This window comes from Lynx canadensis, chromosome A1 (assembly GCF_007474595.2).
Source record: "Lynx canadensis isolate LIC74 chromosome A1, mLynCan4.pri.v2, whole genome shotgun sequence".
Taxonomy (NCBI): domain Eukaryota; kingdom Metazoa; phylum Chordata; class Mammalia; order Carnivora; family Felidae; genus Lynx; species Lynx canadensis.
The window spans coordinates 61,176,716-61,248,804 of record NC_044303.2 but is presented as its reverse complement, the minus strand read 5'-3'; positions in this window follow the sequence as shown (position 1 = coordinate 61,248,804).

Here is a 72,089-nt window from a genome sequence, read left to right as displayed (position 1 = left end):
TGAGGAAATATGCAGCCTTAGTACACACTTTGTAGTCATCCTATAACCACAAGAGGGACCAGCCATAAAATAAAACTTTAACTGTGACGGGCTTATCAGAACATGGTAAGATTCTGGTTTCTCTGCAGCTAAACTGCTGGAGGACTCTGTCTCTGGAAGTCTTTTTATGGGATATTATACATTTCCTATTTGTTTAAGCAACAGAGTTGATACTGTAACTTGTGGTCAAAGGCATCCTGGCTGATATATTATTTTCAGGTAACCTCAGATGACAACTGGGTGTTAAAGGAAGATAAGGTATTGAGATAACACAGTTGCACCTCCAAGGGGACTAGAACCAGAAACAAAATCTATTAAAAAATAGCACCAGAGCCTCAGTCCCCCTCTCTCTCACCCTTTCTCTATCTTACCCTCCCCATGTCTGTCTTTCTCCCTCTTTGGATGTTTTCCAACATTACATTACCTCACCTCTGATTTGAATACACAACAAAGCCTGATAGAAAGCCTGGTTTTAAACTTCAAATTCCCCCCCCCCCCCCCAAAAAACACATTTTCTGAATCACGTTTGCCTCTTACAAAAGAAAATTTTTCTTACTATTTTATATGGAGGAAAGAAAATGACTAGAGACAATGTTAAAATCTGTTTTTCTAATCTGCACATCCAACTGATAAATTGTCTTCAACTTTTGATAGTGGCAATTATACTTACATATTTATTGAAAATTTCTATACTAGATGCTTCTTTGTTGAAATTCAATTGACATTACTTTTGAGTGAAAATAACATCTAATTATCTTCTCTACAATAAAGATGGACTTGATATTATGAAAGTATTTTTTATCAAATTTAGGAAACACAATTAGGAATTTACTACCTGAAGACTTGGTTCAAATAAGGAGAGAGGTAGTTGGTGCTTGTTTTAGTTACTAATGTTGCATAAACATCTACCCACATTTTTAAGCATAAAACAGTCATTTCATTGTGCTTGAGGCTCTGAGACTTAGACATTCCAGAACACAGCAGTGATGACTTACTCACTGATAAGTTTGGGCCTCTTGGCCTGGTTGGACTTAACAGACAAGGGCTGGCATCATCTGAAAACATCTTAATTCACATGTCTGGCAATTGATGACTGCAGGAAGTAGAATCTCTACTGGACTGTCAGCTTAAATGAGTCCTCTCCATGTGATTTCTTCATGTAGGCTAGTTTGGGCTTCCTTACAAGATGGCCACAGCTGAATTCCAAAAGCAAGTGTCTCAAAGGGGCAAGAAAAATCTATGCTATTTTGATGACCTAGTCTCAGAAATTACTTCAATTATACTGGAGGCAGTTGTGATACTCCATGTGGTCCAAGGAAAAGGACAGTTGGGAGGTATGCCAAAGTTACATTGTAAGAAGAGCATGTGGGATAAAAGATGTTATTCTGGTCATTCTTGAAAAATGCACTATGCCATAGGGCTTACATGTAATCATTTTTAATGACACAGAGTTGAGCACTGTAAAAATCACAGGGCTCTATTAGTAGAAGCAAGATGGACACAGGTGTGCCTCGGTGACTCAGTTGGTTAAGCTTCTGACCACAGCTCAGGTCATGATCTCAGGGTCCATGAGTTCCAGCCCCACATCGGGCTCTGTGATGACACCTCAGAGCCCAGAGTCTGCTTCGGATTCTGTCTCCCTCCCTCTGCCCCTCCCCCACTCACGCTCTGTATCCCTTGCTCTCTCTCTCAAAAATAAAAATAAACATAAAAAAAATTAAGGTGGGCACAGCAATCTGCCTGAAGTATGAACAACATACGACTGGATTTCATAGATGTGGAGCTCTGAGTCAACACAATGTAGTCTGCTGAATATCAGCATGATTATAGGAGTAGTCAATAAGCTTCCAGTAACAAGTATATAATTTTGGAAGGTTTGTACATACTGCCTTTTAGTTTCAATTAAAAGGACATTTCACAAAACCATATATCATAAATATGCACCTATCAGGGCAGCAACATTTTTCAGATTGTACTGGTCTTGAGCTACTCTGTTTTCCCACCCTTTCTTCAATAGTCCCACAAGCAGCTAAGCATGTAACTGTGATAATGATCTGTTTACATAAAAGCTTTCTATAATTGCTATGAAATTTGCCATTTGTTCTACCACCTCAGGGGAAGAAAAACTTTTTCTAATATTTGTACTTTGTCTTCTATTTAATTTTATAATAAACTTCTTTCCTTAGAACCAGATGAAAAGTTTCTATTGTTTTGCATGTTCGTGTCTCTGTGGAGATACACCATGGACTTACAGGAAACTTAGAGGTTTTTAGCAGTTGGAAGGCCAACACTCAATATTTGTCCTGAAGTTGCCATGGCTACTAATGCAGATAAAATTTGCTGAACAAGTTCAAGTTAGAGATAGCCTGTAAAGCACAAGGGGTCTCATTAATGGTTTCAACGATTAACCACAGTGAAAATTAGTGAGTGAATGTGCTGTCTTGATTTCCTATTCTGTTGATCTTGCTCATGATAAAGTGAGACTATGTAGGGAAAAAAAATGTACATATATATAATTTGATAAGTGTCATTCTTATTGTTGACGAGATGACAAAGAGAAAATTAATCTTACTCCATTATCACTTAAAATCATTAATGTAAACAACATCTGGTAATGTTCTTTACCTAAAGCCAGAAGCCCATAAGCCTCTGCTATTTGCTAAATATTTGTACTATATTTTTAACTGGATTAAAATATTAGTAGAAAAACATACTTAAAAGAGATATTATATATAAGTATATGTGTGTGTGTTTATCAAATATTGGCTTATTTAGGATGAAAGATTTCTCTTTTCAGGATTGGCCTATCTTAGCTTTGTTTTTGTCATAAAAAAAGTTATACTTGTCCATATTTCAAATGCTAAATTGTGATAGTCTGAATTTTTTAAAGAGGAAATACAGTCATATAAGCAAACTCATTTTCAATCTTATTCAAAGGTTTTTGCTACATAAGTAACTAATAATTTTACTGTAGAATTATTTTATTCGGTTAGGACGGATGCACTCAGTTGTTAAAACAGAATATCCAAATGCTTGCAGCTTAAAAACATAAAGAAAACAATCTAGAAGAGACTAAAGAAATTTAGATCTAGATTCTGAGCACTAATTCATTTGATATGGAAGAATTCATGGGTAGAAGACTTCCCATTTTCCATTCTTTCTCATTCAGTATAACTGTAGGATGGAACATGTGGTATAGTCCTTGAAGTCCAGAGGTTTGCCCTTCTTTATCATATCCTCCTTCCTCCTGGCTGAAATGCTGGCATGATGGCTGGACTATGAGACACATGTTACAAAGTAAGGAAGTCAGAGCAACAAGGAATGTAGAAGAAGCCAGGTCCCAAATAAAGGTCTGATCAGCCAAATCAGTCCTGGACTGATTATTTCTGGACTTGATGTATATAAAGGAGAAATAAACTTCTATCATGTTAACACATCTATTAATTTTATATTCTGTCACTCAGAGTTACTTAATCTTAACATGTACAAATGAAAACATCTTCTCCTAGACCATTATATGTCTTTTAGCTAAGTTAATTGTATTTTGTTTTACAATGCTTTAAACATTTTGATAGAGAAAATTAAACATTCAAATGTAACTTACTTTCCTTAGACTTTCCTAATCCACATTAATATACATAATATATATATTGTATAATATTTTCTAATATTGCTGTTTTTGAGGCTTTAGTCAAACTACAAAATTATATATAATTAGTTATAATTATAAAATATAGGATAAAATATATGTTTATTGAATAAAATAGATTATTGAAAGGCTTAGATACTATTTGGTAGTTTTTTCAATGACTTATTTAATTACTAAAAATAGTGGTTCATAGCAAATTGTAAGATATATAAGTAATTCAAAGTGACAATAAAAAAAAGTGACAATAATGCCATCCATCAAGTTCCAGATTTTGAGAAGCTTGTGAGAATATAGTTGAATACTGATGGAAAAAAAAATGGTTAGGGGCGCCTGGGTGGCGCAGTCGGTTAAGCGTCCGACTTCAGCCAGGTCACGATCTCGCGGTCCATGAGTTCGAGCCCCGCGTCAGGCTCTGGGCTGATGGCTCGGAGCCTGGAGCCTGTTTCCGATTCTGTGTCTCCCTCTCTCTCTGCCCCTCCCCCGTTCATGCTCTGTCTCTCTCTGTCGCAAAAATAAATAAACGTTGAAAAAAAAAAATTAAAAAAAAAAATGGTTAGTGTACCCATGTTTGGAAGGGCATATAACTTTGGTGGATATGTAAATGATTCAACCATTTAGAAATATCACAAACCTTGTGACTATCATCATTATAATTTTTTAATGTTTTTAGACAAAGACTTTATTAGCATACCCAGTGTTTCTGTAGGCAAATGGAAACCTCCTCAATTAAGCTAGTAGTGATGTGAAATCATTTTTGGAAGTTATTCAATATATACACAGATAATTTATGTTATGTCCTAACTTAGGCTTTAAATACATTCATATTTAAATTCATTGTATTGGCTATATTTTCTCTGTTAAAACTCTGGGTTGAAAATATTTAACTGTTCAGGGTATTTGAACATGATTTACAGTATTCAAGATATTGAACTAATAAATCTCAAGGTTGATAATGTTTTTTGGCTTTTGAGTAGCACTTTAAGAATTAGACAATAACTGTTAACAATAGTCTAGGCACTGATTATTAACTAATAGTATAGAGGATGTAAGTTTGACAAATTTTAAACAATATAACCCCCTTGCTAATGAGTTATGGTATTGGGATTCTATCCCATTTTTGGTAATTGTTCCACATTTTCATTTTGGGGGATTTATATGAAAAAATATTGGGTGCTTGAACAACTAATTCCTAACCAAATATAAGAGTATAGTCAAAATCCTCACCCAGTTACATCCTCATAAAAATGCCAAAGATACAATAAAAAAAAAACAGCCTATATAATTAGCACTAGTACCTTTTTTGAAGGCTTTACATGAATTCCTTTGTTTTATAAGTCTAAAACCAACTAGTGATGTAACAGATATGCTCAAATGGGAAGGCATATTTAGAAGACATTTAACAATAAATGATTTCAATGGTATTCTGTGATTCAGATAACAAATAGGGTAAAATGGAAATATATATTTAATGCAAAATAAATGAGATATTATTTAGGTTTTATTTCTTTACTTTCATACATTCATATGCTATTGTATTTTAATGTATTGTAGATTACACAACAAAATATAGTTAGTAATACCTGGGCCTATATATGCCAATTAAAATGAGCATTTTATGAAATTATTATTATACATAAACAAATATACAAATAAAAATAAGGCACTCTTATCAAGGTTCAGATTTCATTGCTTACTCTTGTTTCAAATTTTGATTATTGTCAAAAAAAAAAATCCATGTTCTCATGGAGATCAGGTTTGTGTAAGATCATTTGCCCAGATTGAAAAAGGTATTTTGGGGGGTACCTGGATGGCTCAGTTGGTTAAGCATCCTACTTCAGTTCAGGTCATGATCTCACAGTCTGTGAGTTCACCTGAGTTAGAGCTCCTTGTCAGAGTCTGTGCTGAAAGGTCAGAGCCTGGAGCCTTCTTTGGATTCCATGTCTCCCACTCTCTCTCTGCCCCTCCCCCTATTCACTCTCTTTCTCTCTCTCTCTTTCTCAAAAATAAACATTAAAAAAAATTTTTAAGGTATCTTTGTACTAATAAAGAAGATATCAAAGCTCTATTGAGCTTTGATGTTTCCTACATAACAACAAATATTACAAGAAGGGAAAATGGATACTTTGGTAGAAAAGTGAAAGAAATAATTAAGTGTACAGTAAGCACAATTTAAATGTAGATGTTAGAACATTAAAGCAAAACTGTGAGATCATGACTAGAGTTCTCATTTCTAGTTTGAAAATTGAACAATAAGAATGCCTCCAGTTGACAGTTTTGGCAAATACTTTTTAATCTGTATTGAATGATTGAAATGGTCACAATTTATTTATGTTTGTGAATCTGTCAATTAAAATGAATAAGGATAAAACTTTTTGTATTGTCAATATTTTGCCTTCTTTTTGGTCCGCTGTTGAAAACCATCATCATTGTAATAAAATAACAACTTTATGCCCACTCAAAATGTGAAAGTTTAAATTTGTCTATTTTAATTTTTATTTTTTTACTAGAATGAAAGTGCAAAGAAATAACTTCCTTTCAGTTGATAGTTACCCTACTTGTTGGCACTCTCATATCACAGTATAAAAATGTGACCAAAGCAAGCTTTACAAATTAACAAAACCTAAAGAAATCATAGACTTAGGAAGTTAGACATTTTTTTAACCATAAACTTTTTTTTTTTTAATTTACATTGCATAGATCAAACTAAGATGTAGCAGGTCAACATTGCTTATGAGAAAGGTTGGGATTATGGTAGATATTAATGTGTCTAGGTTCTTTTAAATGAAACATGTTATATAGCATTGTGGAAACATATCACTAAATTATTCATATACTTTGTATATATCTCAAAAATATATATTTTAATGAAAATTCAGTGAATTTAATTTTTTAACTAATCTTGGATGTCCTCATTTTGAAAGTCTAGGTGGCTAAAAAAAGCAAGGCTGTGTTTTTCTGGTTTTGGAACATGTATTATTATCAGTATACTTAAAACTTAACAACTAAAATAAAAATAATAAAAATACACAGAAAAAAGAACTGAGATAACTGAATTAATGAGATTAATAGGCAATAATGAAGAATGAAAAACATCCAGAATTTAAAGGCATAGGGTAATAAATTAAAGGTCATTGTAAAAGGCAAATTGGAAGTCCTAAAAGATCTTTGTATTTCTTTTAGTGATTTTTATAGTATAAAATAATATATATTAATTAAAATACATTAAATGAAATGCAACATTTGAAAATAAACAGATGGATATATTTTCCAAAGAGTAAAAATGTTGATTAACATAATTAATTGTTAATGCATATTTTATATAGCTCAGAATATAGAGTATATGTATCTTGGTATTTTGTATTTTCACCAACATTTTCCATGTTCTTGATTTTTAAGTAATCATAATTCTTAATGGTTTCATTACTAAGTGGATATAGTAGTATACTTAACCTCTTTATAAATGCAGATATTTAGAAGCTTTTTACCCACATTCTTCAGTATTATAAATATGTGTAAGGGGAAATTGTATGTTGTTTAAATGTATATTATTTTATTAAAGAGTTCTTGCATTTTACAAAATGTTTCTATTTTTTCCTTCATTGTTTTGGCTGTTCTTCCATAGTGTATTATTATTTTTAATATTTTATCTTAATACATTGGCTTCCATTTCATCTGTATTTTTGTTGTTATTATTATATGTTCTGTGATGAAGTTCTAAGTCATCCTAAGGTAGTACTGACCTTAATTAGTATAATGACATTTTTATTATGTAACAATAATGGAAATATGCCTTTCGTTTATTTTTCTATTTTTTTTCTAGAGAATAATCTAGTATATTTGGTAAACTGCATACCCAAAATCTTCTGTAATTGGGATTAAAGTCTCTTTAAATATATAATTAAATTTAACAAAACTTGACACCTTTTCAATAATTAATTTAAGGCATCAAAGGCACTAATACAAAATAATATACAGAACAATAAAAGAAACACAAATCACAGTTATAATTAAGATAAAAATTTCTGGATTACTTAATGCAAGACCTAAAGATTCAAATCTTCTGTGATAAATTAGGTTATACTGTGGAAATTCTACACAAAAATTAAAAATTCCATGAAAACCACAAAGAAGTTATTTTATAGCGTTCTAGTCTTACTGGTTGTGATTTGTTACAGATACACAATTTTAAGATCAACTAGTAATCTGGATAGTTTTCTTCTCTCAGTGGGATGCTTTTAAATGTAGCCTAATGCTATTATTATTACTATTGCATGGATCACTTATAACACAATTATGTTTAATAAATTTATGGCACTTCTGGTCAACACTATAAATGGGAGAATAATGAAGAAATAAGAATTGGATGAGAATAAATAAAGGTGTTGTTATTTAGGGATTATATAATCTATATACAAAATGTCAATATAATCAAAATACAAACTATTAAAACAAGGGACTTTCAGGAGCACCTGGGTGGCTCAGTCGGTTAGGCATCTGACTCTTAATTTCATCTCAGGTTATGATCTCATGGTTCATGAGACTGAGCCCTGCGTGGGCTCTGTGCTAATAGCATGAAGCATGCTTGGGATTCTCTCCCTTCCTCTCTCTCTACCTCTTCTCCCACCTGTCTCTCTAAATAAATAAACATTGAAAAAAATAAAAAAAATAAAATTAGAAACTTTCACACATTTGCCAAATTTAAAATCAGACCCATAATATAAAAGTATTTCTCAACACCAACAAGTAACTACAAACTTACTAAATAAAAGATACCATTCACAAGAGTCCATGTTATAAAGTATCACAAAATTAATGTAACCAAGAATTTATAATATCTCTAAGGGCAAAGCTTTAAAGCTCTAAAAATTATGTTATGTGTTCTAAATTTTCCCATTTTATTACATCTTCAAATTGGGAATGTGTTATAACCAATGAGGTATGAAGACCTTATGTCATAATTAACAGTATTTTTTTTCTTAATCGCCTACAAAATAATAGTGTATCTTCCAAGCAATATCATCTTAGATTCAGTGATTCATGGTAAAAGATACAAAACATTCTCTGAAATAGTGGACACAGATTAAAATTTTTTCGATGAGATTAATATTATAAAGATGTCTACTTTCCCTAAATTAAGTTACAGAGTTGATACAATCCTAATTCGAATCCAGTGAGGTTTTCAAAAAGTTGAAAACTTTAATTAAAATTAACATGAAAAAATGAAAGATTACAAAAACTAGTCATTCTTATTTTTTAAAAAAGTGAGGAACTTATCCTACCAAACACTAGAATATGCAGGTACTCCTCACTTTTCACAATGGTGTGAGTACACACACACACACACACACACACACACACAACCTATGCACGCACGCACGCACACGCAAATAATCAGAGACTATAATCATAAAAAAAAGTCTAAATAATCAATGGGATAAGTTACTATTGTTCCAAGATTTTTTTCCTCACAATATTAAATTATAGTGTTGGTTATAAATATACAGAGGAATAAAAATAATACAATTAGTATTCATTGTACTGTAATATAAAGCATTAGATACACTGAGAGGTAAAGTGTTCTGTGTATTTGTGAAAAAAAAACACATCAAAAATAGCTTGAATGTTGTTTGCCTCCCCCTTCTATCATATAATTCATGATATGGAGTGAACATCTTCTATGCTTTTCTATGCTAAGATTGTTATACTTCTTTTTAGGTTTGGATCAGCTTCCAATATTTTATCCTTTGCACTTCCAAACCCTTGAAATGCCTATGTGAGTTTCTTTCATGTGAACATTTTGGCTGGCAACATTTCCTCTAGAATATCTTCATCCTATTCATCAAAAAAACTTTCTCATTTATGCTGATAATTCCATGTTTACTAAGTCCCTCTGGTTGTACAACTATAGTCTTCTCATGGACAGTTATTTCTTCTATAATTCCATTGACATTTGGTTCATTTCCAGGACTATAACTTTTAATTTCTCAGCTGCATTTTCATTTTTGTGGGATAATTTCTTTTCATTATCCATTTTTTATAAAATGTCATATACCAGTGAGACACTAAGAGACAACACAAATTAGTTGCATTGCTGTGCTGTGTGTGACCTGAAAAACAGGTGTATGGTGACCAATCACCAACAGATTTTGAAGAAGCGAGATGATGGGTCTCTGATCATGACGTGCAAGTTTTATGTACATAGTGTTAAGTGAAATGAAAAGCTAACAGTGAAATCTGTACATCATACAACTACTCACAAGCAATTTACCCAGGTAACTAAATTTTGAATTGTGTGATAGGAGGAATGGTGTTATTTAATTTATGTGGTCCCTGAAATTGATGCAGATCAGAACCATGCAAATCAGAACCAAAGGCTTGCCTATACTTCAAAGGCAAAGTAATACAATGGCATGTTATTGTCACAACAGACCAACAGAGAAATATGGAAATAATAGAGAGCTCAAGGTCAGCTGCAGGCAAAACCAATCAACAGGGCAAGAAGGATTTTTTTTGTAGATGAGGTTAGACAACTAGATCTCTTCATGGAGAAACGTACAACTGGATACATCCTAATACAAAAAAAGATGGAAACTAAAAAGACTAAATTTTTAAGTACTGTTTTGAAACAAAACTATAAGCTTAACATAGAAACATATAAAAATATTTTTTGAATGTGAAGTCAAAGGACTTTTTCAAATCCATTTTGTTGTTTTCCCTCATCCTTTTCATTTATGACTATGTGAAATGTTAATATGATTTTAAAATCAGATCTATACAAAAAATATTCTCAGAGAATGTCCTTCTGTGCATCCCTTCCACTCTAGTCATCACTCCTTTCCTGCCCACTATTTTGTTCTGCATGGACATTAAAGAAAGTTAAAGGATACCGTAGACTGAGAAAGAACATTGAGAGTATATGTGATTGGAATTCTAAAGCATTTTTAGATATAAATTTAAAAAGTCAGCAAACTAGTAGAAAAATTGGTATTTATCTGAAAAAATGTGAACATCCAATAACAATATAAAAAGGGGCTAATAATCCCCATGATGTTTAGAAAAATCATGTTTCATCCAGATTATTAAAAGTTTTAAGTGCAGGGCTTCTGGCTGGCTCAGTCAGTAGAGCATGCAACTCTTAATCTCAGGGTTGCAAGTTCGAGCCCCATGTTGGGCAAAGAGATTACTTAAAAATAACACCTCTAAAAATATATAACAAATAAAATTTGAAGAGAAATGTTGATTTTTTTTGTGAATATGCAGTCTAATGAAAATGCACACACAGTGTTTTGTTGTTGTTGTGGAAACTTATACAATCACTTTAGAAAACATCATCCATTTCCTATCATCTACTCCAGCTAAAAATGTGTACCACCTATTAAACATAAATTCCATTTTTGTTAAAAATGCTAAACACAAAATTCAGAATAATGGTTACTTCTGAAGTTGGAGATAAGGAAGGATGTAAACGACACTTTGAATTTAAGAGAAATGATTCGTTTCACAAACTGGTTAGTAGATATGCTGTTCATCCTATCACTAACTGTGTAAGGCAGAATGATTCACCAAAGATGCCCACCCCCTAATCCCTGGAACCTGTCGATATGTTAGGTTTCTTGATAAAAGGGGTTTGCAGTTAATACTGAAGTTAAGGGCTTCAAAACAGGGAGATTATCCTGGATTATGTCAATGGGACAAATCTAATCACAGCAGTTCTTAAAAGCAGAGGATTTTTTTCAGCTAGAGTTAAATAGATGTGGCAGGAAGATATTCAAAGTACGAGTAGGACCCCTCCCTCCTGTTGCTGGAGAGACACATGGAAAGCAGGACTCAGGCAGCCTCTAGGAGCAAAGGGAGGGCCTCTGCTGACAGCCTGCAAGGAAATGAAGGCCTCAGTCCTACATCTGCAAGGAGCTAAATCTATCCAGTCAACTTAATGAGGTTGGCATTGTATTCATCCCCAGAGCCTCCAGAAAGGAGCACAGGTCTGCCAATACCATGATTCTGACCTTGAGAAAGTTTAAGCAAAGGACTCATTTGAGCTATGCTGTAATTACACTTTATTTATTTATTTTGAGAGAGGGAGAGACAGAGACAGAGAAAGAGCACACATGTGTGAGCGCATGGTGGCGGGGGGGGGGGGCAGAGGGAGGGAGAGAGAGAATCCCAAACAGGCTCTGTCATGTCAGCACAGAGCCCAATGTGGGGCTCAATCTCACGAACCCGTGAGATCACGACCTGAGCCAGAATCAAGAGTCAGAACGCTTTAACTAACTGAGCCACTCAGGCACCCATGTAATTACACTTCTGACCTACAGAATTATGAGATAATATATGAGTGTTGATGTAAGCCACAAAATGCACAATAATTAAGGCAGCAATAAAAAAACATATGAACTACTATTTTCATGTTTCACATATATTTAAACAATTATTGTAATGCAGTCACTGTGTTATAAACACAATTTACCAAAACCCCAAACTTGTAAAACCTTAATTTTTCTTACATATTTTGTGTCAATTCAAAAGTTAGAATTCCATCATGGTAACTTCATGGTGTAAAGATCCATCAAAAACAAATTAACGATGACCAATTATAAAAAACATGCATAACCTTGCAAAACTTGAAAAAATACATAATTATGAAATATGTTCAGAAGTTTTTAAAAAGCTCTTTTAATTGAAGAGAAAGTTTGTCAAAGAAAGTATGGAGAGTAAACGATTATGAAAATTTATATAGAAACATCCAAGTACCTAAAAATTCCATAAAGGTCACTATGCTCTAGAATTTCCTATCTCCATATTTTTAGTCTTTCCCTTTCCTGTTTTTTTTTGATTAATTGTTTCATTAGTAGCTCTTTCAATTATACATAAGACTGACTAGTTTTGCTCTATAAATTCAAAAGTCAAAACAATTAAATTGAACAAATATATGTATCTTTTAATGTATGAAAGGAAAAATAAGCTTCTAGCTTATCTTTATTCTAGAATTCTAGAAGAAGAAATCATGAATTGATTTCTCTGGAGTAGAAAAAAAAAAGTGAAAGCCAAAATTGGACCATATTCTAAGAGAAGTATAATTAGATAAAGTTAATGTTCCAAGCAGGATCTATATGTTCTATTTCTACTTTCTAATCTTCACAGAGATTCTAAATCTTTACTGACTCCTGGCATAGATCTAATCATCACTCTCCTTGAATATGATTTGAAATGAATTACATAACAGTTGAACAAGGAAAATCTCCAAGACTAATCAAAGCCTAAGACAAATAGATCACAGTATAGAAATAAACAATAGCCACCATACAGTATGTATAATTAGAATTTTATTTGTAAACTTTTTTTCATAGGTCATCAGCATTTGGAGAAATATATTTAAATGAAAATAGGTATTATTATGCCCTTCTGACTTTTTATGTCTTATCGCTGCTAAAAATAGATAAATATATAGAATGATTGGTTTTTCTCCACTAAAAAGGAAAACTAAACTGTTATATGGTCTTTAAACATTTACCCCTGACATACTTCCTAAACTTGCCATTGGATATTCAGATAAGGAAGGCATGAGCATATGTAACTATGAATCTTGTTTGTGGTAGTTTGTGATGAAGACAGAAGTGGTTTCATGGGAGAAGATAGAGATCAGAATATTTTACTCTGGAAAGCTTGAAAGTTAAGTTTATTTTTTCCCCTTGTCCTTAAAGTTGTGACTTAGTGTTCTATACTTGCATGGAGTTAAGAACACTTCCATGTTTAGGAAAAAAGTATCCTTGCAAAGAATTATTTAACAGGGAGGAAGCTAAGAAGGAGAGGCCCAATAAGCGTTTATTATTTATTCAATATACAGTAAATGCTTACTAAGAAGCAAGGTACTGCCATTTCTTGGGATGGGTGATCTAGAACAATTTTGTACTGCACCATTTGCAACCTGTGATTTGAGTCGCCTGAGGCACACGAGGCAGTGCCTTCCCAGAGCAGCTTAGCAATTCTAGTCTATAGGAAGTTAGCATGTACCCAAGAAGAAAACTTGGAATCAGCTGTGGTTGAGGATTTGTATTCATTGCTGGAGAAGTGTTATTATAAATCCCTGGGAAAAGACAGTTGAATTGGCAATTAATGCATGTATGCCTGGGGTAACTGAACCAAATAAAACAATGAAATTTCTCTGAATCGAAATTTAAAATGGGGGAACCATTTTTTTTTAACTTTAAGAGGGTATTAGGGTTAAATAGCAATGTTTAAATATTCAGCCTCTTGTATGCTTCATATACCCTTTATTATTTTCCTACCAGTCCTCTTCTTGAGGTTTATATATTGCTCCTCTTCCTTCGTGCTACTAGAATAGTATATCAAGAATGTAAATGTGATTACACCACAATCCATCTTAACACCTCACATGGCATATAAAAAAAATCTTAAGATGGCCCTGCCCACTCCCTAACTTTTATATTTTGCTTATAAAATACCAAATCGCCTGCGTTTCTAAGCAGACACTATATTTTGCACCAGTGTCTTTCCACTTCCACCAGCATCTTTATGTTCCTCATTCTCTGACATATGTGCATGTGGGTGGAGGTGGGGGGGTGTTTCTATCTCAAGTTATCAGTGATCTAGTTATTCTAATCCTTTAAGAGACCACAGCCCTCATGCCTTTAGTCAATGGTCCATGATATACAACCTAACACCAATCACTCTTCACCCAAAACAGGATAACTAGATTATATGTTATTCTTCTGGAGTCCTAATCCAAGCTTCATAGAAAATATTTGAATAGGTTTGGCTCTTCATGGTGGTTATAAAATCTTTGAGGGCAGGGAGGAATTTACCACGCAGTAAACGAAGTTAAAGATTCACAGCTCCTCAATGAATAGGTACCTTCAAAGGTCTCTAGCAATGTGGTCACTTTGCTTTTATAATGTCTTTGTAGAATCTGTAAAATTAATATGGCTCATCTTATTACTCTCCCCCACTCCCCATCACACTTAGTGTGTAGCATAAGTGTGGATGCTGGTATTATGAGAATACATATATGGTGAGGGGAAGTAGGAAGGTACTTGTAGTATCATTTACATGAGATATGTTTTACATGTTACAGACCTGTCTATTCACAGTTAATTTATTGCTAGAGGTCCTCAGTTTAGAAATTGCTTTCAGGAATCAGGATGGAGTAGTTCCAGATATATTTAGTCATGACCTTTATAATTTATTCATTATCATTTAATTTATTCAACTATCAACTGTCCTTTCATTGGCAGGAACCAGGCTAGGAACCAGGAGTATAATAATGTACAAGAGACATAACCCCACACTGATGTTACCGACTTCATTTCTAATAATATCTTTTGTTCATTCTGCTCTACATTTATGTACCTTTCTTCCTGTTCTCATTCTAGTGGCATTGTGACAACTTCTGGTGTACTAAGTGCGGATTATGTGTTTCACTTTTTGAATGTCGTGTGTATCAGTAGTGATGGAAGTCTGTAGATGTGAAGAAGAAAAGATCTTTCAAAAGACTGAATTTTCTTTACATTATCTCTATAGAAAATATTTCAAGTTATTTTCATAAGAAGAGGTGATCAAGGACTATTCACCCAAATAATATATAGGGAGTAATATTATAGACGTGCCAGGGGGTAAATAATACAGTAAATGGTATTTTTTCTGGATTTATGATATTTGTGACAAATTCCAATTTATTAGCTTTGTAATTCACTGTGACTTCTCTTCATTCTAATACTGATGTGCATGACCAATATTATTTATGATACATATCCTTTATTTTATATAAGATTCAAGGCCCACAGAAAAATCTACCCGTAGATTACTGAGGTAATTCATTGTTTATACAGCATCTTTCATACAGTTTCCCATCTAGTGCTCTTGCAAATGTGGATTTGCAACCACATTTTGCAACCGAGTAAGAAATTAAAGTTCAGATATTTAAAGACATCGATCCCCTAGGGTCATTTGAGTGAATTGAGGCTCTTTTCACTCCAAACTATGTACTCTTCCAAGCACAAAATGTTTCCCTAATTATACTATGAAAAAAGACAGATGAATTTTCTGGATTTTGTAGAGCTGGGCTATTTATTTTTTTAAACACATTCTTACATAATAATAAAGTGTTTTTAGACATTATTGCCTTGACTCTCCAACAATATTTCTGACAGTGCATAATGCATACTCTTGCAGAGCGTGTTTGATGAATTGTCTAAGGTAATGGATATGCTTAATTTTGACTAGAATCTTTGTACTTAAAAAAAATCTCCTAACAGAATTCTTTCACAAGATAATCATATGCTCCTTGAGAAGCAAAAGAATGTACACCCGAAGAATTTTCAAGCGTTTGCCAGTATGCAATTAGAATTTACTCACAAAACTGCAGTGAATCATTTTATATAATATTTATGACACTGTATCTTTGTATTTCTAAAGTAAGATTTTAATGTTTTTAACCACTGAGGAGGAGTAAGGATTAAGTCAGTGAACTGGAAAACCATAAAGCTCATTGTACATCCAATAGTATTTCTTAGACAGCTTTTTATGAGCAACTTGTTCTAGTAAAATCCAAAGTGAAATGACAGCATACCTGTGGAAAATATTAAACTCTATTTCAATAATTAATAATTCAATAAGATAGTGGTAGTGGTAGTTTTTATACTAGTATATGATAAAAGAAGATAAATTTAAAATTACACACACACACACACATATATATATATAATATATATATATATATATATATAGATGGTATAAGACCATGTATTTAAAATATAGAATTGTAGCATAAAGGGACTTGTTGATCAGAAAAACACTAAAAAATGCAATTTGGTATAAAATGTAATGCCAGAGGAAAAAATAATACAAGTGAATAATTTACCAAGTGAGAAATAAGGTAAATTAACCCAAGCATATTTTAGTATAACAACTTACTGATATTTTATCATATACCAACATTTATTCCTCCAATAACTATACTAAAATTAAACAGCAATTATAATCTATGCTTTCTGGTGTTACATGTAATTGCCATAAAACATTAGCAAAAATGAATAGAACTCAAAATTTCAATTAAGTTAATATTCCACGTTTCCCACAGAAAAAAAATAAAGTTTGTCATCATTAATATTTATCAGCTCCCTTGTACATCTCTAATTCCTTCACTTCTGGTCTGTACTTACAGTGAACTTAACTGCTGTAGTGCAGAGGACTTTCCTCCCCGGAAAGTATGAGCCCTTTATGGCCTTGCCTTTGCTGGGCTAAGGTTACTGCATATTCTACTCACAGTTATTTGTTGAGGCACAAAGCATCAAGAGACACTGTAGAGAACCTCTTGAGTTTATGATGTACTTCCAGCTTTCCAAGGATACCAGGATCAATAACTTCAGCCAGTGTGATAAATCTTCTATTTACCTTTAACCCATTGGCAGGAAGAGATCACATTGACCAGGTGGTTGTTCTTCCCAAGGGAACCAAGGCCTCAGGCTTGGCAGAGCCTATATTAGTAGTGACAAGGAACACATATTCCACAAGGTAATGAAAAGGTATGAAAAGGACAAAAGAGGAGCCAAAACTACCTTCACTCCATGGTCTAGTTCTAAGTCCTCTAGATTTGGGGGAAAGGAGAGCGTAGGATCACATATTGGCTATAGGTATAGGGCATGTATTTCATCCTGAATAAAAGCTCCCTAACCTCACAGGTGTTTCCTGTGCTGTAGGTTTTAGCTAAATCTTTAATAGACTACACCATCATCCGTATTTAAATGTGGCTTCTGCATCTGAGGTGATATTTAACAAGGTCTCTTGCTGATGAGTCAGGCATATTGTAAGTACTCACATTGTGGTGTTGGTGGAGGCAATGCTAGCAGGGAAAACTCATTTTGATCCAGAGTAGGTATAAATTCCTGAAAAGGCAAATTGCTAGAGCTCTAGGTAAAAGACTTGTTGCATCCTTCTACTTGGCACCAAGGTGCTAGCAGGTCTGTTGAGGGATTGTGTAGTATCTATGGCTTAGTGCTAGTCTCTGCTCCTGGAAGATTAGACATCCAACAATCACAATAGCCTGATAAGAGGGAGTTCTTATTGCCTATGCATGCCCTCTCTCCCTGCTAGTACTGTCAGGCCATTTTGCAATCTTTAAACACTGGGGTGTTAGAAAAGAGAGGTCAGCTGACAATGAGAAAATGATCCTTTCTGCCCAATCTTTATTGAATGCATTCTTTGCAATTTTTTGATGCTCTTTGATGGGTAATAATGTGAGAAACCAAAATTCATATGCTTTAGACTCACCCCTATAAACAAATTCACATGCTTCTTTTCCAGGCTGATTTGTTTTTGATATTCTCAATTGTCTAGGCCCCTGTTAAATTAGTTACATCTTTCGCTATTGACTAGAAGTGTGGATATGCATTTGAAGTCAACTTCCCTCATGTATAAAGTTGATAACTAGGTCAACTCCTCTCACATCTCCCCATAGAAGTATATGCCTTCATGATCATCACTTGTAGAGAGGCACCTCTGAGTGAGTCTTTACAATATCAATAGTTCATGTCAGGTTGCACATATTATATTTTACTGTATTTGTGAACCAGGGAAGATTATCTCTTCCTCCATAAGAAAATCATAAGGAATATTTACAGGAGACTAGTTATATATTGAAGGAAAGATGTAAAATAAATGTATGACATGAAGGAGTCTAAATAGATACCTGTTCTTGTAAATTTTGCCTTCTGGACATTTTTTAGGCCTTATCTTGAATGTGCCATTTCTACCACATGATGTTTCCTGGGTTGAGCCTAACTCTAAATGTATCATTTCAATTTTGTGATGTTTTATTGCCACAGTGCCCTCTCAACACTAATTATTTCATATATCTGAAGACACCCAATTCATAATGGGCAGCTGCCATTGCATAATAATTTTGATGTCTTATGGTCAGGAGCTCATTGCCAATTAGTTTCCAATAGCATACTAGAGGCTGATTTTCAGACAAAAGATAGTTCTCTGCCACAGAATGCACAGTTTGCTTCAGATTAGTAAAAGTCTAATCTTAAAATCACCTTTTGAATCTTCCCAGAGACTTCACACAACATCCATTCTCACCATGGATGTCTACACCACCAGCAAACATGCTGAGTCACATGTTTTCAGAGGTAGAAGTTTACCGAAGCTTGATGCTGCTACAGAGTCCTCTATAGTTCTAGACCCTACTCTAAACTGACAAACTTCTACATCATCTAATAAATAAAATGTGATTCGGAAGTGTGGCATATATTGTCTTAAAATTCCAAATGGATATACTCCTGAGTACTGTATCTCGTACTCAACATGGGGAACAAAGAGGGGTATGAGAAGAATGGAAAATACAATAGCTTGACCATTACTTTAGGGGAGATGTCCTGGAAATTCCCAAATCATTGGACCTAAATGTTTCTTGGGAGTAGTAGACCTTTGAATTTTTCATGAATTCTTTTTGTTTGCAAATTGGGGTATTAGAGCTTATTGAAAGTGCATTAAGAGTGTGTGCCAGGTACCATTAGCAAAAAGCCATCAATATAGCAGAGACTACTAAGTTCAGATAATTTAGTTTCCTGTAGTATATACAGTAACTGAAACATGGAAAGCCTTAGGGTAAAGTAGTGAACGTTAACTCCATTTGACCCTTCTTACTGAGGGAACTGAAAAGACGACAATTGCCAGTTTAATATCTCATAACATGTTTTACATTATTACCAACAAAAATATCACTTCTGGCCTAGCAACCATGAGTAGGGTTATGAATTCTTTGTTTAACTATACTTATCTGTTGCTGATTTCTTTCAGGGACATACACAAGAGTCGAATGGGGAAATGGTAGGCACCAACACCCTGGAATCCTTTCAATCTTTCATGGGGGCCCAGATTTCTGAATTCATCCTGCAATGTGGTATTGCTTATAACTTCTGATTTACTTTCTTGGCCAGGTTGGGGATCAGGTTTAGATATCAGGTTTCCTACCATGATAGTTCTTATTCCACAATCAGGAAAAAAGTATGGGAGTTTCGTTTACTCCTATGGCAATCATACACTCTAGAACTAAAGAAATGACTACAGTGCGGGTCCACAAGTCCGTTAGGCTCAGGCAAGGTGAACCTGAAGGAGGACTTCACAACACAGACAGATAGATAAATAGATAAACTTTTACCTTGCCAAATAAGCCCCTTTTTTGTTGTCGTTTATTTCTTTTGAAAGGGAGAGAGAGAAACCAAGGAGGGGAGGGGTAAAGAGAGAGGGAGAGAAAGAATCCCAGGCAGGCTCCACATTGTCAGTGCAGAGTCTGAGGCGGGGCTTGATCCCAGAACCATGAGATCATGACCTGAGCTGAAATCAAGAGTTGGACACTTAACCGGCTGAGCCACCCAGGTGACCCAAACAAAAGCCCTCTTCTTTTATTTTATTTTTTTCCTCATTTTTTAATTTAAATTCCAGTCGGTTAACATACGGTGTAATATTATTTCAGATGTAGAATTTAGTGATTCATCACTTACATACAACACCCAGTGCTCATCACTACAAACCCTCTTCTTTATTGAAGGACCATGATATCATTTGGATCCCCTGGTACTTCAAGCTCAAGTTCAATAGCATTCACTAGGTTTTACAATTTTCCTTCCTTCAATGTACAGTTCCCTAGTAAAGGCCTATATACAGTTTAGGGGAAGACTTCATATAATTGAGGTGATACTGTAGAGAGCTTCTGTAAAAGGATAAAATATCCTCTTTAGTCTATGAACTGTCTTAGACTTAGAAACGAGGCAAGGGACCAGAATTTTCCATTGCAGGATCTGACTCTTTTGTTTCTGCTTGTCATTTCGTACTATTTTCAGGAAAATAAATATAATCACGATAAAATACAACTATAAAGTACCATAAGTTAAACTATACTTGTATAGTTCTATAGAGCTCATCTGTTCTAATTATCTCTTTTTGTTTAACAAATTAGTCCAAAACTTACTAGCTTAAAACAAATGTTTAATTTTGCTCACAATACTGTGAGTCAGAAATTCAGAAAGGCTCAGCTCATTGATCTGTCTTTGATTCATGTACCCACCCGGGCCTGAGAAATTTTCAGCTATGATTTTTTTTTTTACTCATATTTCTAGTAATATGGCTCACTAGCTTCTTTTTGTGTCTCTTTCCACATGGCATCTCATTCCTGGCCTTTCTACATAGTTTGGACTTCTCATATCAGAGTTTTCTCCAAGCACACATTTCTACAGTAAATCTTCCAAGAGATAGGAGAACATAAAAGCTGTCTCTTAAGGCCTCAACCTGGAAACTGGCACAAGGAGACATCTATCATATTCTGTTGGTCAAAGATGTCACAGAAGCCACCCAGATAGAAGTGGAGATAGTAGGGTAGACACTACCTCTCAGTGAGAGGAAAGCCTGGATAGATCTTTAATATACCACACTATTTTGCCCATGTGAAATCTATGGATTAAGGTACTCTGTTTGCCACTCTAGATCTGCTGTCCTGCATTGTAATTATAATCCTAAAATGCTATAATATGGCCTCTGCCAACTTAAAAAATATATAATTTCCATTAATACTAAGGAACCTAGGTCCATGGTGACATTTTTAAAAGTCAATTCCAGCCTACATATTATAGCAAACATTGTCATGATCTAAAATTCCAAGGCCTCCTCACCAGTGCATCTCTATTGCCTCAGTGAAGAGTGTATCCTACTGAAGTAGGAGGAATTCTTCACCAGCATATAATAAATCCCTTCTAACATCCCCATCATTTATGTAAGCTTATGAATTCTTCTTCAATATTTGACTGTGGCAATTTTAGCATTTCACCACATTAACAGCAGGCCACGATTATGTTCACAATTGACGAACCATCTCAGTACTGGGAGTCTTATCACCAGCTCCAAATGTCCTAAGTAAAAAGTTAAACACAAAACATGAATATTTTCTGTCAACAAGTTTCTCCTTGCCAAGTTTTAGATTTTGCCCACCTGTCCAATTTCAACAAGATCTATTCATTCACATGTTCCTTTGTTTTCCTTCTGGTTTGTGGTAAGAGGATCTCTAACTCTTCCCATGCAAGACCCTTCCTTAGAGCAAAAACTCTATCATCCTGTTGTGTGTGCTGAGGCCTGACTGGTTATTGTTCCAGGAGGAAATAAACAGAAGTAGAAGGGGACCTTGACAAAATAAGTATCACCTTCTATTTCTCCAACAAGTGAAGTTAAGTCCTTCACCCTGTCTGGGGGATTAATGAGAATTTGGAGGTTCAAAATTCTCACAATTATCTACTGAGATATCCCAATCACAGATATCTGAATCTTTCTATTTTCCTATTGAAGTCTGCGTAGCTGGAATAAGATGTCTGCAAAAAACTATGCATTCAATATTTTTGCTGCTCAGCCACTCGTAAAATTAAAACTAAAGCCTATTTTTGTCCACAAAATCCTTGAGGTTGCAAGAAATATGAATCTCTTTAGCTCATCCATGGAAGCTTCTAGGTTGCCCAACATGTCTTGAGATTTTAGTTTTAATGGCTTTAATTACTGGGTCACCCAATGCTTTCACCTTCACATGTACCTTATCAGAAGCCTCCACTCATGACATTCTAGAAAAGTGTAATCATTTTGTATGACTGGGTGAATCACCACATCACTTATCACCACATGTGGTCCTTTGGTCATCAGGTAGGTACGTGGACCATGTCCAGAATCCTATGTTATGCACAGTGGGCCTGCTTTTTGTACCAACAGTCAGCCTGGATTCCCTTCCTAAAGCTCAGTTCTAGTTAATATGTAGCTTACAGGCTATTTGTTTAGAATGTGATTCCAGATAGAAGGAGTGAGAATGAAATGAAAGAAAGTAGCAGAAAAGGCAATACAAGGATGCATTATTGGGTTGAGAATCCCTGTGGGGGATCGGTGTTCTAATCCTCTAGAAACCTCTGAGGAGTCCTACAAACATGTCTCAGCATGGTCTGCTGAGGGAAGGAATGGAGAAGTCATCATCATTTTGTCTCTCTTCTGACTGGTTGGAGGCTTCCCCTAGGCCACCGGCTCTGCTGCACATGGGGGTTGCACATGTGTAAGTGTCCAGAGGGCTCCTGTAGACACCCGGAACCACATCATCAGAGATGTTCTCAACAAGCCAGAGAAATGTGGCAACTGCTAAAGTGAGACCCTTTCAGTGTGAAGTATGTCAGAGTCTGTGCAGAAGTGTTTTCTCTGTGACTTGAATTGGAAGTGAGGTGAACAATATCTTAGAAATTGCTTAAGACCCTGCCTGGGAGAAAGTCAAAAAAAGAGATGGAAAATGAAAACAGATAAATTTTACTTTTTTAATGAAATTTTTTTTTAATTTAATGTTTGTTTATTTTTGAGAGAGAGGTAGAGAGAGAGAGAGGGAAACAGAGGATCTGAAGCAGGCTCCATGCTGACAGCAGAGGGCCCAATGCAGGGCTCAAACTCATGACCTGTGAGATCATGACATGAGCCGAAATCAGAGCTTAACCAATTCAGCCACCAAATTTTAAACATTAAATAAAAACAACAAAATTTTCCAATGGCTTTAGATGGCCAGTATAGAAGACAGGAGTATTCAAATATTTTGGCTTTTGGAACCATGTGTATGAGAAAGGCTGAACAAACACAAGTTTTGGATTAAAACAAAACAAAACAAAACAAGAAAAACAAAAACAATTGCAATAGGTTCTACATAAAGTACCTGCCCCAAATGCCCCAATTTCATGCAGGATTCCTACTTAATGATTCACAAGAAGGTAAAATAGGAGCCTAATTTCCATCCTCTTTGAAAATTGGTAAGAGTGGCACATAAATTTCAGGGACTTTAAGGAATTTTGCCAAAGAAAGTATTGATGGGAACAAATTTGAAAAACACAGAAAACTTCCAGGCTCATCATCAGAGAATCACTTGCCAGATTAAGCAGCACTGCTTTAGCTAATCCAGAATGAGAACAAAGAGCAGAGCCACTGTGCAAAGTTATCTCCTCAATGCCAGAACAAACCAGGAAGAAGCTCTAATAATCACAAAGTTAAAACTCCCTGCCAAAAAATCTTTCAGATCTAGCTTTCTCCGGTTTCTCCATAGGAGATTTTTTGAAATGGTGAATTTAAGCCTGTGTCAGTTCTTAAAACATTTAGATAGAGAAGTATACGTAGTTCTCTAAATCAAAGTTTCGCTTCCAATTGTAGACTGAAAAAAATATATCCCCCCATAGAGATAAGCAAAGGAAAAAATAACATACACTGAGCATAAAATATAATAGCACAAAACAGTTGTACAACTCCATGGTCTTATAAATCTCTTTTTAAGGTAGAATCAATGTAAGAAAACGAGGCTCATATTTCTAAAAGGAATGCATATGTTTTTGTGTGTGAAAAAATCCAAAAGATTATACAACTACGAAGCTAGTTGAGAGAGAAGAGGAAATCTAGGAATGAGGATAAGTGGCTTGAAATTAAAAGCTATATTTAATAAAGTAGTATACCTAAATCCAAAACAGATTGGGTTCTGGAGCCATTTTGAAAATCAAAGCAGATGCTTCTGAAATTAATGGAACATATAAGAAAAGGACAGAGATGAAAAAAGAATACAGAATAGAAGCAAAAGTTATTTGGGGCGCCTGGGTGGCACAGTCGGTTAAGCGTCCGACTTCAGCCAGGTCACGATCTCGCAGTCCGGGAGTTCGAGCCCCGCGTCAGGCTCTGGGCTGATGGCTCGGAGCCTGGAGCCTGTTTCCGATTCTGTGTCTCCCTCTCTCTCTGCCCCTCCCCCGTTCATGCTCTGTCTCTCTCTGTCCCAAAAATAAATAAAAACGTTGGGAAAAAAAAAGTTATTTTAAATAAGAATTAAAGATGGAAAATATCAAGGAATGGGGAAATTATTTTTAATAATGAAAAGAAACTTTAATGAATTAGAGAAATGAGTCTGAATATTAGTGATCAATTTCTTGTCTATCTCAAAAAATGGTTAAAATTATAAAGTAGACAAGAAAAGGCATAAACATTAATTCCTGCAAGTGTCATTACAATGGAAGCAAATTAACTGCAAATACAAAATTAAAATAAAAATAGTTTCTGCTCTAGGTTTCACCTGTAACAGTAAATAACAAAATCAAATCAAACAAAAATTTAAGCAATGAGTTTCAGAAGATCCAGCTAAATCCAAAGGATTTTCATTGATTTCAATTTTTAATTTATCTAGGTAAGTAGTAGAAATACATTTTCATGTGAGTAAAAATATAGGAAAGAAAGTGCTCACAGTTTCAGTAATTTTATTCACACGCTCACACACACACACATACACACACACACTCACACACACACACCTTAAACATCACATCCAATAGTCAGAGGACAATCTAAAGACAGACTCAAAATCTTTTGATGACATCTATAAGTTTATATGCTAATTATATAAATGAATGCATGGAAGTGCCCCAAATCAGAGATTTTAAAGCATTGCTTGTCTATTCTTACAGTAAAATAAATGTAGCCATTAATAAATGTTGTAAAAAGTGGTAATGTAAATGTCAAAAGAAAAATGGTTGCTTAATTTTTTTTTTTTTCTCTTCTAAGTGCCTACAGGCCTGAATGAAGTATAGTTATTGGCTTTTAGCTCTGCAGGAAAAAGTTTATATACACCTTTTAAAAAACAGAGATGCCAGTATAATTATTAGTAGTGAAGCAGATTACAACACAAGCAAATCAGTCTAAATTCTCTAACTTTGGAGAATAATTGTACTTTTCAGAGAAGAGACTTGCTAGAAATATGGAATATTTTCCTTAAATGTCTATCTTTTTAAGGCTCTTTATCTCTCGTTTTTCTGATAATTTAAAGTATATTCTTAGTGGATCTTACTTGTTTCATATCTAGATGAGTTATATTGTGAGGCAGTTTTAAGTCTTCAATTCATAGCACATTTTTGAAGAATTACTGCTTAATATGGATCATTTTTTTCCAGCACCACTATTACACATTATATAATTTTATCCCTAAGTTCCTGTAAAGATGATCTGCCAAGGTGAATAGATCCTATGTGTCTTGTAAAACATAGCATCTTCCTTCTGGATATGGTTTGAAAATTCATGAACATATTTGCATTCATTTGAAAATGGAGGCAGCATTCCTAGTTAATAAGAGAACTCACTCTTTCCTTTGCTCTAAAAGGTGAACAAAGCCATGTAATTCTATAAATCCATACTTCTGATGGAAATCATCACAATTTTAAGTAGGCTTAAGGCATGTTGAAAAGGGATCCTGTATCATTGACCTGTTCTAAAATATACGCTAAGTATTTGATCTCTTGAATAAGCTCTGCAATGCCATAGGAGAGTGTTACTTTCCCAAATTTGGTGTTCTATTATAAAGTCATGGGTGTTGTTGAACTTGTCCTTAGAAAGGGTTGGAGGTTTGACACAAGATAGGAGCAAAATGGTGTACAGATCAAGAGCCAATCCAAACATAGGGGAAGTCCATAAAGGACATACATGCCATTGTAAATCACCATACTTTCTTTCTTAAATCTGTAAGTCACATACAGAAACAAAATGGCATGGTCCTTTGTAAAGGCTGGATTTTCAATATAGCCAACAGAATGACTACATACACTGACTCCTTTCAACAGGTTACCATCTTTCACAGAGTACAATAATTCAGGGACTCTAATAATTGCTAAATAAAAGCAAGCTTACAACTTGCACTTTGGCAAAGACCCAAAGACAAACAGGAATGGGAAAACTTTATAGTGGAAAAAGGGAAAACCTCAAGTATGCCTTGTTTAAAGGCTGTTAGCATGGGAAGGCTGTAGGTGGATTGCCTACAAGCACAGCACCTGATGTGATTGGTTAGGGGTAAATATTTAGCTTTCTTCATTTGGTCCTAAGTTGGAAGGTGGGAGGGAGGTTAGGGAAGCTGTAAGTTACTAACAAGTCCTGCTCATTTGGGGTCAACTACTGCATAGGTGGAGTGGTTGCTAAAGGTAACAGGTTGACTTCTAGGACTGATTGATATAGATACTAAGTTGGCTTCCTGGACTGGATGCTGCAGATTGTGGGTCAGAATTTTATTTTTATATATGATATGACTATTGTCCATTTGTATCTTCAGTTTCTCAATTTACTAGTCACTCTGTAAAAGACTGTATGTATAATAATTTATCATGGTAAAAAGCTTATAATACAGGTACCATTACCACCCATATTATAAATATGAGGAAATTAAAACCTCTAAGAATTAAGAGATAGTTTAAGGTCACTTAGCTAAGAAGTGGCGGTGATATACTTTAAGTGCTTTAATGTATTATTTCTAATTTTTATAGCAGTGCTAGCCAATAGAACTTTCTGTGATGAACAAATATTAATAATTTATTCTGTGTAATAAGATAACATGGCCACATGTGGCTAGTGAGCACTTGAAATATGGCTACTGTGACTGAAGAACTTAACTTTTAACTATACTTAAGTTTAATTACCTTAAGTATGTATTCATATAGTTCAAGTATGTATTCAAATTCATGGCTCCTGTATGAAAGAACACAGCTTTATATAATACAGGTTCACTGAAAATAGAGGAGTTTTGAGGGAAATATCTTAGTTTAGGCTGCATTAACTGAAAATCATAGACTATGTAACATAAACAAAAAAGGAAAAAAAATATTCTTCATGGTTCTGAAGGCTGGGAAGTCCAAGATCAGGGTGCCAGGATAGTCAGGTTCTCATGAGAGCCTTCTTACTGCTCTCAGACAGCTGTTTTCTTGCTGTGTCCTTACATGGAAGAGAAAGATCATTTCTCTCATATCTCTTCCCATAGATAAGAGCACTAATCCCATTTATGAGGGATCCACCTTCATGATCTAATTATCTCTCAAAGTCTCCACAGCCAAATACCATCATTGGGGATCAAGTTTCAATATATGAATTTTGGGAACACAAATATTCATTCCAAGAAATAAAACATCATTTTTAAACCTGAGACATCCATTTAGGGAAAAAACAAAGTAGAACTGCATTACATCATTTATATGTGTTTATGTATATATGTATGTGTTTATATTATATATTCTCTATATGTCTATATATTCTGTATTTCATGTATATGCTAGTGTGTTGATATAAAATAGAGTTATAGTAGCTATAAGAATAGAATAGAATAGAATAGAATAGAATAGAATAGAATAGAATACTACTAGTAGTAGTAACAACGGTAACAAGGAATAAAGCTGATTCACTATAATACTGAAAGATTAAGAATTCCAGTTGTTGAAGGATCAAGGAGGTAACTGAGTTGCAAAAGACCTTTCTACATCTCAACTGTGCTGTAATCTCCATAGGAACAGTTGTCACTGGGTGCATATGACATTTTTGATAATCTTACTTCTATACCCCATTAGTTGACATTACTTGGTACTCTCAGTTCTTGAAAATCAAATGAGCCAAATATATTACACTTAATGTGTATAATTTTTCATTGAAACTAAACACTAATTTCCTCTTTAGTCCCATAAGCCTTTTATGATACACTATACTGTAAGTGGTGAGACATAGATATTCTTTCTCCCTATACAGGCATTTAGCACACACACACACACACAAAATGGTAATCAGATACATAAAATAAAAAAAATTAAATGCATAATTTCAGAAATAAGGATCTTAAAAGTTGTTATATCTCAATACATATTCTACTAAGCTAATATTTTATACTTTCCTTAAACCCTAAAAAAATTCTTAATGGAATATATATTCTCCTATTATTAACAAATGCTAAGCATCAACTTCTCTATCCTTTTATTTTGCATAATAATATATATTTGCATAATAATAGATAATAATAGATAAAAGCATATTGCTTTAAGGATAACCTTGCTTATGCCTCCATAATGGTAAATCTTACTTTTGAATCTACAGCTATAGGAACAATCAATTATGTTAATCCAGATGCTGCTTCTAGAATCTCATCTTTTATATTTTATTTTGTTTTAATGTTTTTATATAATTTATTCTCAAATTGGCTAACATACAGTGTGTACAGTGTGCTCTTGGGAGTGGATTCCCATGGTTCATCACGTACATAGAACACCCAGTTCTCATCCCAGCAAGTGCCCTCCTCAATGCCCATCACCCATTTTCCCCTCTCCTACACTGCCCCCTCATCAACCCTCAGTTTGTTCTCTGTATTTAAGAGTCTCTTATGGTTTGCCTCCCTCTCTCTCTGCTTATAACTATTTTTCCTCCTCCCATCCCCCCGGTCTTCTGTTAAGATTCTCAGGATCCACATATGAGTGAAAATATATGGTATCTGTCTTTCTCTGACTCACTTATTTCACTCAGCATAATGCCTTCCAGTTCCATCCACGTTGCTGCAAATAGCAGGATTTCATTCTTTCTCATTGCCAAGTAGAATTCCATTATATATATAAAGCACATCTTCTTTATCCATTCATCAGTTGATGGACATTTAGGCTCTTTCCATAACTTGGCTATTGTTGAAAGCGTTGCTATAAACATTGGGGTACATGTGCCCCCTAATGAATCGACACTCCCGTATCCTTTGGATAAATTCCTAGTAGTCCTATTGCTGGGTCATAGGGTAGTTCTATTTTTAATTTTTTTGAGGAACCTCCACACTGTTTTCCAGAGCGGCTGCACCAGTTTGCATTCCCACCAACAGTGCAAGAAGGTTCCCATTTCTCCACATCCTCGCCAGCACTTGTTGTTTCCTGATTTGTTCATTTTAGCCACTCTGACCAATGTGAGGTGGTATCTCAGTGTGGCTTTGATTTGTATTTCCCTGAGGATGAGTGACATTGAGCATCTTTCCACGTGTCTGTTTGTCATCTGGATGTCTTCTTTGGAAAAGTGTCTATTCATGTCTTCTGCCCATTTCTTCACTGGATTATTTGTTTTTTGGGTGTTGAGTTTGGTAAATTCTTTAAAGATTTTGGATACTAACCCTTTATCCAATATGTCACTTGCAAATATTGTCTCCCATTCTGTCAGTTGCCTTTTAGTTTTGTTGATTGTTTCCTTTGCAGTGCTGAAGCTTTTTATCTTGATGAGGTCCCAATAGTTCATTTTTGCTTTTAACTCCCTTGCCTTTGGAGATGTGTTGAGCACGAAATTACTGCGGCTGAGGTCAAAGAGGTTGTTGCCTGTTTTCTCCTCTAGACTTTTGATGGTTTCCTGTCTGACATTTAGGTCTTTCACCTATTTTGAGTTTTGTTTTTTTTTGTGTGTGTGTGTGTGTATGGTGTAAGAAAGTGGTCCAGTTTCATTCTTCTGCATGGTGCTGTCCAGTTCTCCCAGCACCATTTACTGAAGAGACTGCCTTTTCTATTGGGTAGTCTGTCCTACTTTGTCAAAGATTAGTTAGCCATATGTTTGTAGGTCCAGTTCTAGGTTCTCTATTCTTTTACATTGGTCTATGTGTCTGTTTCTGTGCCAATACTGCACTGTCTTGATGATTTCAGCTTTATAGTAGAGGCTAAAGTCTGGAATTGTGATGCCTCCCACTTTGTTTTTCGTTTTCAATATTACTTTGGCTATTCAGGGTCTTTTGTGGTTCCATACAGATTTTAGGATTGTTTATTCTAGCTTAAAGAAGAATGCTGGTGCAATTTTGATTGGGATTGCATTGAATGTATAAGTTGTTTTGAGTAGTACTGATGTTTTAATAATATTTATTCTTCCAATCCATGAGCATAGAATGTTTTTCCATTTCTTTGTGTCTATCAGAAAATACTAAGAAAAATTATATGCCAACAAACTGGACAACCTGGAAGAAATGCAAAAATTCCTAGACACCCACACACTAACAAAACTCAAATGGGAAGAAATGGAAAATTTGAACAGACCCATAACTAGTGAAGAAATTGAATCAGTTTTCAAAAATCTCCCAACAAATAAGAGTCCTGGACCAGATGGCTTCCCAGGTGAATTCTACCAGATCTTTAAAGCAGAGTTAATACCTATCCTTATCAAGTTGTTCCAAAAAATAGAAACAGAAGGAAAGCTTCCAGACTCATTCTATGATTCCAGCATTACCTTGATTCCCAATCAGAGACCCCACTAAAAAGGAGAATTTCAGGCTACTATCCCTGATGAACACGGATGCAAAAATTCTCAACCTGATACTAGCATATCAAATTCAATAGCATATAAAAAGAATTATTCACCATGATCAAGTGGGATTCATTCCTGAGTTGCAGGGCTGGTTCAATATTTGCAAAATAATCAATGTGATACATCACATTAATAAAAGAAAGGATAAGAACCATATGATCCTGCGAATAGATACAAAAAAAAGCATTTGAAAAAATATAGCATCCTTTATTAATAAAAACCCCCAAGGTGGGATAGAAGGAACATACCTAAACATCATAAAAGCCATATATGAAAAGCCCACAGCTAATATCATCCTCAATAGGGAAAAACTGAGAGCTCTCCCCCTGAGATCAGGAACATGACAGGGATGTCCACTCTCACCACTGTTGTTTAACATAGTGTTGGAAGCCCTAGCATCAGCAATCAGAAAACGAAATGAAATGAAAGGCACCCAAACTGGCAAAGAAGAAGTCAAACTTTCACCTTTTGCAGATGACATGATACTCTGCACAGAAAACCCGAAAGACTCCACCAAAAGGCTGCTAGAACTGATACACGAATTCAGCAGTTGCAGGATACAAAATCAATGTACAGCAATTGGCTACATTTCTATACACCAATAGTGAACAGAAAGAGAAATCAAGAAATTGATCCCATGTACAATTGCACCAAGAACCATAAAATACCTAGTAATAAACCTAACCAAAGAGTAAAGGATCTGCATGCTGAAAACTATAGAAAAACTTATGAAGGAAATTGAAGACACGAAGAATATTTTAAATTCTTCCTTTTTCCCAGTTGTGGGTTTTACTCCTCAGAATTTATAGGAATCTTTCATATGTTTAGAGACAGAAAATTTTTTTTTAATTTTTTCTTTTTTTTTAAATTTTAAGACTTTAAGTAATCTCTACATCCAACATGGGATTCAAACTTACAACCCTAAGATCAAGAGCCACGTGCCCCGAAAGCACAGAGAATCTTAATGGTTTTATATTTCTTCCATCACTTCAAGTTCACCACCGTTGCTTAGTGAATACTGTTTTTGTGCACTGAAAATAATCACAGTCTTGATCCTCAAGTTAATTCCTTGGATTTGGGCAAACAGAGAGTAAACTTTTGAAGAAGCAAATTTTTGCAATAGAATGCTATGGTAACACAGATATACAGCACTTCAGTAAACTTTTAAGTTTAAGGAAAGCTTTCTAAGAGAAGGACTATCATATAATAAAGCTAATAATAAATCACCAAAATATTAACACCAAATGAAGTAAAACATCTTTTTTTGCTGTTTTCAGTTAGCCTCCAGTTATTTTGGATGCAGAAATTATATGGAAATTATTCAAAAATATTGTTTGTACCATGAATAAGAGCTCTGAAGCATTGACATGCATTTGTTACCTTAACATGGTTTTGAAAATGGATAATCAATCTGCATTTATATTTTTGACAGTTTAGAAACAAAGTGAAATGAAGTAAGTTAATTATGAATCAAGACATGATAAATTACTCGTGCATAATCCCATTTTAGCATTTCCAAATGTTTCCTTGTCAATTCATAATTAATAAATGTAAATATATAATAGTAAAGTGACTGCTTGTTATATATTTCCTGGATAGAAGACTCTGGATCATCAAATTAGGTCAGAATTACATTTTAAAAGTATTAACTAACCCAATGATATAAGAATGCATTAAGTAAGAAATAAGCTAACGTTTACCACTCATTGACTAATTAAATGATTCCTGCAACAAATATTTTCTGAGCAATTTCCTATGTATTAAACACTTCTAGGTGCTAAGTATTTGGCAGTGAAAAACAAAACAAAGAAAAACAGGAAAAGTATCTGACTTCCTCAAGTCTACTTTCTAGATGGGGAGGATAAAGTAAACAAATGCATAAATACCATACAGTATATTTTGCATGTGAGTGCATAAATATGAGTAAAGGTTAATACATGTTCATATGTATTAAACACACTTTGATTTGGAAAACCTACATATCCTTTTAAAAATGTCAGTGTTTATGGGGACAGTCCTTTATTTGAGACTTCTTTGGAAGATAGTCCATGTTAATATGTCTTTTGACTTCAGATGAGACTTTGCAGGCTATTAAATGTTAACAAAGGCCAAGCTGCTATTCAGATTTAGAGGTCTAGAATTGCAATTTATTCCTTAAGACTAAGAGATGATAACCTGACTGTTCAATTTGTATAATGTGTCTGAACAGGAGGAACAAATTGCAGATAGGTTGTTTGATAAATTTAAAATAGGATACTGCCTATCCTTTAGAGCTATTTTCATAGCACGTTTGTAAGTAGCTCTGTATCATTGTGCAAACACTTCTTTAAGGATCAAAAATTTAAGCACACTTAACAGGGATCAAAAGATACAGAAAACTTCTCAATCTTTTATATTTCCCTATTTGGATATCACACGGACTTTGGTATAATAATTCTGCTATGTTAAAGTATGCAAATTTGGGTCTTTTTTGAGGTCTGAACTTTGAAGATACTCTTTAGTCTTTGACAGAAAATTTAGGCTTATGTAATTGTAAGAAACACCCATACTCTTCACTCAGACATCTGCAAATCATCTTCTGATTTCATTCAAACTGCTTACATATTTTACTTATTATTATTTTTTTTTTAAATTTTTTTTTTCAATGTTTATTTATTTTTGGGACAGAGAGAGACAGAGCATGAACGGGGGAGGGGCAGAGAGAGAGGGAGACACAGAATTGGAAGCAGGCTCCAGGCTCTGAGCCATCAGCCCAGAGCCTGATGCGGGGCTCGAACTCACGGACCGCGAGATCGTGACCTGGCTGAAGTCGGACACTTAACCAACTGTGCCACCCAGGCGCCCCTTACTTATTATTTTTAAAATTTTTAATAATTACTTATGTTTTCAGAGAGAAAGAGAGAGAGAATGAATGGGGGAGCAGTAGAGAGAGACAGAGACTGAATTTGAAGCAGGCTCCAGACTCTGAGTTGTCAGCACAGAGACCAAAGCCAGGCTCAAACTCGTGAACTGTGAGATCATGACCGGAACTGAAGTCAGACGCCTAACTGGCTGAGCTACCCAGGTGCCTCGTATACATTTTATTTTAATACTATTTTATTGTTTTCAGTTTTAAGGAACACATTTCCTCACTCAGTGCTTCAACTTTTAGTGTCCAAATACAAATGATATTCCTGAATTTGTTAAGATAGACGTAGAATTCATTAGGAAAATACAATGAAAAATGTGGTAAAGGAACATTCTCATAGAGAAAAGAATGTCAGCAAAGGTTTACATTCTTATAGATAGGGCTGATTAGGAGCTCTGATAGAGATAACTTCAACTTGCTGCTTCCTAAAAAGTGGAATAAGGAGTTCATTGATCAGCCTTGTTACCAGTATGCTTGATATCCTGCCTCAAAGGCAACATATAGGCTTTCCCACTGCCAAATTCAGGAAACTCCATGAGTGATTGGTTTGTTTCCTGTAACTATGGGACACAATTAATTCTGCTTAATTTCCTCCTTAAAGTGGGGAACAATGGTGAATCAGTTCACTTCTCTGCTGATTCAGTTACTCTTCAAGATATAGAAAAATGAAGCAACCCACTTTGGCCTTAGGAACTAATTTCAATTTTCTACCTAGACTACCAGAAATTCTTCAGAAGCATTAATTACTTCTTTGTTCAATCATTTCTTTATTTCAGTATATTTATTTTATACTTTTGGATCTATTCTATTCTATTCTTTTCTAATAATTCCAGCTTTTATTGTTGGGAGCTTTACAATTGGCTCCTATATTTTTTTGACATGCCCTTATCATTGTATTGTTTTTCCTTGTTTTATTGAACACCTTCTTATTTTCTGGCACTACAAGATGCTTTAGATGCTTCTTATATATCTCCTACCCAGTCCTAAAATTAGTCATTTCTCAAAGGTGTCCTGTCAAACACATAGCAACTATCTCTGATCTGTTTAATGTCTCTATAATTCTACTTTTCCCATAATGTCATATAAATGGAATCATACACTATGTAACTTTTTCACACTGCTTCCTGCACTTAGAAATATGTTTTTAAGATTTACCTATATCTTTTCAAGGCTTGATTGCTCATTTTTTAAGTAATTCAATAAAATTCCATTAATGGATATATCAAGTGTATTCGCCCATTCCCCTAGTGAAGTGTACCTAGTTGCTTCCAAATTCAAGAAAGGCTGAGTAAAGCTGCTATTAATATTCCACATGCCAGTTTTGAATAAAATTTTCAAATCAGTTGGTAAATACCTAGGAATACAAGTGCCATCTTATATAAAAAGTCTGTATTTTATCTTACAAGAGCCTGCTAAACTGTCTTCTATACTGGCTATTCACTACCACCAGCAATAAACGAGAATGCCTATTTTTCCAAAATCTTTCCAGAAATATGTAGTATCTGTTTTCTAGGTTTTAGACATTCTGACAGGTATTAGAATTGTTGTTTTAATTTGAAATTCCCAGATAACAGAGTTTTGAGCATATTTTCAAATACTTATTTGCCTTCTGTATATCCTTTTTGGCGAGTTGTCTGTTTAGAACTTTGGCTCATTTGTTAACTTGGCTGTTAATTTTCTTACTGAATTTTTTGTATATTTTGAAAAAAAGTTCTTTTGCAGATAATTTCTCTCCATTTGTGGTATTTTCTCTTCATTCTCCCAACATTGTCTATCACAGAGTAAAAAGTTTTAAATGTTAATAAGATTCAACTTACGTATTGCTTGCATTGATCATGGTTTGAAATTGTATTTAAAACTCATCATAAAACACATGTCCATCTAGATTTTTGCTTATAGTTTAAGAAATTTAAGAGTTTAGCATTTTACCTTTAGCCTTATAATGAATTTTGCATTAATTTTGTAAAAGGTGAAAGGTCTATGTCTATGCTTATTACACACACACACACACACACACACACGTATATATATATACACACACACACACACACTGTATATAATTGCTCCAGCATCGTTTGTTAAAAAAGACTTTCTTTCTCCATTAAATTGCCTTTGCTTTGCTCTTTCGTCAAAGATCAGGTAGGTACACTTTTGTGTGTCTATTCCTAGGCTATCTGTGCTATCCCATGGATCTACTTGTCTGTTCCCTTGTCAGACTATGCTGTTTTGATTACTGTGACTTTATAAGAAGACCTAATATCAGGTGGTATAAGTCTAACCCTGTTCTTTGTCAGTGTTGTGTTGTATATACGAGGTCTGTTGCCTTTCTAGTTAATCATTTCAAACAGTTTGTTGATATCTACAAAAGAGCTTGCTGTGGTTTTGTTTGAGATGTGTTGAATCTACATAACAGGTTGGAAATTGACATCTTAACAACATGGAATCTCCTGATCCATGAACATGGAATTAGATCTACAGTGTGAGGATTTATGTTAATCTAGCAAGCAACTGGAATTTAATATTTGATGTTGCTGTAGACACCAGGACATTCAAAATTATAGTATTTGTTTTTTCTCCCTTCTCAACTTTGGTGTACCCTAAATGCTGGGAGGACAAAGGGCAAACTGAGGGCAAAAGGCAAGCTGACACCTCGTGTGATACGTATGACATTCCTTGGATACTCATGGCTACCTAAGAACAAAGGCAGGAGAGAAACAAATGGTGAAATGATAAAGATCACAGTCATGTAGGACATGAAATTCTATCATAGTTTGTAACTGTCTTAATGATTTACTAGAAAACCACAATTTTAACATTAGTCAGACCTTCAGGAACCTATAGACTCAATTTCCTGGAGCCCTAGTGTCATCTTCACCCCCACAGGACAGAAAACTATATATAATCAATCACTCCTCATTCACAATCACATGTGCAGCTCTTTTTGCCTGTGGGTCATATCACTCTGTTAAAATAAAAGCACCTTTTTGCATGGTAAAACATCTCAAGAATTCTCTTCTGACCCTTGTGCTCTAAGACACCACATCACTAAATACTCTGTTAGAATTTTTTTATACTAAAGCTCTTTCAGCTCCAATCCACTATTATTATTCTGGAGTCTTATAGGTATGGTGGTAGGGTGTCCGGGAGGGGTCCATTCTATATTCTTACAATTATCAGTCTGTTAGCGGTCCTGTAATTCTGCACTATGACTTTCAGAGATGTTTCTTCCAGCATAGCTTTCCACCCTTTGTTGAGACAGAAAGGCTAAATGGGGGTGGAGTTAGAAAAAGCCTTGCATCTTATCTTTGGCACAAGATTCAAGTAAAGGCTTTGCCTTGAAGAGGATGCCTTCATTATGGAGAAGACTCTTGTTATATTTCAACCAGGGTGATACTTTCCTTCTCTCAGTGAGAGCCAGAAAGGGATCTTTTTAGGATCTTCACTTTAAGAAATTGGTGGGATCCTGGAAGTTAAGCCCATTAAAGTGTGAGGCTTCTTCTAAGACAATGGCCCCCAGGAAATCCTCGTTTTTAGTTTAGTTTATAGTTAGCTTCCAGTAATTGGTCAAATTTACAATATAAGTTCCCCTACCAATTTATTTCTCCAATGACTTGTATTCTAGTTTAGCAGAAGTCCAATTGTGACTTTCTAAATTCATCTTTCCCTCCGATTTGGGGTGACTATTTGCCCTCCAAATCTTTTCTCTGAAGGGTCCAAGAAAAGCTATTGATTTTCACTTCATCCAGCTTTTTCTAATTAGTTGATCTTGCAAAATCATTGATGGATTTAAAAATCATAGGTATAATTTTTAAAATCTTTATAATAATCTATAGTTCCATGTACAAACTGAAACTGTAAGCCATTTAAATGCATTCGATAGGTAAATGCTCTTTTTTTTAAACAGTTCAATTATCTGATTTTATAGACAAAACAATTTTACGAATCACATAATTATTTTAATTTCAATAGATTAAAATGATGACTCTGAGAAACCTGTTTTAATCTAAAAAATTCACAAATCTTAATAAATTATTCAATGTATTTTACACTGGAATTGTAAGACTGTTACTCTAATAGATCAATTTTTCATATACATTTTAATATATAAAATATCTAGCATTCACATATTCTTTATGATTATGGAAGTTCAATACCACGCTTTCTATTTTCTTAAACTTTTGGTACTTAATGAAAAATCTACATGGTTATAGAAGATGCACAGCTGCTAAAGAAAAGAAAATTACCTCCCTGATTAACTGATTTATTGGGAGATATTCTATCTGATTATGAGCAATGGAGCTACAACCATTCAAAGATTCTTCTCATTTCTATGACAATTGTTGTGAGTTCCTTTACAATATTCACTTTGTCATGATCTTTCCAACTTAAAAAATGGGTTTGGACTCACAGTTCAGTTAGCCTATGTCCTGTGATTCATGTCATTAACATTAATTTGTTACCCCTTCTATATTTTCTAAGATTCACACTGGCACCAACTGATATAATAGAAAGAACAATGTCCATCCTTTCAAATAGAATCTTGTTCTATAAGGTTCACTCTTCTTTGCATTATTGTGGCTTTTTCCTCATTAATCTCATGACAATTATACTACATTCAGTAGATAACATTTGAAGAAAGTCCAATTCTGGAAAATAATTGATCAAAGATGTTCAGTTTTCTAATAAATATAAAGTGAATAGGGCCAAACAGAAAAATGACTGACTGACTTGCCTGACCTTGTGAGCAAAATATCGTAACAGAGGAGAAATTAAGAACACTAAGAGAGTAGCAGACAATTCTCCAATCATCTGCCATACCTGACCAAAAATATTTTAAATCCTAACTTTAGCAAACTCTGTCTTCTGTAGTAAAATAAAACATTTGATCTGATGCAAAATAGATACCACACCACTCTGTGAGGAGCTTAGGGGGATAGAGTGATGCGAGGAAAAGAGTGGGCTCCCTTCTCTTAGGTACAAATTTGGAGGGGGGGAGGTGGATAATTAGGAATAGCCCTGCTAATCTGAAAAAGAACATGTTAGCATATGGGAAAGGGAGGTAAAGACACCTTCAAAGGCCTGACTCTAGTTATAAGATGAAATGTGTTGCACAACATGTTTGCTGACATTAGATTTGGCAAACAATTCAGCAGGAGGAGGAGGGAGGAGGAGGAGGAAGAAAGAAGGAGGAGGAGGAGAGAGTATGAGAAGGAGGGAGGAGGAGACTTCGAAGGCGTTCATTATCTCCTTCTCCTTAGACTTGCTATTATTGCCTTCTTCTTCTCCTTCTGTCTTCTGAGGTGAGGCAGGAGCAGCTGACTAAAGAGGAGGCTCGCCTATTCGTCCCCCGTCGTGCGTACCTAAGCCGCCAGCCGCACTTACTGAGCCTCCGGATCCTCGGGGGAGGTGGGGAAATAAAAAACAGAAAACATGCAGGCCCAGCTCCAAGCTTCACTTCTATTATAGGACTAGAATGAGCACTTACTGTATTCACCATACCGACTCTGAAGAAATGTTTCTGGGCTAGAAAGGCATCCTGAGTAGGATCAACAGTGTAAGAAAGGATGTGTAATTCGAGTATCTCTCTTGTCAGTTGCAGCAAATAAATACTGCCTTTTCCTTTTGCACTTACATAACTACTCCACCTTCATGTCGTCCTCTCCTCTCCTCTCCCCCTTTGTTTTCTCCTCTCCTCTCTTTTCCTTCTCATTCCCTTTGCTCTTCTTTCCTTTAATTCAAACAAAAAGAGTGTTTAATTTACTGAAAAATGTGTCGCGCCATGATTTATACAAGCACTTTCATAATCCATTTTGCAACAAAATCCCTGAAAATTAATTGTTTTCACCCATTGTTGACAAGTGAAGGCTTTACAGAGTCATTTCACATAGACTGAATAAAATTTGAATTTGGCTGGAAGAAAGACGAACATTCTCTTCTGTAATCTCAATAGACTTTCCTGCCAGTGGAATAGAACTCAAGATTCCCACAAAGGGTATACAGATAAACTGCACTCAGTTTAAAACAAAACAAAACAAAACAATACCCAAAAATAAAATTCAAAGGTTGTTCCAACTTAGCAAGTAAAGTGTTTGTACAAACAAAATGTATTAGAGGCACTGAACTAAAACAAAGATGAAGAATTAATGTGTAACTTACAGGCTAAGCTGGAACATAGAAAGGGGAGAGGAAGAAGAGAGTTTCGGAAAAACATTGTACCGCCCAGTTGGTTTTTCTAGGCATGCTGGATGAGAATTTGATAACTTCCCTAGAGATACACAACAGTATACTGGTTTAATGACACACTGCATAGCCAATATAACTCATTGTTTAGAAAAATAGTTACTATATACTCTGTATTATTATTATTTTGGAGAAGGAATTTGTCATCTGCATAATTTCTGGTAACAAAGAAGCTCAACTGACACTGGTATATACATTCGCGATATTGATATATCGGCTATTTGAACCAAATATTAGTTCTAAAATAGGCAAAACCAGATTTTGTCTGTATGAATACTCCATGTCAGTCTTAGTCTATGATAGATTTGTTTTTCTTCTATTTCTCTAAATACAATTAGTTTTCTTTGGTCAGGGAAATATTTTCATTTTTGCTTCACGAAATCCCCCTGCTTCAAGATAGACTGTGGATATTAAGCAGGCACCAGTATTTTTTTTTTAATTAATATTTATTTATTTTTGAGAGAGAGAGACAGACAGAGCGTGAGCGGGGGAGGGGCAGAGAGAGGAGAAGACACAGAATCCAAAGCAGGCTTCAGGCTCTGAGCTGTCAGCACAGAGCCTGACACAGGGCTTGAACTCACATACCATGAGATCATTACCTGAGCTAAAGTTAGATGCTCAAATGACTGAGCCACCCAGGCACCCACCAGTAGGTTGGTTTTTGTTTTTTTGTTTTTGTTTTTTTGTTTTTAAACTCAAGTGTGAATCTTGCTAAAGAAGCCAGATTCCTTCCTGAACTTCTGGGTTGAATCAAGCCATGAACTGCTTACTACTCAACAAACCTTGTTGTTATTTCAGTGATAAAAATTCCAGAAGAAATTCAGGGGCTTATTTCCAATTTTGTTTTGGCTCTCCATACAGGTTCATACCACTAACCCTTTCATTAATGCATTTAGTAGATTGAATTTATTTCCACGGGCCATGAAAGACTGTGAGGCATCCTATGACCCCAGGTTCTTCTCTATACAGGTGCAGATGGTAAAGAAAAATCCTAAATAGGATATGACTAGTGAGTAAGGTGCCCTTATCCCCAATCTGCCATTGTAGGTGCCTGCTAACCAGCTCCCCCAGAATTCACAGTTTGTGATTTAATCCCCCGATTCCACAAATACCCCAGAATGGATGTGAGAGTTCTGACATTTGGCAACAAGGGCATTGACTTGTTTATAAAACCACAGGCATTGCTGAAAAATCAGTGGCTGATTTTGGCAACATGAATGTTTTGATCTCAACCTGGATCTTACAAATCTTAAAAAACTAAGTAACAAAATACAGGACCTTCACATCTGAGGAATGTGATTACTATGCTTGCCTGTGTCTCTTTCTGAGGGGGATAGTTAGAACTGACATTTGCACATTTGTTTAACTTTCTTGAAACCTAATGACCATCTTGTGATGTACACACATTTGGTTACAAGACCTCCAAAGGCAGCCTTAGTGGGTATGTGGACTAATTATGAAAGTACTACAAGCAATAGTCTACCAGTTGTGATAATCTGTAGTATTATGGTATACTGTCTTATGCCACAGTGGAAGAATCTTAATTAGCAGTCACCATGCTTGGACTCTCCAGTCAGTAACAATCTGTTGCTAGTAAATCCATTAACATACATCCTAGGCAGGATTGCTTTTAAAAGAGAAACTCATTCTAAACTAGTTCAAAGGTGATTGTTCTTATACATGTATGTATGTAAATATATATATTGTATACACATATACATAATAAAAATACTGACACGGTTAAAAAGTATTATTTTTGGCACTAACCAAGGACCAACCACCGAGATGATAATTTAACAAGGATTCTCTCATTGAATTCTCACAAAAAACCTATTTCTGTGTTCATTGTACAGTTGTGATAACCAAGACTCAGCCATTTTTAGTCATTTGTTTATGTTATAACAGCCAAAAACTAGTTGGAAGAGGTTTCTGTGTGCTTATAATCACCATGGAATAGGAGCATGCCATAGAATCTGATTTACCATAAATGTATCTTATCTCCATTGGAAGGAATAAATTAACAGGCAGCTCCTTTTCATAATATCTCATGCTCAATTTCTTGTCCAACTGTTGTTTCCTCACTCTCCCTTTCCCCACCCCCTTCCCTCCCCCCACCTCTGCTTCTCTCTGCATTTCCCCCCTAACTTCTTCTCTGCATACAAGCCTCCTCTGGTAAAAATTCCATAATCTGAATGGTTTTTCTGTCTAACCTAATTGGATTATATACCTCATTTAAAAATTATCAAAAGACAACCAACTGTTTAAATTAGGTTCAGAAGATGGCTGCTTACCATGTAGATATTTAACCCTATGAAACTCGTGAAGTAGTCAATTAAAAAAAGTGATTTTTAAATTATGAGTGTTGATACGGTTTTTCATATGATATGTTTGACTTACAGCTTAATGGAAAACCCAAACTAGATTAGTCAAATGTCTTTACTTAAAAGCATTTATTCCAAGTGTTCTAAAATTTTAGAAATCTTATGTAAATCTTTCAATTGTATTACTTATATCTAAACATCCACAGGTATACAATAGTAAACTGTGTATCTATTTTGAATCCCACTTCAACAGTGAGTCACTTCATGCTCATATTTTTCTTTCATTTACCCTAGAAACACCATTCCGTTCCTTCAAAGTACATCAGTGTCTGTAATTTCTTCACCTGCCCCGTTCAGCGTTTAGAATGTAATAGAGATCAGGTTGACACCCTTGTCTGTTCTGCTATATTCAATTTCGCAGTCGTTAGCAATTCCATACAAGAGCCTGTCATTACTCTGAATCTATTTCATGTAAAAACTCAGGAAATTTATCTCAGGCTGTTTATTTAAAAGACAGACACCCTGAGTTGGGACTGGGATATACATGTTCACCTTTATTCAATATTTTTCTGGCATATGCTATGACAAGTAAATTTCCATTTTGAAGTTGATGTTAAGCAGCCTCTAAGCAAGAAGCAGTAGTATTAGCAGCATAAGGCAGATGCAATAATCCCATTATCAATCCCTTTGCTTCTAGTTTATTCCCCACCAAAATCAATCATTTTAACTGCTGCTATGTAATCTTCCAAAATATCACTTTCATCATGTCATAATATTGGCCAAAATGCTATAGTTGTCAAAATTCATTGTCTCAAAGAATCAGAATAATTTCCTTCCTAGATTTTTTCAGTTTCCAAACTGCCTTTCTAATTTATACATAAATACTGTAATATCAATGTTTTCCACACTAATTGAAGAGTTTGCCTTAAAAGCCTTCATACTTCATCTTCCTGATCTCCTAACACTCTTTGAAATAACACTGAAGATATGCTTCTTTAGAAGTCACAACCTTCTCTATTTTCGCATGGGAATTTCAGAATAGATGTTTATCTTTTTCTGATCCTACCTCCCCGAAAAAGTCTGGAGTTGATTTGGTCACAAATTCTCTAGCCTCTACTAACTTGTGTATTAAAGGATAATATTGTGCACTGTGTCTTAAATTGTTCCAGGATTTGTGTAATGCAGTGTATGTCCTGCCAAACCGCTAATGTTGTTTTAGTCACGTAGAGCCCGTGATGTTACAACAGGGCAAAAGGTCGGAGGAAATGATACAAATTAAAGGACTAAAATACAGTTATAAAATCATTTAAATATGTTGCTTGTAATACACCCCCCTCTCTATATTCATATAATATACATACTTATCAGTTATGTTGTAAAGAGAATAAAATTAAGACAATTTGTTAAATGTGTGTGTGAAAATACTGGCTGTGACCAACACTGGTTCGGGTAAAACTGGAAAAAAAAAAAAATCACATCACAGGTTTTAGCCTTAGTATACACAAATTTATATATGGTGCTTGGGTTTCATGAAAATAATACATTGCCCTTGCCAGGTTGTTTTTATCTTTGTTTTGAGTATGACAGAACATGAATGAAGCATGATTTTTCAAACCGTGTCCTGGAAGTTCTATCAATGTCACATTAGGTCACATGTACAACTATACTTCATCCATCAAAATTATTCTGACCTTCCCAATACAGTATCATAATATTTTGATTTTAAATCCTTGTAATCTCAATCTGTCCCTTTCTTTAGTATAATGATAGTAATAATAGTATATTATATGTTCATGTCTTATTTCAATAGAAAGATGAGTTTTGAAGGTTGGAATCTTGCCTGAAGTTGGTATGTAGTTAAAAGATTTCCAAATATCTCTTATATTGGTTGTACCACTTTAAGAAATTTGCTCAATCTCTATACTTTTATCCTAAATATATATAAAATATGATGTAATAATTATTCATTTGTTCACTTCTTAATTTAATAAATATTTACTAGCTACACTTATATATCAGGTACAATGAGTAAAGTTACGGGAAAGGCAGAGTTCCCATCTTCAAGGTCTTACACTTTTATGAAAGCCAATGGCTAAAAATAAAAATCTCAATTTCTGACATTCATAGGCAGCAAGAATAGGATAAATGAAAATGTAGACTCTGGCAACTGCCCAACCTGATCAGGCTGGGGAGGACACAAATATAAAGAAGCTAGTAATAATGGAAATTAGCATTTGTTGTTTACCATACAAAACAGAATACATTATCTGGTTTAATCACACAACAAAATTTCAGGTATACTGGCATTCTAGATAGGATACTGAAGGCTAGATAAGTTCAGAAAACTACACTGGTGCCAGTATGTTTAACTAGTAGTTATACTATGTGCTGTCAGAGAGTACCTTTACACTGAGGTCTGAATGATAAGTCTAAGAAAGAAAGAAAAAAAAAGAGTGAGGAGGATAGATTCTATACAGACCTATGTCATGTTCAAAGGCCAAAGGAAGGAAAGCAAACTGCACATTTGGAATAAAAGTTTTTCAGGATCAACTGAATAAAGATTAGAGTGAGATATAACTCTAGTCTAGATTTCAAGTGTCATCATTACATCTTAAATTTAGAGACAATTTTAAGAAAGCAATGAAAGTGATATGAAGGTAATACAGATTTTAAGACAAGGCTATGGTAAGGTTTATAGGAAAGTATGCAGAAAGATCATTCCGCCTGCAATGCAAAAAATAAATTGCAGAAAGTCTCATTCTAATAGGTCAAATTATTTAGAATGAACCTGAAATGAGGAGAATTCTACCTAAACTTTAAAGGCATAACCTAAAATTTTAAAGAAATGGAAAAAAAAATAAACAGTTTGAAATTCCCATGCCAACTTACAGAGAAAAGCCTGAATTTATAAAGGTAAACAGAGTATTGAAGCAATGAATTCTTATTCTGATGGCATTTGTGGATACGGCAAACTCAGACCTTAGTTTCAAAACTTTCTGTAGTTAGGAGGAAAAAAGTCAAAGCCAAAAAAACCCAAAAACAAACAAACAAAAAAACCAAAAAGACCCCACCAAGGTAGGAAGTTTCTACAAGACTCTGCCCTGTATTACGGTGATAGCACAAATCATAGTAGTAGCAGCAGAGAAATACACCATACTACCCTATCCACAATAAAACTGAGTTGGTGCTGAGTGGGGCAAAATGTCACAGCAACAATTATCAAGTTGAGGAATGGGAATTCCTAAAAAGCAGTGACAGCAGACAAGCGATGTACAAATTCCTGCCCTAGATATACATGGCCTGTGCCGATCAAGAAACCTGAAGTAAGAGACTTGTATCTTCCTAGTTTCAGTCTGGTTATACCCCAGAAAGCAAACACAAGATATTTCAAAAGCACTTTTTTTTTTTCCTTAGACAATGGTCAGCACACAAATAAACCAGGTGCACAAGGAGGCAAAGGAACCCGACAGATCAACAAGTTTTTTGCATATTCACATTGTCAAATTACATAGTAGCCTGAAAAGATCAATATGAAACAACTTTGGGCAAGTTATACTACAAGGAACATTATGAGGCTTTATTTAAAGATATTCAAAGAAGATTTAAGTCAGTATATTTTTCATGCTCATCAGTCTGAAGACTCAATTATGTAAGGCTATAGTTACATAAAAAATTCTTAGTAGATTCAATTCAATATTAAGTAAAATTTCAACAATTTTTTAATGGAAATAGATAAGCTAAAATTTATGAGAAAACCCAAGGAAGAGCCAAGACATTCTTGAAGGCTAAAGAACATTATGAAAGAAGTTACTCTACCAGATACAGAGATTTACTACAAAGCAAAATGAGTAATACTTTTGTTTAGTCACAGGCAAAGATAAATAAATGTCTGAAAGAGAAAAAAAGAGCCCCTAAATAAACCTATGTAAGTACGGTAATTTGATGCATAACAGATGTGCCACTGCAAATCAATAGAGAAAGAGTCTTTTTATTTTTTATTTTTTTAAATAAATGGAGGTTGGCATTACTACACTACTATAAAGATTTTGTAAGAATATTTTAGGTAGCATATCAATAAATTCAACACTTGGTAGGAAGAGAAGTTTACAAAGAAAACTCAAAAACAACTCCAAGGGACTAAAAGCAAATGAACAAAAAGAGAATGGCACTTATGGAGACGAAGTGGGCAGAAAAACGCAATTATTCAGGAGGTAAACATTGTCAAATTTTTGAAAATATCCTTTGGAAACTTCATCAAACATGATATTCGAATTGTTGGTGCAATTTTTATTGATGTGAAAAACTAACATATTGTGAGGAATTCCTGGAGTGATAAAGCCAATTGTGATTTACTGTAATGGGCTCCATGTATATGTGGAGGAGAGCTTTGATTTGGCTTCTGTTACATTCCTCTGAGATCATTATTTAGTCACTGTGAGCAGAATATGTAACAGGATTGTCACATGTAGGGTGGAGTAAAGAGCAGATATCAACAATTTCCTCCCTGTTACACTACAAAAGAAAAAAAAAAAAAAGGAGAAAAGCCAATGAAACAGGTAAAGACAATTTCCCTGGAATTCAGAATTTGCTGAAGAGATAATTCCTGATCTGAATGGTCAAGCTCAACCATGATTCTGCAGCCTCTGCCATGGAGAACACCTCCCATGCTTCACACTTTAAAACTACCAGAAGCACTAAGGCCTTGATCTTGCTCCTTCCACCTTATATGCAGACAAGTATGTGGTACCTCCAGGGAAAAATAAGTTCATAATCCAAAACAGCAGGTACTAAGAATCAACCTACAATAAAGAAAAAGACATCAGAATGAAAAACCTACACTACATAAACCAGATATGATGGAACACATGAAAATATAAGAATAATATAAATATGAAGAATAATACCTCAAAGAGATGATACATCATAACACCATGAAAAAGAAAGAGCTAGTTATAAACAAAACTGAGAATAAATATTAGGGAAAAATAATGATTTGGAATAATTCACTAGATGGAGAAATAAGAGAATTAATAAGATTTAAAAATATAAATTAAACTGGAAATTCAATAAAGAAACTCATAAAATTCACATGAAAATAAAAGAATAGGTGAAATATAATAAAAAGTATTAGATGTGTAGGACTACTGCTAACAGAGTCCAGATTATGAAAAAGAAAAAAAAAACTAATATGTAGAATTTCAAAGAATTATAGGAACATAAAAGACCTCTGATTAAAAGGAATATCATACTTTCAAACAGAATAGTTACAAAAACCATAGACAGAATAATATCATCAAAGGAAGAGTAATTTTCCAAAGCTGCTAAAGTTAATACAGTCTTAAAGTAAAAAAAAAAAAAAAAAAAAAAAAAAAAAAAAAAAAAAAAAAAAAGAAAAAAAAATCAAATTTTGACCAGGAGTCATAGTAGTGACAAGGGAACAAGAAAACAGTCAGTAATCTTTTCTAAATTTTGATAGAAAAAAATTGAAATACTGATTTTATGCCTAACCAATGTATTAATAGAACATGAGTATATATTTATGTTCTCTATATATGTAAAGTTTAAAACGTTTCCCCATATCAATCTTTGGTAAAGACTCTTGATAGAAACAACGAGAGAGAGAGAGAGAGAGGGAGAGGGAGAGAGAGAAATTTTTCAAAGAGAGAACTAAAAATATAAATAGGAAGTACATATGAGCAAATATTTGATAACAAGAAGAAACAAAAATGTTAGATAAACCTCTTTCAATACCAGTCAAGTAATGATGGGAAAAGAATCAAATAAACAAAACAGAGTTAAAAAAATAATATAAATAAATAAATATTAAAAAATAGGACAGAAGTTCATCCAAAGAGTGCCACAGGCATGGCCATGCGCAAGCAGCCCTGACAGGGGTTAGCACCACCTCAGAGCCGCTATTGCTCTGGAGAGAGGTGAAGAAAAACCACACATATCAGGTCACTGCAGCCACTGCAGCAGGGAAGGAAGCAGACATCCAGTCTAACAGCAGGCCGCGCCCACCAATGACAGCTTCTCAGGGCACAGCACAGGGAGAGCATCCTGCATTGTAGTGCCATGACAGCTCTGGCAAATGCCTGGTCTGACTCAACTCAAGCACAAGGTAGTCCCAGACTGGCCCACTAACAGCACAGGGACCAACGATGTCCACAATAGGCAAAGAGAGACATTGCAGACAACTGAACTGAAGGCAAATGTGACTCAGTCACAACAGTAGGGCGCATGCAACACACAAAGGAGACAGCCCTGAAGCTCCAGGTTCTGGTACACAAGAAACATTGAACTGCAGGGCGCTACCTGACCACTTCTTAAGAAGGCTGCCATCGCCCAGAGCAGGAGACTTACCTGACTTTCCTAACACACAGAAAGAGACACAGAGAATCAGACAAAATGAGGAAACAGAGAAATATATCCCAAATGAAAGAACAGGATAACATCACAACAAGGATGGAGATAAGGAATGTGCCTGATAGAGAATTTAAAGTAATGGTTATAAAGATACTCACTGGGTTTGGGAAGAGTAAAGGACCTCAGTGAGACCCTCAATGAAGAGATAGAAAATATTAAAAATAACTAATCAGAGAAGAAGAATTCAATAACTGAAATTAAAAATGCACTAGCTGGAATAAATAGTAAACTAGAGGAAGCAGAAGAACAGATCAGCAACCTAGAGGAGAGAGTAAGGGAAAGCAATCAAATTATGACGAAAGAAAAAAAAATATAAAATGAAAATGGATTCATGAACTCAGTGACACCATCAAGCATCACAGCAATCAAAGAGGAAAAGAATAAAGGGGAAAGGAAACATATTTAAAGAAATGATAGCTGAAACCTTCCCGAATCTGGGGAAGAAAACAGAAATCCCAATCCACGAGGCACAGAAATCCCCCAATAAAATCAACACAAGGAGCTCCCCACCAAGTCACATATTAATTAAAATGGCAAGAAAGTAGTGACAGAGATTTTTAAAAGTAGCAAAAGAAAATAAATGAGTTACATACACAGGAAACCACATAAGGAATCAGCTAATTTTTCAGGGGAAAATTTGAAGTCCACAAAGAAGTGCCATAAAATATTCAAAGAAAGGAAAAAAGAATCTTCAAATAAGAAAACTCTACACTCTATCCAGCAAGGTTATTATTCAGAACTAAAGGAGAGGTAAGGAATTTCCCAGACAAATTTAAAGGAGTTCATCATACTAAACCAGCCCCATAAGAAATGTTAAAGTGGACTCTTTGAGTGGAAAGGAAATACCATAAGCAGGAGTAAGAAAAGTAAGAAGCATAAAAGCAGTAATATTAAGTATATCTACAAAAATCAGTCAAGGGATTCACAAGATAAAAAGATGTAAAGTACAATGCCATCTACCTAAAATGTGGGAGAGAGAAGTAAAAATGTAGTGCTTTTAAAATGTGTTCAAACTTAAACAGTCATCAAGTAAATACAGATTGCTATATGCATAAGATGTTATATATAAATCCAATAACCACACAAAATAAAAAACTGCTAGGGGTGCCTGGGTGGCTCAGTCGATTATGTGTCCAAATTCTGCTCAGGTCATAATCCCGCTGTTCCCAAGTTCGAGCCTCGTGTCGGGCTCTGTGCTGACAGCTCAGGGCCTGGATCCTGTTTCAGATTCTGTGTCTCCCTCTCTCTCTCTGCCCCTCCCCCACTTGCACTCTCTCTCCTCTCTCTCTCAAAAATAAACTTTTTTTTTAAAACTTGTAATATGTATACAAAAAATAAAGAGAAAAGAATCCAAGTATATCACTAAAAAACAGCAAAATGTGAGAGGAGGGGGGAAGAAAGGAACATAGAGAACTACAAAAACAACCATAAAACAAGCAACAAAATGGCAAAAAGCCTATCAATGATTACTTTGAATGTAAATGGATTAAATACTTCAATCAAAAGACATAGGGTGATGGAATGGATAAAAGAGCAACACCCATCTACATGCCCAGTTCAAGAGACTCTTTTCAGACCTAAAGACAAATGCAGATTGAAAGTTAAGGAATAGAAAAGCATTCATCATGCAAATGGAAATGGAAAGAAAGCCAGGACAGCAATATTTATATCTGACAAAATAGATTTTAAGTAGGCTCCTTGCGCAGTGTGGGGCTTGAACTCATGATCTTGTTATTGAGTTTCATGCTCTACCAACTGAGCCAACCAGATGCCACTCTGACAAAATAGACTTGAAAACAAATACTGTAACAAGACGCAAAGAAGGACACTACATAATCATAAAGGAAACAATTCAATAATAAAATGTAACAACTGCAAATATTTAAGCAGTGAACACGGGATCATCCAAATACATAAAGCAGCTAAAAACAAGCATAAAGAAATTAATCAATAGTAATACAATAATAGGAGACCTTAACTGCCCACTAACATCAATGGATAGATCATCCAAACAGAAAATCAACAAGAAAATAATGGCTTTGAATGACACATTGGACCAAAGGGAACTACGAGATATATTCAGAACATTACATTACAAAACAACAGAATATAGCTTTTTTGAAGTGCACGTGGAATATTCTACAGAATATTAGACCACAAAACAAATACTAAAAAATTTTAAAAAGGCTGATGTCATACCATGCATTTTTTCTGACCACAATGCTATGAAAATAGAGACCAACCATATGAAAAACTCTGGAAAGAACACAAAACATGGAGGTTAAATAATGTGCAACTAAACAATGAATAAGTCAATCAAGAAATCAAAGAGGAAATAAAAAAAGTTACATGGACACAAATTAAAATGAAAACACAACTATCCAAAATCCTTGGGAGGTAGGAAAAGATGTTCTAAAAGGGAAGTTTATTTCAATACAGGCCTACCTCAAGAAGCAAGCAATTTCTCAAATAGGCAACCTAACCATACACAAAAAGGAGGTAGAAAAGAAAGAACAAACAAACCCAAAGCCAGTAGGAGGAAGGAAATAATAAAGATTAGAACATAAATAAACAGACTAGAAACTAAACCTATAACTGGAAATATGTAACTTTCCAAAACTGAATCAGGAAGAAAAAGAAAATTTGAACAAACTAATTATCATCAACAAAATTGAATCAGTAGTCAAAAAACTCCCAACAAAAATCCAGGACCAGATGTCTTCACAGGTAAACACTACCAAACATTTAAAAGACAGTTAATACCTATTCTCAAGCTATTTAAAAAATACATAAAAGAAAGCTTCCAAATTCATTTTATGAGGCCAACATTACTCTGATACTAAAATCAAATAAAGATAGTACAAAAAAAGAGAACTATAGCCAATACCTCTGATGAACATAGATGCAAAATCCCTCAACTAAATATGAGCAAAATGGATCCAACAGTATGTTAAAAAGTCATTCACCAAGATTAAGTGACATTTATTCCTGAAATATCAGGGTGGTTCTATTTTCACAAAACACTCAATGTGATAAATCACATCAATAAGAGAAAGGATAAAACCACATGATCATTTCAATAGATGCAAAAGAAGCATTTGACAAAGTACAACATCTGTTCATTATCAAAAAAAAAAACACTTAATAAAATAGATTTAGAGAGAATATACCTCAGCATAATGAAGGCCACATATGAAAAATCCACACCTAAAATCATACTCAATGGTGAAAAACAGAGTTTTCCCCTAAGATGAGGAACAAGACAAAAATATCCACTCTTACCACTTTTATTCAATGGAGTACAGGAAGTCCTAGCCACAGCAATCAGAAAACAAAAAGAAGTAAAATACATTTAAATTGGTAAGGAAGAAGTTTAACTTTCACACTTTGCAGACAATTCTATAGATAGAAAACTGTAAAGACTCCACCAAAAAAAAAAAAAAAACTACTAAAACTGATATTCAATAAGATCACAGGATATAAAATCAATATGCAGAAATCTGTTGCATATCTGCACACTAAAAATGAAGTAGCAGAAAGAGAAATTAAGAAAACAGTCCCATTTACAATTGCATAAAACATAATAAAATACCTAGGAATAAACTTAACCAAGGAGACAAAAGACCTGTACTCTGAAAACCTAGAAAACATTGATGAGAGAAATTAAAGACAACACAAATAGATGGAAAGATATTCCATGCTCATGGATTGGGAGAACAAATGTCATTAAAATGTTCATACCACAGATTTAAAACTATCCTTTTCAAAACACCAACAAATTTTTCACACAGCTAGAACAAATCATACTAAAATTTGCATGAAACCACAAAAGACCCCAAATAGTCAAATTAATCTTCAAAAAGAAGACAATTGGAGGTATCACAACCCCAGATTTTAAAATATGTTACAAAGCTATAGTCATCATAAAAATATAGTATTGTCACAAAAACACACACATAGATCAACAGAACAGACATCCTAGAAGTAAAGCACAACTATATGGTCAATTAGTCTTTGACAAAGGAGGCAGAAATATACAATGGAAAAACATCTCTTCAACAAATGGTGTTGGGAAAACTAGATGGCTACCTGCAAAAGAATAAAGATGGACTACTTTTTTATACTATACACATAGATAAATTCAAAATGGATTAAATGTGAGTAAATGTGATCTCACCTAAATGTCAGATCTGAATCCATAAAAATTCTAGAAGAGAGCATAGGCAGTAACTTCTCTGATACCGGCCATGGAACCATTTTTCTAGATATGTTTCCTAAGGCAAGAGAAACAAATGCAAAAATAAACTATTGCGACTAAACTAAAAAGCTTCTGTACAGCAAATGAAACAATCAACAAAACTAAAATACAACCTATCAAGTGGGAAAAGATATTTGCAATGACATATCTGATAAAGGGTTAGTATCCAAAATATATAAAGAACTGACACAACTTAATACAAAAAAAAAAAAAAAACCACACAAAAACAAAACAAAAACAAACAAAAACAAGGAATTCAATTAAAAACGAACAGAAGCCATGAACAGACATTTCTCCAAAGAAGATATCAAAATTGCCAACAGACATAGGAAAAGATGCTTAACCTCACTCATCATCAGGGAAATACAAATCAAAACTACAAAGAGGTATCACCTCACAACTCTCAACCTGGTTAAAACAAACAAACAAACAAAACACAAAAAGTAACATGTCTTGGCAAGGAGGTAAAGACAAAGGAATCCTCAGGCACTGTTGGTAAGAATGCAGACCGGTAAAACTACTGTTGAAAACAGTATAGAGCTCCTTAAAAAACTAAAAATAGAATTACCATATGATCCTACAATTTCACTACTGCATATTGACCCAAAGAATATAAAAACACTAAATTGAAACGATATATGCTCTCCAATATTTAATGCAGGATTATTTATGATAGCCAAATTATGGAAGCAGGCCAATATCCATCAATAGATGAATGGATAAAGAAGTGGTGCGTGTGTGCACACGCGCGCACACACACACACGGGAATATTACTCAGCCACAAAAAAGAATGGAATCTTGCCATTTGCAACAATTTGGATGGATCTAGAGAGTATAATGTTATGTTAAATAAGTCAGAGAAGTACAAATACCATATTATTTAACTCATATGTGGAATTTAAGAAACAAAACAATTGAACACAGAAGAAAGAGAAAAACAAAAACAGGCTCTTCATTATGGCAAACAAACTAGTAGTTACCAGAAGGGAATTGGTTGGGATGATGGTTGAAATAGGTGAAGTGGATTAAGAGTACACCTGTCATGATGAACACTAAATAATGGATAGAATTGCCAAATCACTATATTGTACACTTGAAACTAATAAATTAAAAACCAAAACCCTATGGGTATAGAAAAATATATATGATGAAAAAGAATATTAAAAGAAACTTACACTAAATTTGGATCTTTATGAATTAGAGGTAACCGCTTGAAAAAAAAAAAATCTTGACTTTCAGATGGTCTCCATAATTTCCGACTCTGTTGTTCAAATATTTGTGTAATTCCCTACACTTGAGTGTGTCTGAGAACTGTACATTGCTTCTAAAAAATACGGCATGACAAAGATAAGTGGGTGTCACCTCTCATGGTAATGTTATATTAGACTCTATCTGGCTAGCAGGCTCACTTTAGAGATTCTCCTTGCTAACCAAATGTTTATAGTGAATGTGTTCCCCTCAAATTCATATGTTGAAAACCTAACTCCCAGTGTGGCTGTATTTGTAGATGGACGCTCTAAGGAAATAATTAAGTTTAAATGAGGTCATAAGGCTAGGGCCCTGATCTGGTAGGATTAGTGTTCTTATAATAAAAGATATGAGAGGTGTCTCTCTTGATGCACTTGCACTGAGGAAAGGCCATGTAAGGACACAGAAAGAAGGTAGGTGTCTACAATCCAGTAAGAGAGTGCTTCCAGAAACCAAACTTACTGGTTCTTGTTCTGGGGTTTGCAGCCCCTAAAACTATGAGGAAAAGAAAAAATTGGTTAAGCCACCAAGTCTGTGGTGTTTTGTTATGGTACCCTGAGAAAACTAATACACTGGATGAGAAAAAAAAAAATAGCCATTGTGAATATAGACCATATGGAAGAAACTGTAGGCAGCTCCCAAGAGGAGGCAGCAGAAACCTCAGGTTTAAGACAGCAAGCAAATGAATTCTATCAATGAATGGAGGAGTCTTAGAAGCAGATTCTTCTTTAGTCAAGCTTCCAAATGAAATCTAACAAGAAACACATTCAGCAAAGTTGCAGGACAAAAAACCAGCATACAAAAATTGGTTATATTTCTATACACTAACAGTGAACAATCTGAAAAGGAAACTAAGAAAACAATTCCATTTAAAATAACACCAAAAATAATAAAAACTTAGGAATAACCAGAGAGCAGAAGAAAGAAAAAAAGAACAGAAAAATTGCTTGGAAAAAGGATGACCAAAAAATTCTCAATTTGATTAATGACAAATAGCTACACATTTAGAACCTCAATAGTTCAAAACATGCAAAGAAATCCACACTGAAATCCATTACAATCAAACTGTGAAAAGCCAAAGATAAACAGAATCCTGAAAGCAATAAGGGAGAAGCAACTCATCCCAAAGTACCCTTAATACAATTCATAGCAATGTTCTTATCAGAAACCATGGAGACAAGAGTGATTGGTGTAATATTTTCAAAGTGCTAAGAGAGATTAGTGGCGACCAGTAATAGCAAAACTAACATTCAAAAATCAATCAGAAATTAAAGCATTCCCAGTAAACAAAGGTTGAGACATTTGGTCACTAGGAGACCCACCCTGCAAGAAATGCTATTATCTTTCAGCATCAGACAGTAGACAGTAACTCTAAGCATATGAAGAAATACTGAACTCTGGTGAAGATAATCACATAGGTAAAAGTAAAAACCACTACTGTATTTTTGGACTGAAAAACTTCCTTTCATTTCCATATAATTTAAAAGACAAAGCATAAAACAATAATTATAAAGCTAAATTAATAGTCACATAATGTTTAAGAATGTATTTATGAAATAATATGATAAGAGCTATATAGAGTGGAAGTGTTTTTATGCTATTCAAGCTAAGTTGATACCAATTCAAAGTCAATTGGTATAAATATGGGTTGTTACTCTGTATGGTAATCACTAAGAAAATATCTAAAAAATAAACACAAAAGGAAATAAGAGGGAACTAAAAAGATATACTACAAAGAAATAAAACACAAAGAAGCTAGTGATAGAGAAAATGAGGAACACCAAATGATAAAATGATAAAATGACAGAAGTCTTTCCTGACCAGTAATTATTTTAAAGGCAAATAGACTAAACTGTCCAAAAGCTAAAACTCATAGTAAAACTGTTAAAAGAAAACACAGGGGCTAATCCTCATGACCTTCAATTTGACAATTAATTCTTAGATATGACACCAAAAATATAAACAGAAAAGGAAAAAGGAAAAAAAAAAAGAAAATATAAAAGGAAAAAAACAGATAATTTTGACTTCATCAAAATTAAAAACTTTTGTGTATAAAAGCATATCATTAAGAAAGCAAATGCACAACGTAACAAATGGGAGAAACTATTTGCTAATCATATATATGAGAATATCTAGTATCCAAAAAAAGAACTCTTACAACTCAACAACAAAAACATAAAAATCCAGTTTAGATGTAGGTGAAATTTAAATAGATGTTTCTCCACAGAAAATATAAAAATTTCCAACAACCATATAAAAAACGCTTAACATCATTAGTCATTAAGAAAATACAAATCAAAAGCACAATAATATGTCACTCACACACACACTGGTACAGCTACAATCAAAAAGGAAACCAGTGTTTTTGAGGACTTGAAATTAGAAACTTTTTACATTGCTGATGGGAATATAAAGTGATTCAGTTATTGTGGAAAATGATTTTTGGCAGTACCTCAAATAGTTAAACACAGAATTATCAAATGATCCAGCAATTTCACTCCTAGCTGTACACATAGACACACACGCGCACACACACACACAATCAAAATGGATGACAAATACACGCACATGCATGTTCAGGACATCACTGCTCATAGTAATCAAAAAGTGGAATCAACCCAAATGTTTATCAACAGATGAATGAAAAAATAAAATGTGGAATATACATACAATGGAATATAATTCAGCCATATACTAAGATATGATATACAACATGTATGAACCTAGAAACATTATTTTTGGTGACAGAAACCAGAAACAATGTGTTACATATTTTGTCATCCACTTACATGAAGTATCTACAGTAGGTGAATCCGTAGAGGCAGAGAGCAAATCAGCGATTGCCAAGTCCTTAGGGAGAGGTAATGGAGAGTAACTACTTTAATAAGTATGTGGTTTCTTTCGGGATTGATGACATTTTTTGGAAGCAGATACCACTAGTTGCTGCACAACATTGTGAATGTACTGAATTTAACTGAATTGGCCACTTTAAAACAGTTAATTTTTTGTTATATGAATTTCACCTCAAAAAAGAAATCATAAAAAAATACAGGAATGGAAACTATACACCGGAAAAATATAAACAAACAAAGGCCGTGCAAGCAATTTTTTAAACATATACAGTGAAAAAAAAAATCATGATTTGATAAATACTAAAGAGAAATGCTATAAATTCAAGTGTAAAAATACTAGTAAAGAAACAAATTAAAAAGTACAAACACATGTATCTAACAACTTGATCTCAAAGTACAAACAACAACAGCTAGCAGAACAAGAGATACAGGTACATGAATCAATATTTGTAGTAAGATATTTTAACATGCATTTAAAGAAAAAAAAAAGAGACATAAGTGAAAGAGATAGGGAATGAGAAAATAATGAAATGGAATTTATACACAGACACATTAATCTGACATTTTTATCTCAATTTTATTTTTTTTAATTTTTTTAAGTTCATTTAAAGAACTTAAGTTCACTTAAAGTTCATTTTGAGAGAGTGAGAGAGACTGCACATGCATGAGCAGGGGAGGGGCAGAGACAGGGAGAGAGAGAATCCCAAGTAGGTTCCATGCTGTCAGCACGGAGCCCGGCAACACTGTGGGGTTCAATCCCACCTACTGTAAGACCATGACCTGAGTTGAAATCAAGAGTCTGACACTTAATCAACTGAGCCACCCAGGCGCCCTTTTATCTCAATTTTAAATTTGCATCTTTGTGTTTTGCTCTTATGTGCTACAATTACACAATGTAAATTTATTTAACCTCACATCAAATATTTATAAAATTAATAACATTAAATTCATAATGATATTCTAAATACCTTTGAAGAATCAGCATTGTATATGTTGTGTTCTTTGACCACAAATGAATTAATTATAAATCAAAACTGGATTTAACCTGGATATAAACTGGATTTAAACTGGATATAAACTACATAGCTAATAGCAATCCTTATACTTGGAACCTCAATTATATATCCTATAAAATATTAGGCAAAAAAGCCAATACTTAAACTAAGCAATAATAAATATATTTTAACAATTTTAATAATAAAATAACATTTCAGTAATAAAAATGGCAATAACAAAATGGTTGGTGAGACATACATTAGGAAGTACTTAAAACAGTGTTGTTGATTACCTTTCTCCCAAAGAGAATAACTGATTTAAAAAAATACACATTAAGTTTAACAAGTTAGAATAGGGAAATTGAACAAATAACTGAAAACAATATGAAGAAATAATAGTACTAAGCACATTAAAATAACTGTCTTTCAGGGAAGCAGGGACATTATATTGGAAATAAGAGCAATAGGGTAAAGATAAAATATACAAGAGCGTATTGAAAAGCCATGGGCATGCATAGGGATATCAATGATTTCTGAAATAAGGAATGAAACTGGGTATTGTGATACAGTCAAACTTGAATACAAGTTGTTAAGTTCTTTATTAGTGGAACTAGCTGACAGAAACATACAGTGTATATGGTTCTTTTAAACATAGGGAACACATAGAATTCACAGTTAAAATTTGGAAGACATAATTTGGTAAAGAAAACTTTGAAGATGAATTGAAATATATGAAAGTCAAATAAAATTCAAGACTTCAGCTTTTTATGAGAAGATTTTGGTGTCAACATTATTAAAAATAGAGCTTTTGGATTTTAGAATTATAATAATGATTGTGGCTCTCTATACATTTACCATAGAGATAGATATATTATATACATATATTTTATATAAAAGTTTTGATATGTAGTACTTTTGTTGTATTTCAATGCTACGTTTTTTTTCCTAATTTCTCTTTGATTATTTTATCCATCTATGGGTTAACATTCTATTAATTTATAATAGTCTCATCCTTTTGATATTTATGGTATAATTTTTTATGGCCAAAATATGTGGCCTATATGATCCATCTCATCAAAAATTTGTTGAAACTTGATATGTGGTATAAATGGATATTTCTCAGTGGATAGAACTGTTTCAGATGTGTTTAAGAAAATATATATTGTCACTAATTGTTAGGTTCTCAGTCCTAGACATGTCCATTTAATTTTGTTAATTGCATAATTTTTTCCTTACTCTTACTTTTTATGTTTGATTAATGAATGGCTGGAAGAGGTATGTTAAAAAATATTAGACAATTTTGGTAAATTTATTGATTTCCTTTTGTGTTCTAATACTTTGAAAGGATTTCATTAGGTGCATGCAACTGAAAAATTATCATACCTTATAGTGAACTGAGTCTTAAACCATAAGATAGTCCCTTTATCATTAGAAATACAATTTGTCTAAGGTCTTAGCTTCTTTTGTTATTAATGTAACTATAGAGCTTATTTTTTAATATTTCTGTAGTATATCTTTTTCTACCTGTTACGGGCTAACTCATGTCCCTTAAAATTAATAATGTTGAAGTTTTAACCGTCAGAACCTCAGAACATGACTCTATTTCAAAACAAGGTCTTCAAAGAAGTAATTAAGCTAAAATGAGGTCATTAGGGTGGGCCTTAATGTAATGTGACTAGTGTCTTCATTAGAGGAGGAAATTCAAATAGACCTATACAGAGAAAAAAGGATATATGAAGACACCGGGGGACAATGACCATCCATAAGGCAAGAAGAGAGGCCTGGAACATGTTCTTTCTTGTGGCCCTCAGAAAAAAACAACCATGCCAACACCTTGACTTTGAACTTCTGGGCTCTATATCTGTGAGAATATAAATTTTTGTTGTTTAAACAACCCAGTCTTTGGTACTTTATTATGGCAGTCCTAGCAAAGTAATATTCCATCCTTTTTCTTTCCACCGTGTGCACTGGTGTTTCTCCTGTATGCTGCATCTAGTATTTTTTTTTAATTTATTTTATTCACCTTGAGAGAGAGAGGGAGACAGTACAAGTGGGGGAGGGGCAGAGAGAGGGAGAGAGAAAGAATCCCAAGCAGGCTCTGCACTGTCAGCAGAGAGCTCAAACTCACAAACCCTGAGGTCTTCACCAGAGCTGAAATCAAGCTTTGGATGCTTAACCGACTTAGCCTCCCAGGTGCCTGGCATCTAGTATTTTAATGCAATCTAAGTCTAGTTGAATTCATTTATCTTGTGAATATGACATATTTGAATTTTTTCTGCTTTCTATTTATCCCACCTTTTCTTTTTTCTGACACAGATTTCTTCCTTTGATTGCTTTATAATTTTCCTCATTTCCTTTTTCCACAACCATTGATGTAGAAGATACACAATGTTTTTGTTACTTTAAGGATTACCCTGGACACTTTACTAAGTGTAGTTTAGCATATTCTAAAATGAATCAGTAGTTTACTCTTTTCCTGAGCCAAAAAAAGGAATCTAGGATGCAATAATTGGGAGCACACCTATTCTAGTTTATACAAAATGGTTTATGTATCTTCCTCACATTAATCTTACTTTTTAAAATTCTGCCAATTAGGATTTGTTACTTTTGCTTTATATCACTCATGTTAGTTCAAACTTTATTGTGATCAAAAACCTGTATTTACCATTTTACTAGCACATAATCTCTTTTTGAAAAAAAAATTTTAATGTTTATTCATCTTTGAGAGACAGAAAAAGACACAGCATGAGCGGGGAAGGGGCAGAGAGAGGGAGACACAGAATCTGAAGCAGGCTTCAGGCTCTGAGTTGTCAGCACAGAGCCCAACGCGGGGCTCGAACTCACAAACCATGAGATCATGGCCTGAGCCGAAGTCAGATGCTCAACCGACTGAGCCACCCAGGCGCCCCCACATAATCTCCTTTAACATGGCCAGCTTCTTCCTACGATTTTTCCTCTTTTGAAATTTATTCACACTTTAGTAATGGTTTTGGCTCAATATAGGTCAGAAAATGTCTTTGTTTAGGTTATACTCTGGAGAAAGAGTTTTGCTGGCATACAATTTTAGGACACAGATTTTTCCCATCAATAATTTGGAGGTATTATTCCCTGTCTTCTCACTGCGAGCGAAAACTCAGGGGTCCATACATTTTCTTTTACTTAATAATCAGCTTTTGTCCCCCATCTGTTTTTAAGGGCTTTTGTTTTCATGAGCAACCCTGTGGCTTTACAAAGATATATCTAGGTGTGAATTTCTTTGTATGATTACCTGTGTGAGATTCTTCTTTTTCTGAATTCTGGGATTGTATATTTCACTCACAATGATAAGGTCTGGGCTATTATCTCTTTGGATATTTTCTTTCCCTTGTCATTACTAATTTCTAGAATTCTTAAGAGGTATATTTTGGACCATCTCATCTGCCTTACTGCCAAACCTTCATACATATATTTTTTCCAAGCTTTTGTGTTTCTGTTTACACCTCAATAATTTACCTTACTTTATATGCCTATTGGTTTTATTGTCACTTATTGCCTAATGTGCTGTTTGACCTTGTAGCTATGTTTTAACCTCAGTGTATTGCACCTTTCTTGGGTTTCTCCATTGCCTCTTTAATTTCCATATACACAATAAACATCCTTCATACTTCTATATTTAGTAATTTAATTAAATCAGATGTTCATTTATCTGGTTCTGATTTTCTTTAAATTCTCCTTCATTTACTTATTTCTGCATTTTGTATAGTTTTGGGTTTTTTTTCAGTTTTCAATTATTAGTACAATTTCACATTTCTTGGAATTCTATCTATAGAAATATTTTGAGAACCATGTTGAGGAAGCATTTCTTTTAGGGGGGTTTATGTTTGCTTATATCAATTGCCTAAGAAAACTATAGTCCTGTGTTAAGTTTCAAAAAGCATGTAGCTTTTGAGACTCCTTGAGAGTCAATAATCAAATTATATGAGAACTAGTTAATATTAACACATTCTCTGGGGAGCCATTTTTTTTTTGTTTCAATCTTTACTCAGAACCAGGGATAAAACAGAAAATCTCCCTTGCTCTTTTGTCTGTACGGTGAGAATTTTTTAATTCACTTTTTGCCTGAGAAAGATAACCTTTCTTTGGACCTTGATATATATAAGGTGGTGTTGGATCCAAATTCACACTCTACTCAGGACAAGGTACTAAATTTCTGGGCCACTACCATTGATTTATATGTCCCTTGGTATCTGGTAGTTATAGAAACTGTGTCACTTTCTGGACCAGAGAACTGTATTTCCATCCATAATGGATTTCCCTATTATCTTTTAGGGTCTCTAATAATATACACACAAATTATTATTATAATTAGTATTCCTATACGGAAATTAGCCGATTGCCAAGATGTCTATCTTACTACAAGCAAAGGTCAATGCAATTCTATTAACATTAAAATATATTATTATTACATGCTATTGTGACTATATCACTACTGCAATATGTAAAATGCTGAATTCTACATTTTTCATTGTTATTCATACAGCAAAGTACTTTACATAAGTAGGTGTCTTATGGTGACTGTTGAATCAAATTTAGAAAATAATAAAGCTCTACGGCATGTCATTAGAAATATACTTTAATTTGGCCAATTCATCAATGATTGTTCCTATAAGACGTTTGTGCATGAGCCTCAGATACACTGTGTGATGATCACTATTTCTGTAAATAGCTATTTGATATGTGGCTAATATAAATCTCTTTGAAACCCACGTTGAATGGTAGTCTAATTGCCATAGGATTTGCATCTTGTTCTAAAATAGGTCAACTGTCAATATAGAAATATACAATTTTGTGATTCAACATGCCTTTAAAGCATGCATAATTCCTAAAATTTATTGTTCTGCATTTCTTTGCTAAAAGTATTATCTTATTCTTTCTTAATAGAAATGCAGTAAACAATTGTCTCAAAATGTGAACAATGTTATGATATTGTCTACTATCATCCTATTATTTCTGAAAAATTAAATTACCAGTATTTAGAACAGGAAAGATACCATTTAACGTTTATTTATTTTTGAGACAGAGAGAGACAGAGCATGAGCAGGGGAGGGGCAGAGAGAGAGGGAGACACAGAATCTGAAATGGGCTCCAGGCTCTGAGCTGTCAGCACAGAGCCCGACGCGGGGCTCGAACTCAAGGACCGTGAGATCATGACCTGAGCCGAAGTCGGCCGCTTAACCGACTGAGCCACCCAGGCACCCCGGAAAGATACCATTTAGAAGCTAACAAAAAGTTGTTGATATATTATAGAAATGCATATGATTAAATGGTTTTTGAGAAGTCTAAATCGTTTTTTTATTCCCTAAATAATGCAATGATTTCAGCTAATTTAAATATATTTTTCATTTGTTTTTTAAATAATGATTTTATATTTGGAAATTATCTTCAGTATCTATTTAACAATTGGATAATAATGACCATATTCATCTGGGGACTCTAATTTTGATAAGTATTTTCCACTTTAAAACATTAGGCAAATACAGTCTATTCATCTTTCTATCATTTTTTCTCTGAATTACAACTTTATTTTTACTTTGTTATTTCAGTTAATGCCAGCTATTATCTCATCAAAACTATATTACTAAAATAAATTCAAATTTTAAGCTTTTTTCATAGAAGCTCGAAAGGCTATAAAATTCACCTCCTTTTAATATTACTTAAAAATGATATTTTAATACAGACATAACAAGTTATAGATGGTTTTTTTGTTTGTTTAACATGACCAGTGAAGCTTACTTATCATTTAATACACCCATGGATAAGTTCTATTTCATGTTTGTTGCAAAAGGTATAGCAATAGTTATTATTCTAGGCTTTTCTTGGCATATTACAGGATTAAGGTATTAAAAAATCATCACAGCTTAAAGCCTGAGTTTATCTACTTAGCATACTTTTATTGACTGAGTATGTGTCAGGCACTGCTAAAGGCACTAAGATTATGAAGAATAATATAGATGTGGGCTTGAGCAGGGTGTCAGTTGCTGAGCTATCAAAAATAAATAAATGTTTAAAAAAGTAGAGATATAAATCAAAGAATCTTATATTTAAAATAAAATTAATGTATATATTATTTTAGAGAGAGAGAAAGAGGGAGCAAGGGAGAGGGGAGAGGAGCAGAGGGAGAGGGAGAGAGAGAATCTTAATTAGGCTCCATGCTCAGCGCAGAGCCTGACATGGGGTTCAATCCCACAATCGTGGGATCATGACTTGAGCCTAAAACCAGAGTTGGTCACTCAACCAACTGAGCCACCTAGGTGCCCCTCAGCTTCTCTTTTTAAATTCAAATCAGTAAAATAGAATAATGTGCAAAATATTATGTTCACTCAGATAGGAAGTGCACCTTTAAAAAGTATATGGCACTTGGGGTGCCTGGGTGGCTCAGTCCGTTAAGTGTCTGGCTTCAGCTCAGGTCACGATCTTGTGGTCCATGAGTTCAAGCCCTGCGTTGGGCTCTGTGCTTGACAGCTCGGAGCCTGGAGCCTGGAGCCTGTTTCGGATTCTGTGTCTCCCTCTCTCTCTGCCCCTCCCTCACTCATGCTCGCTCTCTCTCTCTCTCTGTCAAAAATAAACATTTAAAAACATGTTTTAATAAAAAAAGTATGTGGCTCAGATCACCTTTTCTTTTGATAAAATATCTGTAGAAATTTCACAAAAGTCTAAACCATTCTATATGTTGATTCCTAATTTAAAAAATTCAATTAGTTTCTGTAATAATCTATTTACTGAGGATACTTTCTTCTTTATCATATTGCTACTTCTTGATGCAAAACAGTAACACTAGCAACACTTTAAGAAGTTTTATAACGATTTATATGTGTTCTGGGTTTAGCAAAACACATATTTCAGTCTGAATTTTAAGCCACAGTGGTGATGAGAAAGAATCATGGAGCCTTGTTTCCCCTACTCTCAGCATCAGAAAATCCTAACCATGATATATGCAATGCAATTACATCATATATCATATTCTATATCATACCATATGTATTAGTTTTCCAGAGCTGCCATAAGTGTACCACAAACTGGGTAGTTTAGAACAACAAAATTTATTCTCTCAAAGTTCTGGATGCTAGAATTCTGATATCAAGATGTCAGCAGGATTATCTTTCCTCTGAAGTCTCCCAGGAAGAATTCTGCCTTGTCTCTTTCTAGCCTGTGGTGGTCGCCAACAATTCTTAGTGTTCTTGGCTTACGTCTGCATTACTCCAATTTCTGCCTTTGCCATCAGATGGCCTTCTTCCATCTGTGTTATGTCTCTCCTTTGTCTCTCTCTCTCCAAATTCCTCTCTCTTTGAAAGGGCACTAGTTATTGAATTTAGGACCCACACTAATTCAGCATGACCTCATCTGAACTTGATTACATTCACAAAGACTATTTCCAAATAGTTTCTAAGTGGATATGAATTTGGGGGGAGGGGCATTGTTCAACTCAGCATATCATATTGTATCATATCACATATTCTATCATACAGTGTTAAGAGATTTTTAACAATTGTGATTTTGTTAAGTGGGTACGGATTAAGAACTAGTCATAGGTTTACCTATAACAGTTTCTTAATCTTATCATTAATGACATTTTGGACTAATTTTTTTGTGTGGTGAGTTGTCATTATAGGAGGTTTGAAAGCATCCCTGACCTCTACACACTAGATGTCAGTACACTGCTTCCCTCTCTTGAGGACTGTAATTATTTTCATAATCAAAAATGTCCCCTGACATTGCCAAATGTACCCTGGAAGTAGAATCACTTCTAGTTGAGAACCAGGATTGAGAAACACTCGACAGTTTCATTTTTTCTCAGTGGAAATTACAATACCACTAATTCTTATTTAGACCATTATCCTGCAGGATATCTAGTTTTTGTTTTCTTTGAGAGAGACAGACAGACAGACAGAGAGATCCTTATTATGCTTTCCTATCTATAAAGACAATTGTTACATGTGAGAAAATAAAACAAAAAGTGTTTTTCAAGAAATGATATATGAGACTAAAATGGAAGTACTATCAGTATAAAAAAAATGCTATGTAAACCATATGCCCATGTTGTTCTGGCAGCAAATTATTTCATTTTAGGATATCTGCATGAGGAGACAAATTATCAAGGATTTGACCACTCTGAATCTGATTAGGGAAATGTACTTTGCCATGTAAATTTCTTACCAAATTTGCCAATAGGGATATACCTGATGTGGCCTTGAAAGCCTATCATGGCAAAACAGAACACCTGTTTTCCCAGATGAGCTTTGTAAGGGAACATCCACTGTTTTCCTTTAATTGTTTGTTAATATCTATCACTTCCTTTTTTTTCTAATTTCATTGCTGTGTAGCTCTTATAATTACCACATCTTTCTTTTAGGCGTTTTATTATTTTAATCTTAGTTGAAAGAATAATGTTGATCTGTAGCCAGATGACTTGAGGAAAATATTTAACGTCTTAAATTGCCTCATAGTCAATTCTCATCCCCGTCTTGACTGCATTATTTACTCTTTTATAAGACTATTTAAATTGCTAGTTATTGAAAACAGGTAACTTACACACATATATGCCATCTTTCCCTAGCAACCAACAATACCTATATATTTCCCACAGAAAAAAAAATGGTTAATCTTAAATCCTGTATTATGAATAAACAATTAAAGAAATCTTTGGTATTCATTATAGGTCGCAGATTTCCAGGATACATTTTATTCTTGTATGCATTTCAGCAGCAGTTTTAACAAGGATCTCTAGACATCTATTCCAACATAGTTTTCTACTCACCACTATAGCTAATCTATTCTTGTCTTTATTATCAATAAACAACTATTGTATTTAGCCCACTAATGCATGTCGCTCATTCTCTGAAACAGTTCTTCATGTTTTTCCTCCATCTTTTTTCAAATTATGCAGACTGTCTCAGACCTAGTTCTTGGTTCTCTTCTTGGTCTCTGCTTACTCCTTTAGTGGTCTCTTCTTGTATTAAAGGTTTATATAAATGCCAAGAAAAGCCAAATCATATCTCTAGAACAAAGTTCTCTATAGAATTCCTGCCTCGTACCTCCAACTGCCTACTTGACATCTTGGCTTAGATTTCCACTACACATCTCAACCAAAGCCCTTGTAACCAAAGCCCTGTCCTTCCTCCTCAGACCTACACTATCTCAGTATTCTTCATTTCTGTTCCTCCCATTGCTCATGACATACTTGAAGTTATCCTTGATTCCTTTTTCTGCTTTCTTCACCTCACATTCTGTTCATCAGCAAACCTTGCTGGCCTGATCTCAAGAACACATGAATTCTAATTACTTCTTACCGCTGATACTGATGACACCCTGGTCTGAGTCACCATCACCAGTCTCCTTCATTAGTGAGATGATCACCTATTTGGTATTTCTGTTTCTATCATTACATCTATAATCCATTCTTGAGATCAAATCCAAATGAATTTAGAGTGAATTATATTTCAGAATGTGTTATTCTTCTATGCTAAACCTTGAAGGGGCTCACTATGTGGCCTTACATGGAACTTGCATTTCTAACTTTTTGAGATTGAGATGCATCTTAAATTAAAATTGCTTTTGCACGGATGGATTGAAGTTATTATCTTCAATACATGATTTGAGTTTGTGCAAATCGTGAGGACACTCAGGTTATATACCCTGTAGGAGGTTTTGGGGGCACTATATTTGTAGTATAAATTTAAACTTTAAATCTGAATGAGTACTACTCTACAGTCCTAATAATCAAGGGAGTTTTTTAACCCCTGGTCCCATCTTTTGTCATGATAAAGATAGCTGAGTCTCCTTGCTATTGTTTTCTATTTTGTCACCTTTACAGTGTGTAAAATAATACCTCCTAATAGACTCTTAGTTGTTTCTCTTTTTTGATAATTTGGTTTTTAATACTAAATGATGGTAAATGATGGATTTGGAGAATTTAACATGAGATACACACACATTCTAATCTCCGCTCTTTGGAAATGCAGCCACTGCTCAGAAAAATTTGTAAAATCTATTTTGCATTCTTATGATCTTCCGAGAGTCAAAGCACACACAATGTTCTGTGTTGGATTAACATTCCACTTATAGTGGAGCCTCAACACATAAGAACTGAAATCGATTTAGTTTTAGGATTATATTTCACTACATTTTAGGAGAGTTTGCCAATTTTTCAGTTTTATTTTTACAAAAAATAGCTCAATCAGATAATTATAAAAATTAAAAAAATTAGGACCTGTTATTTCCAAATAGACTGTTCACAAAACTGAAATCATCCAGCTAATTTCAAACAATATTATCCTATGCTCTTAGACCGGTGAACATATCCAGGCAGGAAGTTTCCTGAACCAGGAGGAAACCTATATAACAAAGTATTGACCCGAGTGACAGTATTATGAAGAACAGCATTCAGTTGTGTCAAAGCACTGAATTTTGGATGCCAAAGAAAGAAATTACCTATGTGGTGTCTGCATACTCAAAATCCCATGTAATGGTTTTTGTTATCTACTTTCTTTAGATCTCCATTTCATTCTAGTAAGTATTTCTAAAGATGAATAAGATTTAATCAAGGACAAGTCCTTTGTAAACAGTCCACTGAGTACTGAGGAGGAGAGGAGGAGGCAACAAGTAAATCACTAACACGTGCATTTAGGGAACCAGGTCTCAATAATATTAACTAGGTCAGGGAGTTGTCAAGGACCGATAATTCTAGAGGCATACAATGTAACTTATATTGATTCAAAATCTAGTTTGCAGTGGTTGATACCTTCATTAACTCGCTTGAAGCAAAAAGGTCTTCAATAAGCGAGTTGCAGCCCTGTGATTGGAAAGCAATATCGTTCTGTCTGTGTGAATTAAAAATAAATCAGCCATGTTTCAGGTCAGTCTTCCCTTTTAGGAGTATCTTGGTTTCCAGTAGTAACTTTTGACATTTGTTTTTTTAAATGTAAACTTTTAAGAATCTCTAAGAAAAGCAATGAAAAAAGCATATAAACGTTCATTCTTGCATAAGGTTTCAAAGGATTAAAAAAACAAGCTGAAGTCTTCTCATGACCTCATGGGGGTCCATAGGTCAAGGATAAGAATTTCCGCCTAAAGGATTCCAGGCTAATGAATACCCTGAAGTGCTGGTATTATGGGGCTCTTTTCCAGTGAGAATCTTTGTAGGATATCCCTTATATACATAAAGAACACTAGAATAGAGAGTACAATAGTATTTTTTTTTTCTTAATTCACTTGTGGATATTAAAACTTACTTTGTAGACCTAATTAAAATTAGAATATAAAAGATCAAATTACAAAAGCAATGTAATATTTTCAAACGTAGAAATCTACTTAATGATGTATATTAAGAGCAGTGCTGGAAAATATGTATATACATGCATAACATACACTATATATAATATGTATTTTCTATTTAATTATTTATTTTTTAAATTTACATCCAAGTTAGTTAGCGTATTGTGCAATGATTTCAGGAGTACAATCCAGTGATTCATCCCCTACATATAACACCCAGTGCTCATCCCAACAAGCGTCTTCCTTAATGCCCCTTGCCCATTTAGCCCATCACCCCACCCACAAACCCTCCAGCAACCCTGTTTGTTCCCTATATTTAAGAATCTCTTATGTTTTGTCCCCCTCCCTGTTTTTTATATTATTTTGCTCTCTTCCTTATATTCATCTGTTTTGTATCTTAAATTCCACATGAGTGAAGTCATATATTTGTCTTTCTCTGACTTATTTCACTTAACATAGCACACTCTAGTTCCATCCATGTTGTTGCAAATGGCAATATTTCATTCTTTTTGATCGCTAAATAATATCCCATTGTATATGTATATATATATATATATATATATATATATATATATACATATACATATACATATACATATATATATCTTCTTTAGCCATTCATCTGTTGATGGACATTTGGGCTCTTTCCATATTTAGGCTATTGTTGATAGTGCTGCTATAAGCATTAAGGTGCATGTGCCCCTTTGAAACATCACATATATCTTTGGATACATACCTAGTAGTGCAATTGCTGGGTCATAGGGTAGTTCTATTTTTAATTTTTTGAGGAACCTTCATACTGTTTTCCAGAGCGGCCTCACCAGTTTTCATCCCCATCAACAGTGCAAAAGAGATCCTCTTTCTCTGTATCCTCACCAACATCTGTTGTTGCCAGAGTTGTCAATTTTAGTCATTCTGACTGGTTGTGAGGTGGTATCTCACTCTGGTTTTGATTTGTATTTCCCTGATGATGAGTGATGTTGAGCATTTTTTAAGTGTACATTATCACATCTGCAATGAAATTCTGAATTTTCATTTTTACATCGTATCTTTCCTGGATATATCTTTTTTTATCATATCACTCTCACCATCTTACCTATCTCCTTAGAGATTTTTTTTAATGGGTAGCAGATAATCACTTGTAAATGCAGGCAGAAAGCAAGTAAGACATTTATCAGGAGATTTTAGGGTTAAGAATAATGGCATACTTAGAAGATATCAGGCCTACCAAAGAAAAAAAATTATCAAAAGAATGTGCCACTGGGAACTGGAAAGTTCCAAGCTTTACAAGGTTAATAGGAATCCATGACTTACCATACAGGATAATAAAATTCATATCTGAAGGATTATTATCTAAAATGACTATTTTTATTATTATTTGATTCAAAACATCTTAAATTTTTATTTAAAGTATTTTATGATATTGTGCCAACCTACCACCTTAGATCCACAGTCCTATGTTTCTTTGGACATCTGGCTTTCAGCCATGGCCAGGTTAAACTTTTACTTCTTGCTAGTGTATCTTCAGGAAGTTATTTAACTTTTCTCTGCCAATATCCTCATCTGACAAAAGACGACCAAAGTGCACATACATGTGCACATGCACACACACACACATACAGACTGTAGGGAAGATGAGTTAAAACACGCAAAATTGCTGACACATAGTAAATACTTAACAAATATTAGTTGGCATTTCTCTCATATCTGAATGTTTTTGCTATTTTCTTATACTAAGGAAATGCCTCCTTATGTCATACATGTCTTATTTAATTGACTAGACTATTCATAATGTGACGTGTCTATGAAACATAATTTAGCACTTTGAACATGGTATATGAGTAAGGTGAATGATTACCAGATTTAGAATGCACGTGTCTATACTGGAGGTATGTGTACAATGTGATTCTTATCCTGGGATCCTGTTTTGAATGATGATTTGAATATCTATGTTAATAAATTTAAATTTATTCTAAAATGCAGCTTTCAAAACTCCTCATATGGTATATAAAATCTTTATTTACCATGTGGAAACAGTGTATATAAAAGCCAAAGGAAAACTTATTTCTAACTGTAATGAATATAACCCTGGGTTGTAGAAAATTCAAAATTTGCTTTCTACAGTTACAACATAAACAATGACTGGTTACATAGAAGAAAATATGTCTGAGATGAAAAATAACATTTTTTAATATTGAAATACATTCATGATCCTATGTGACAAGGATATAAATCAAATTAAAAACTCAAGTCATGTCAAGGTTGAAATATGCAACAAATGATACTCATGAAAATTATGTTTATGTGTCTTTTTTATACTGTGCACACACAAGCACGTGTTTACACACATGAAAAAGGCAGGGACCACAAGAAATGTGAAGATATACTAAGAGTAATGGCAAAATTACTTATGAATAGAAGTAAAATACAACAAAAATTGAATATAACAGTGCTATGAAAATGGGATACACATTTTTATTTGATATTTTTGCATAAACCTTTATTTAAAGCATTTTAATGAGTTAAGATAAAGAGAAAATAACACTAAATGTAAAAATATTTTAATGTAATAAAATCCCAATTAATCTTGTAGTTGAGCTAAGGCACTGGATGCCTGGTTAATGTTCCAAATAACCTATATCTTAGTTCTGTAAATCTCATTTCATAAGCTCCACTCTATTTTTTTTAC